Source organism: Phaseolus vulgaris, chromosome 11 (genome assembly GCF_000499845.2).
Source record: "Phaseolus vulgaris cultivar G19833 chromosome 11, P. vulgaris v2.0, whole genome shotgun sequence".
NCBI classification, from domain to species: domain Eukaryota; kingdom Viridiplantae; phylum Streptophyta; class Magnoliopsida; order Fabales; family Fabaceae; genus Phaseolus; species Phaseolus vulgaris.
This window is the reverse complement of record NC_023749.2, coordinates 43,471,768-43,543,856: the sequence shown is the minus strand read 5'-3', so window position 1 is coordinate 43,543,856 and position 72,089 is coordinate 43,471,768. Positions and strand designations below refer to the sequence as shown.

General features: G+C 39.1%; 2 protein-coding genes across 2 annotated transcripts; both read right to left on the bottom strand.

The window, feature by feature from the left end:
• Positions 1-37,448: 37,448 nt before the first annotated feature.
• LOC137808180 (probable E3 ubiquitin-protein ligase ZFP1) lies at positions 37,449-39,220 on the bottom strand. Its single transcript, XM_068609164.1, has 5 exons — positions 38,953-39,220; positions 38,363-38,715; positions 38,205-38,270; positions 37,967-38,125; positions 37,449-37,862 (listed from the first exon to the last, which is right to left on the bottom strand). The coding sequence occupies exons 1-5, from the start codon at positions 39,218-39,220 to the stop codon at positions 37,728-37,730; spliced, it is 981 nt and encodes a 326-aa protein (XP_068465265.1). The 3' UTR covers positions 37,449-37,727.
• A 4,254-nt stretch (positions 39,221-43,474) lies between these two features.
• LOC137808171 (probable E3 ubiquitin-protein ligase ZFP1) lies at positions 43,475-45,264 on the bottom strand. The gene is made up of 5 exons (XM_068609151.1): positions 44,967-45,264; positions 44,389-44,747; positions 44,231-44,296; positions 43,993-44,151; positions 43,475-43,888 (listed from the first exon to the last, which is right to left on the bottom strand). Exons 1-5 carry the CDS (start codon positions 45,262-45,264, stop codon positions 43,754-43,756), a joined length of 1,017 nt encoding a protein of 338 aa, XP_068465252.1. The 3' UTR covers positions 43,475-43,753.
• Between the last annotated feature and the right edge of the window lie 26,825 nt (positions 45,265-72,089).

Below are 72,089 nucleotides of genomic sequence, written 5' to 3'. Positions count from 1 at the left end.
TCAGCACCTGCTGGTTGGGAGCTCGACGCGCCCCCCGTCCTTCTGTCCAGCAAATAATCATTTAGGAACCCACTCTTAACCAGATCGTCGAGCTAGTATCCTAACGCTAAGCACGAGTCCACTGTATGGCCAAAGCCCTGGTGAAACTCACACCAGGCGTCTGGCTTTGGTCCCAGCACCTTGTCGCCCACCTTTTCTGGCGCCTTCAACCAAGCGGATATATTGGGAATGGCGATTAGATCCGCCAATCCCATGACAAACTTGTGCTTGGGCGGGCGATTGTATTCCCGGCGTGCTGGTTGCTGGCGTCCTTGGCCCCTGCCCTTGTTCTTCCTTGGGTCATAAGGATGGCGAGTCCTCTGATCCCTTCTGGCTGCCGCTGTCTCCAGCACCCTCTGCGGCTGGATCCTAGTCTGGGCGCGTGGCCTAGTGGGGGCCACGCTTCCCCTCTTCTCGGCGACTTCGCTCTCGTCGGCGATGTGGGCCACCGCAAGTCGCCTAACCTCAGCAAACGTGGCGGGGTGTGCCCTGATCAACGCCTCGCAGAATGGTCCCGGCAGCACGCCTTTCTTAAATGCATAGACCAGCATTTCTTCGTCTTTGGCCGGCGATCTGACCATCTGCGCCCCAAAGCGATTTAGGTAGTCTCTGAGGGACTCTCCCTGGTACTGCCTTATATCAAACAGGTCGTAAGACACCCTGGGTGGTGCCTTATTCACGATGTACTGCTCGACGAAAATCTTCGAGAACTGTTGGAAGCTGGTTATGTGACCATTAGGCAGGCTCACAAACCATTCCAGCGCCGTTCCCTGGAGCGTGCTCACAAACATCTTGCAATACACGGCGTCTGATCCCCCTGACAGCATCATCTGCGTATGGAACGTGGTCAGATGAGCCTCAGGATCCTCCACGCCGGTGAAAACAGCCTTAACAGGACCCACACTCGTAGGAATAGGAGTGTCAGTAATCGCCTGATCGAAAGGCATAGGAAAAACACGAGGTGGCGACGTCGGCGCGACCTCTTCAGCAACAGAACGCCCTTGCTGCTCCTGAAGAGCTTGACGCAGCTCCTCAGTCACCTTGCTAAGCTCATAATTCCTGGCCCGAGAGGCGGCCAGGTCCTCATGCATTCTCGCCTGTTCTATGCGTGAGGCTTCCACAGTTGCCTGCAACGAGCGCATAATCTCTACCATCTGCGCCATGGTCATGGCGGCGGCGCCTTCAGCAGCGACGGGCGCAACTGGACTTGAACGATTGCTTCTCATTTTTCTCATGAAACTCGGCGAATCACAAAATGCAGCGAACAACACCTACTTCAGCTACGATAGATTCAGCAATCAATCGGAACAAACTGCGCGAAACTCTGCAAGAAACTCAAGAACACCGCGAACCTCCAAAGAAACCTACAACTCCGCCAGAAACCACCGCTTCTCCCACGGATAACCAAACGAGCGAAGGAACTCAAACTCCACCGAACAAATCACGCGTAAACAGCAGAAAAACTCACTTCACCGAACAAAAATCCAAACGAACGGTGGAAAATGCGAAAACACCGAACAAATCTCAAGCGAACAGCGAACGATGGTTGCACCAGCACACAACCACGCAGAAAATCACGAAAACCTCCAAGAACTCACGCTGTGGATGGGAACAGGTTTTACACGGCCCCACGGTGGGCGCCTGATGATCCTGCCTGTTGACCAGAACGTTGGAACCTGCCTCGTCAAAGGATCGACGTGTGCACCGCTTCAAACCTCCGCCCTTCTTTAAGATCCACCTCAAGAACCTGCAAAAGAACAGAGGGGCGCCGCTGCGGCCGATCGCACTCCAGCGCCCAAGTCAGTGACCGAACCACCAAATACTAAGAGCAAGAACACTCAAGAAATCTCAAGGAACCGTGCAATGTTCTCTCTCACAGTAAGCTCTAGAACTCGCAAGCGTAAAGAGTATAATCTGAACGTGCGTACCTCAGAAAGTTCGTTGAGAACTCTTATATACCTGGTCACTTTCTCTCTCCTGGCAGTTACAGACCTGGACACGTGGCTCGCATCCAGTCGTACACGTGCCATCATCTGGAGCCTCCTTGACTTGGGCGCTGCTTCTGACTCTCCTCTTGGCTAAGTTATTTATGCATGGTACTACCCAGTGCATAGCTAACTTGGGAGCGCGATCTCTACTGGAATTGGCGAGTTAGGGTGCTCTCGTACACCTTCCCTATGGTCTCGCCGGCCGCCTTCATAATCTGCACCACCTTCATATCTGGCGATGTGCTTGCTCTGGCGATCTCCAATCACTTGGTCGCCTGGGTTTACATCTGGCGACTTCATCTTTAACCCGATCATCGCCAATCCTGGTACGCTGGAGATCGGAGCACGCCAACTTAATAACTGGCGACTCCACGAGCCCCCCGACTTCCTCCTCTTCTGCCAACCTGGCGCCTTGTCAACACGCCTACACTGTAGCTTGGTGCCACGTCATCACTTCCGACTACTAGGACGGTAGTTAAGTAATACGCTTGTTTTCAATAGTTAAGATACTTTTAATAAACTATTATTATACAGAACATTCACTTTCTTATAGTTTCCTAGGTTATAAAACCTTAGATTGTAAATGAAAGAAGTATTAAACATATCAAAACACAATTTTAACACATGAAATTGTTTTTCAAAGATATCATAAGTGTTTCAATCAATGAATAGGCCTTAGGTTGTAAAAGAAGTATTAAACATATCAAAATACAATTTGAACACATGAAATGGTTTTTCAAGGGTGTATCCTAGGTGTTTGAATCAATTGATAGACCTTAGAACATACGAAAACACAATTTTAACACATGAGATTGTTTTTCAACGATATTCATAAGTGTTTCAATCAATTAATAGACTAAGATTGTAAAAGAAATATTGAACATATCAAAACACAATTTGAACAAATGGAATTGGTTTTCAAAGATATCATAAGTGTTTTCAATCAATTAATAGCGAAAAGAAAAGAACAAGTTGCAAACATTTAGTTAAGTAATACGCTTGTTTTGAATAGTTAAGATACTTTTAATAAACTATTATTATACAGAACATTCACTTTCTTATAGTTTCCTAGGTTATAAAACCTTAGATTGTAAATGAAAGAAGTATTAAACATATCAAAACACAATTTTAACACATGGAATTGTTTTTCAAAGATATCATAAGTGTTACAATCAATGAATAGACCTTAGGTTGTAAAAGAAGTATTAAACATATCAAAATAGAATTTGAACACATGAAATGGTTTTTCAAGGGTGTATCCTAGGTTTTTGAATCAATTAATAAACCTTAGAACATACGAAAACACAATTTTAACACATGAGATTGTTTTTCAACGATATTCATAAGTGTTTCAATCAATTAATAGACTAAGATTGTAAAAGAAATATTGAACATATCAAAACACAATTTGAACACATGGAATTGGTTTTCAAAGATATCATAAGTGTTTTCAATCAATTAATAGCGAAAAGAAAAGAACAAGTTGCAAACATTTAGTTAAGTAATACGCTTGTTTTCAATAGTTAAGATACTTTTAATAAACTATTATTATACAGAACATTCACTTTCTTATAGTTTCCTAGGTTATAAAACCTTAGATTGTAAATGAAAGAAGTATTAAACATATCAAAACACAATTTTAACACATGGAATTGTTTTTCAAAGATATCATAAGTGTTTCAATCAATGAATAGGCCTTAGGTTGTAAAAGAAGTATTAAACATATCAAAATACAATTTGAACACATGAAATGGTTTTTCAATGGTGTATCCTAGGTGTTTGAATCAATTAATAGACCTGTACCGTCCCGTATCAGGGCGTTGACTAAGTCAAAGTCAACGACTGGAAAGTCAAAGTCAACTTAAGGTGTCGCCCAGGTGTAGAGACGCCAGGAGGAAGCGTCGCCAAGAGAGGACCAGGCGTCGCCAAGGCAAGTTGTCGCCTGGGTGAAGGCGTCACCTAGCCAGGGCGTGGCCAGATCAAACAAGTGTAAAGGTAAGGCAATCACAGTATGGTTCCCCGATACCCATGGGTAGGAAATACCATGGAGGGAGCGACGCAGTGGGAAGCCTCAGGACCCGATATCTCGGGAAAGGGATAAAGAGAAGGAAAAGGTGGCTTTAAGGCCATAGTGATAGTACCAGTGAAGGGCAGCCTGACTCGTGAAGTACCCCTGCCGCCCCAGAGACGCCTTTGGGACAGATACGACCCAAGAGGAAGGTCACGCCCAGGATAACCGGGTGCAGGGTGCGAGAGGAAGGCAGATACGCTCTCAGAGTAAGTGGCTAGATACTTGGGGGCATGAGTTGGCACCCAAAAAGCCACCCCTAGCGCAGTAGCACTCCCAGTTAGGAGGACCCACACGCAGAAACGTCCCCAGATGGGCAGAAACGCCCCCAGATGGGGTCATGGCGTCGTGAGGCCCTCCACGTGTATGACAGTAATGCCGGAATAGAAACACCCTCTAGTCAGGTGCCAGGTAATTAAAGATATTCAACACAGTTTCCCTTTTTGGCATTCAGGTACTATTATGGCTCCCAAGCGTTTCAACGTCTTAAATGCGCTACGTTTCATATGATCGTGTATGCATTTGTGAAAGGCGTATGCCCCGGGCCCTTTGGAGAATCTATTATCCGCAATCGCCCTAGGACTTTCGCTGAATTACGGCGTAGGGCGGTAGAGCATATTGCTTCGGAAGGGGAGGTATGTGTGAAGCGCACCAGCGCCGTGCCCTCACGCCCGAGGGGACCAACGCGAGTTCAACCCGTCAGAGTCAATGAGACAACAATGGGGAGAAAGAAGCCAGAGGCTAGACGCTCCTACGAGGCCAGAAAGCCCCAGCCGCGGGGCCCCGCCGGAGGCGAACGCCCCGCCAGAGAAAGAGCCAGAACGGCGAGGTACAACTTCGTAGTTGAGTTGAAGGATCTGATCGCCGTACCCAACATAGCCGAGAGGCTGAGGCGACCGGCGAAGACCGACAAGGTGTTAGGGCCCCGCAAAGACTCATGGTGCGAATTCCACGAGGCTTTCGGGCACCAAATTGATAATTGCCTGTCGTTGGGCTACCAGCTAGATGAGCTGGTGAGGACTGGGTTTTTGAAAGATTATGTCGTAGAGTCCACCACGACCGCCACCCTGCCGCCGCCGGAGGATGAGCCAGCCCACGAGATGCCTGTGCTTGGCGAGGTCCACACCATTGCTGGAGGTTTTTCTGGCGGAGGACCCACCGCCTCCCAGCGGAAGAAATACGCGAGGGGGGTGAATTCAATTGAAGAGAGGCTCTCGGGGGAATCCTGGGAGTCAGATATTGTGTTCACAAGAAGAGACCTCCGAGATGTGGTTCCCCGTGACAACAATCCCGTTGTCATCTCGGTCGTCACGGCTGGAAGGAAGGTCCACAGAGTGCTTGTTGATCAAGGAAGCTCGGCAGACGTCATGTTTCTGTCAACCTTTAATAAATTACGGTTGTCCCCCGATCTGCTGAGTCCCTATACGGGATGTTTGTATGGGTTTGGGGATAACCAGATAGAGGTCCGGGGGTACCTGGAGTTGAGGACTACGTTCACAGACGGAGAGGCCTCCCGAACAGAGAGCATTCGGTACCTCGTCGTGAACGCTAATTCTGCCTACAATATTTTGCTGGGCAGACCGGCGTTAAACCGTCTGAGTGCAATATCCTCCACTTGTCACATGAAGATGAAACTACCGGACCTCAGTGGCCGGGTGATAGTCATCAGATCAGACCAAAAGGAGGCGAGGAAATGCTACGAAAACAGCCTGAAGACAAAGAGAGGCGTTTTCATGGTGTACGAACGTCCGCCGAGCGCGGACGCAACGATGATTGAGGCGACGCCCGCTAGGCTGACGCTCGAAGAGGCCATAGCAGAAAGGGCGATGCCCGAAGCAGATGTGCCAATGGAGGATGCACCCGTGGAAGAGGCGACACCCGTAGAAGAAGCGGCCCCCGCCGATGATGATAATAGGGAGCAACCCGCAGCCAACGTCCTAGAAAGGGAGATTGGCGGCAAAGCTTTCAAGTTAGGAAGCTCGCTAAATCCAGAAGAACAGGAAGGAGTGGCGGAAGTGATTTCGCGCCACCTGGATGCCTTCGCATGGTCCGCCTCGGATATGCCGGGCATCGACCCCGATTTCCTGTGTCACCACCTCAGCATGGACGCCACGGTCCGCCCCGTGCGTCAGAGAAGGAGGAAGTTCAATGAGGAGCGGCAACAGGTGGTGAAAGACGAAACGCAGAAGCTGCTGAGCGCTGGCCACATTAGGGAGATTCAGTACCCTGAGTGGCTCGCCAACGTCGTCTTGGTGAAGAAGGCGAACGGAAAATGGAGAATGTGCGTTGACTTCACGGACTTGAACAAGGCGTGCCCAAAGGATTCCTATCCGCTGCCCAGCATCGACGCCCTAGTGGACAGCGCGTCTGGCAGCAAAGTGTTAAGCTTCCTGGACGCCTTCTCAGGGTATAACCAAATCAAGATGCACCCCAGGGACGAGAGCAAGACTGCGTTCATGACTGAAACATGCAGTTATTGCTATAAGGTGATGCCCTTCGGGCTCAAAAATGCGGGCGCCACGTACCAGAGGTTAATGGACAAGGTCCTGGCACCAATGCTCAGGAGGAACGTATACGCCTACGTAGACGACATGGTGGTGGCGTCGCAGAACAGGGTGCAGCACATGGCAGACTTGGAGGAATTGTTCAACACAATATCCAAATACCGCCTCAAGTTGAACCCCGAGAAGTGCGTTTTTGGGGTAGAGGCCGGTAAATTCTTGGGTTTTCTGCTCACCGAGAGGGGGATAGAGGCGAACCCCGACAAATGTGCGGCTATTATCGCCATGCGGAGTCCGACATCGGTAAAGGAGGTTCAACAATTGACAGGGCGGATGGCGGCGCTCTCGAGGTTTGTTTCCGCCGGAGGAGAAAAGGGGCACCCGTACTTCCAGTGCCTCAAGAGAAACAGTCGCTTTGCATGGACTGAGGAATGCGTAGCGGCTTTCATTAAGCTGAAGGATTACCTGGCGACGCCTCCAGTTCTCTGCAAACCGGTAACGGGCGTGCCCCTCCGGTTGTATTTTACTGTAACAGATAGGGCCATCAGTTCTGTGTTGGTCCAAGAGCAGGACCAGAGTCAGAAGCCCATATACTTTGTAAGCAAAGCCTTACAGGGAGCTGAGACAAGGTACCAAGCACTGGAGAAGGCGGCGCTGGCGGTAGTGTTCTCGGCTAGGAGGCTCCGTCATTACTTCCACAGTTTTACGGTGGTGGTAATGACCAACCTCCCCATACAGAAGGTGCTGCAGAAGCCCGATGTGGCAGGAAGAATGGTACGCTGGGCAGTGGAACTGTCAGAATTTGACATACAGTACGAGCCTAGAGGATCTATTAAAGGGCAGGTGTACGCGGATTTTGTAGCAGAACTTTCGCCCGGAGGTGAGCAAGAGGTAGAAGCGAGTTCACAGTGGCTGCTCTCGGTGGATGGCTCCTCAAACCAACAAGGGAGTGGTGCGGGAATAGTGCTGGAAGGACCCGACGGCATACTGATCGAGCAGGCCTTGCGTTTTGCCTTCAAGGCAAGTAACAACCAAGCAGAATATGAAGCCCTGATTGCAGGAATGCTCTTGGCCAAGGAGATGGGCGCACAGAACCTCCTAGTGAAGAGCGACTCCCAGTTGATTACGGGGCAGGTGCGGGTGAGTTCCAGGCGAAGGACCCCCAGATGGCGGCGTATCTAAAATACGTCCAGTTGTTGAAAGGGGCGTTCAACGCTCTTGAGTTAATACACGTCCCGAGGGAGCAAAATGCCAGAGCCGACCTGCTCGCAAAGCTGGCCAGCTCAAGCAAGGGGGGTAGACAGAGGACAGTGATCCAGGAGACCCTCAAAGCTCGCGTCGATTCGTGGAAGACAACAGGGTGGATGTCCTCCAGATTTATGCATCAAGGGAAAGGCCGAGGAGTCATTCCTCATTAACCCAAGATACGCAGAGGGCGCCCCGCATCAGTATATACGCGGTGCGTCTGAGGAGGAGCAGATGCAGGTTTGTGTCCTGTCCACGGGAGACACCTGGATGACGCCCTATAAACGATACCTGGCGGATGGGGCCCTTCCAGTGGACCCTGAAGAGGGTAAGAAAATCAAAAGGAACGCCGCAAGATATACCTTGGTGGATGGGGTGCTGTTCAGACACGGTTTCACTCACCCCATCCTAACGTGCGTCAGTGGCGATGAGTGCACCAGGATAATGGCGGAACTACATGAAGGCATCTGCGGAAGCCATGTAGGAGGAGGTCCTTAGCTTCGAAGGTAATACGCGCAGGTTTCTTCTGGCCAACGGTGAAAGAGGATTGGCACGGCACGCCCAGCGGTGTAAGCAATGCCAAAAGCACGCCGACTGGCACAAGGCGCCGCCAGAAGAGTTGCGGTCCATATACAGCCCGTGGCCTTTCCACACATGGGGATTGACATCCTGGGCCCTTTCCCACTGGCAATCAGGCAGATGAAATATCTGATCTCCCATCAATACTTCACTAAGTGGATAGAGGCAGAGCCCGTGGCACAAATCACTGCGCATAAGGTACAGCATTTTGTGTGGAAAACATCGTGTGTCGCTTTGGCGTACCCAGGCGCCTGATATCTGACAACGGGACCCAGTTCGCCAGTCAGCAGTTGAGAAATCTGTGCGCTGAAGTGGGAATCAAGCAAGTGTTCGCGTCGGTCGAACACCCCCAGACCAATGGACAAGTAGAGTCAGCAAACAGAGTTCTGCTGAGGGGGTTAAAAAGAAGGTTAGAGAAGGCCAAAGGGGCGTGGGCGGAAGAGGTACCAAGGATTGTATGGGCATACCACACCACGCCCCAATCCTCTACTATGGAAACGCCGTTCAGTTTGGTGTACGGGTCGGACGCGATGATTCCAGTAGAAATATACGAAAGCTCACCGCGTTTTCGAAACTTTGTGGTGGAGGAATCTATTGAGGAAAGACTGGGTAAACCTGGATCTGCTAGAAGAGGCCAGGGAAGAAGCTAGAATAAAAGCTGAAGCGATGAAGAGAAGAGTGGAGCGCAATATAGCTCTAAAGTAAAGCCACGGCAGTTTCAGATGGGCGACCTGGTGATGAGGAAAGCTCACCCTTACGAGTTGGAGAATAAGCTGTCTCCCAAGTGGACCGGGCCCTTCAGAGTTACTGAGGCTAAGGGCAACGGTTCGTACAACCTGGAGACTTTAGATGGAGGCCCTATCCCGCGCAGTTGGAATGCAGCCAACTTAAAATTTTATTTCAGTTGACCTATGTAAGCAGCATGTAACAATTTAGTTGAAGGGGACGCTCTTTTTCCCTTTCGGGGGTTTTTTAATGAGGTCACCCTAATAAATGGAAAAACCAGTTGAGAAAAAGAAGTGCCTTGGTTTTCAGCCTTTATTTTTCCTTGTTAGAAGTAATGTGATGCGCCGCCTAGGCCATGGTGTCGCCAAGGAAGAAGGCGTCGCCTAGGTCTTGGCGTCGCCCAGAAAGAAGGCGCCGCCCAAGGAAAGGCATGCATCGTTGGCAGAACGAGACGAAAGGAAGTCGCGCGGTATATGAAGCATATGCAAAGTAAAGTGGCGTTGTAAAGAATTATGATATTGAAAAGTTGTTATTACAAGCAATGTTCAGTACAAAATGCAAAAACACAAACAAGCCACTTCTCAGCGCTCATCAAGTCATCACTGGAGGAAGGCGATGCCTCTTTCCCAGCCTGCAGCGCTCGAGTAAGTCGTGTCCTCTTTTCTCGGCTTATTTTCGAACCTGCACAAAGGGAACAAATGTATTAGAGACACAGTTAAGAAAGACAGGCACAGTTAGAAAGTAACGAAGGTCGAAGTAGCCTAAGGCAGTAGTTCTTACTTATTATGTACTTCTCAAGAGTCCTAGCGTTGAACTCCAAGCTGATCACCGTAGCAGAGTCAAAACCTCCCGCCTCAGCAAGAATCCGGCAAGCTATTTGATCACTTGGAGCCAGATTCTTGAGGGGTTTGGCTTTGAGGGCCTTTTCCTCTCTCACCCAGTACAGTGGAAACCCATCCAGAGCGTCGGGAGCAAGATCAGTACAGCAGATCTTGAAGAACCGGCCTTTCCACCCCGTGAACGAGCTTTGGAAGGGCGTGAAGAGAACTCTTCCGGGTACATTGCTGAGAGTTACCCAGAGGTTGTGTCTCTGTCTCTTCACCTCAAAAAAGTGAAGAAAGAGGTCAACCGAGGGTGCACAACCCAGAACCCAAAGAGGACATCGAAGGCCTTGACAAAGGCCCAGCTGTTGGGGTATAACTGGGCTGGAGCCACGTTGATCTCCATCAGCAGTTCCTTCTCGAACCAGGAGAAGGGTAAGCGCACCCCGATGGTCTTGAACACCACCTGGTAAAAGTAAAAGAAAGGGACCCCGTTGTTGGCCCGTTCGTCTCCACACACTGGCTCCCCCAGAGTGCAAGGGAGCACAGCGATGTCGTCATCGTCCTCCTCGCGAAGGCCCGGTGGTCGTAAGAACACAACTCCCCTTTGTGTTCCCGTACGCCCTGGTGGAAAGCAAGCACGAACACTCATCAAGAAGTTCGCTCGAGGCCCAAGGGTACAAGTCTTTGGGACGAACCCTAGGGGAAGCATCGTGAGAAGACATTCTTCAGCACGATCAGGATGGCTAGAAGTGCAAGGGTTGAGCGAGGGAGCGAAGGTTAGAACAGCCCTTCGACAGAGAAGAAAGGGTGCAAGAAGAAAGAACGCAAGTAGGTTATGAAGAGTGAGAAAACGATGAAGATAGTTCCAGAGCTCGAAGAGTTAAATAAAGCGGTTAGAGCGCCAAACGACGTGAATGGATGCACCGCACGATTGATACACGTGGCAGAAGATGAAAGGATGACGCTGGCACCACTGGTTAAATCAGAAAATGTCCGTCAACAGAATATCCAAGGGTACGATCCGCCGCCGAAAATGAGTCAGGGGCATAGCAGGAGTCAGGACTTGATGAAGTGACCGAATGTCCCACAAACCATACAAGTAGCGCCACGTGGATCAAGTCGAATGACAGAGGGTCCCATCAGCTATACAGGGAGCGCCACGTGGATGGCACAGGCAAAGCCTTGGGCTCTTCGCTGTTATCAGGCGTTGACCAAGGCAAGAATTAAGGTCGATGACGAAGTAAAGGTAACGCCCGAGGCGTTGCCAGGAAGGACGTAAAGGGCGACGACAGACGAAAAGTTGCGAGTGTCGCCAACCCAAATACCGACTGGCGTTACCTCCCCGATACCCCCAGGTAGGAAAGACTGAGGAGGGAGAAGAAATCAGAGAAAGGCAAAGTTAGTTGCAGGCGTCGCCTCCCCGATACCCACAGGTAGGAAAGACTGTGGAGGGAGACGAGACCGTCAAACGCCAGCGAGTCACTGGCAGGGTGTTCCCCGATACCTATGGGCAGGAAAGACCATGGAGGGAATAAAAACCCACAACACTCAGCGTTTTAGACACCCAAGGACGATACGGGCTGCTTTAGCAGGCCTCTCCTTAGGCGTGGGCGCCGAGCGTTAAAAGATCAAAGAAAGAGCCTTTGGTATCAGAGACGTCCCGTGGACGATACGACGCCACTTAGTGAGCCTCTCCATGGGCGTAAGGGTTGGCGGGCGACCTTACCCAATCAAACCAAACCGCCCAACGAAGTGTGAGAAGCGGGCAGAACACAGATAAAATAATCGAAGCGTATGAAGGGAAAAGATGAGAACGAGATCGCATAGGCGGAATCGTATGTGAAAAAGAAGTAAAGACAACCATGCGGATGTCCCAAATCAATAACAAGAGTGCGGATAGTTCAAAGAATTACAAGTTTCGGCAGATAAAATTAAAAAGCGAAGGTAAAGAATGAAGAGTTAAGTTTGAAGAGGAAGGTGGCGGATGAGGGGCAGCAGTTCAGTCGTTCAAATCCATGGGCACGACCTTCCCGTCGACTATGTGGTGTGTGGGGTCGCAGTTCGAAAGGTTGACGCCAGGATTCTCGCAGCACGCCTGGGACAGGGCCTCTTGGAACCCCTCCTCGAAGGTGCCCGCCATCTCCTGGATAAGGGACTTTTTCTCCTTCTCCAGTTCCTCGATGGCGGCGTCTCCAGAGGCCACCTGCTTCTCCAGAGCCTCCTTCTTCACACGAAGCCGGCTAACCTCGACCTGCAGTTTGTCGTAGTCAACTCGGAGAAGGTCCATAGCTTTGGCCTGCGTGGCCATTTCCTCCTCCATCCGCTCCACCTTGGCAGCCTGTTCACAGCAACGGTCCTTCAGGTCTTTGTGAGTTTCTGCATCCGCTTTGACCACTTCCTGAAGACCCGCACCTGTACTTGGAGAGCAACTTCACGAGCGTAGAAGTCAGCCTGGAGTTCCAAGGCCTCTGCCAGTTTCCTCTCAGTGTCTGCCCTGGACTCTTGTGCTTGCTTCAGGGAGGAACAATAAGCCTCGTTCTGGCGACCCAGGATCCTCATCTCCTCTAGGGTAGTTGCCTTAGTCTCCAAGGCCTGGAGAGTTTGAGCTTGCATGACAGCGTTTCTGGCCTGGGAGCGCCATTCAAGAGCCACCGCCAAGAAGGCCCCCAAATAGAAAGGCATACCTTCCCTCCTGTCGGTACCTTCTGGCATAGTCCCGCCACTGAAACCCCTCATCAGATGCATGATTGGAGGGGGAATGGCAATGAAGTCGGGGGCGGCAGCATCGGGAGCCGGGGAAGCAGTGGTTTCTGGCGGCGGCAGAGGCGGCGCAGATTCAGCACCTTCGCCCCTTTCCTCTTGGAGAATCATAGGAGGGAGTGAGGTTGCGCTTGGGGGTTGTCCATAAAGGGGTTCCCTCCCTGTGGCGACGTCTCTACCAGAAGAGGAACCCGCGCGGATTTTCTCCTTCTGAAGGGCGCCACACCTCCGATTCCTCATCGTCTGACAGAATCTCCAAAACCCTTTTCCCTTTGTCAAGGGGGGTGGAGCCGGTGACGAGGCCGCAGCTAGGGGAACAGCGGCGATAGGCGAAGGAGAGTTGGGGGTTGGAAGCAAGTCGGAGCCAGGTGGAGACGTCGGAGATGGGCTAGAAGCAACTTCAGCAGTGACTGGAGGCGGCGGTGTCGGAGCCGGTGGGAGAATCGGATTGGCAACAGGGCTGGAGGAGACGCCTGCCTTGGTGGCACGAGCCTCCTTCAGTGCTTTCGCCAGCATTATTCTTTTGGAAGCGCCCATCACCGATCCTACATCAAGACATGCCAAACAACAAGGATTAGTACTAGAGCAGTTATGTGGATTCACAATACAGGAAGAGATGCGAAATGCAAGTAACATTGTACAGTGAAAAATGGTAATGCAGATAACCATAACAACTAATGCATCATAAATCGCCAAGAGCAGATACCGAAGTATGTAGAAAGCCCATGGGCATTGAATTCGTTCGCGATGAGCTTGGCGGTATCGAAGACTATCCCCAGTCCCGCCAAGGCTTTGCATATATCCCGGTCAGGCGGGGCAAGTTCGTCCAGAGCCAAGGGCTTCATAGTTATGGGTTTGTCTGTCCAGTACAGGGGAAAGCCCTCTAGAATGGTAGGATCGCGCTTGGTCGCGCGTAGCTTGAAAAATTTCCCCTTCCAGCCTTTGAACGAATTCTGGAAGAGCGTAAGGATGATGCGCCCGGCGATCCCAGAAAAGCTCATCCAGAGGCTTTTCCCTTGCTTCTTTACCTCGAAGAAGTGGAGAAAAACGTCCACAGAGGAGGGAACACCTAGATAGCCGCAGAGAATTTGGAACCCCCTCACGAAAGCCCAACTGTTGGGATGGAGTTGGGCGGGAGCAGTGTTTATCTCTGTCATTTTTCGAAGGGGGTGAGGGGTAGACGCAGGCCCACCCTTTTGAGCACCATCTGATAGAGGAAGAAGAAAGCGCATCCCCAGTATCCCGTGAGTCCGCGCAAACGGGCATCCCAGGTCGCACTCGGCTTACCAGGACTTGGGAGTCATGACTTTTGTGGAAAGCATTGAAGTTATAGAGAGCAGGGTCCCCCCTGTGGGCCTCCACGTCCTCAACGGAGTTCAGGAGGGAACATTCGTCCAGAAGTTCGTCGGGGGCCCAGTCATAATCGCCCTTATAATGAGACTTGGGGAGCGGGGGAGGCGCGGTGGTCTTGGTTTTTGCCATCAACGCCAATGCTGAAGATCAAAAGAGAAAGAAAGGGTTCAGAGAAAAGGGGTTTGGAGAGAAGGAAAGGGGAAAATGGAAGAACCCTAGGAGCGCCCTACCCGCAAGAGAACGAAGGGAAGCGAAAGGAACAACGAAGCATACAAACAATATCCAGAGAAATACGAGAATAACAACAGTCCCAGCAGTTTCCTATAATGCGACAACAGTGAAGAGTTGAGAGTGCTCGAAACCATACCTTTGCTGTTGAAGTGGAGGCGGTAGGAGAGCGCAGGAAGGGGAGAATCGCAATTGCAGAGAGAAGAGGTTTTGGAGGCGATAAACAGGGCAAAGTAGCAGAGTGAATGAATGTAACAGTAGGGTGAGCGCGGGGTTTGGAGTAACTTAAACGTTACATTTCGCGACTCAAGAAGCGCTAACTAAGGGCCGTAGGATCGGGCCACGCGTCAGAGGGTTGATTGCCCAGGGGAAGCGCAAGGGTCTCTAAAGGAGGGCCACGCGATGGGCCACGTGGCGCGCGATCAAGGGTAGCCCAAAAGGTGTAATCATCCCCATTTCAGGGAATGTCCAATCGCTCATTAAGAATACCCCTGTGGTTCAGAAAATGTCGCGTCAGTAAATTCGAAAATTTGCTGAGTCAGCAGAGAATGACACGTCATCAGGAAGGCACGCGGATGGTGGAGGCAAGGCTTTAGTCTTTGCGCTGAAGACAAGTCTTCGGCTTAAGACTGGGGGGCTTGTGTACCGTCCCGTATCAGGGCGTTGACTAAGTCAAAGTCAACGAATGGAAAGTCAAAGTCAACTTAAGGTGTCACCCAGGTGTAGAGACGCCAGGAGGAAGCGTCGCCAAGATAGGACCGGGCGTCGCCAAGGCAAGGCGTCGCCTGGGTGAAGGCGTCGCCTAGCCAGGGCGTGGCCAGATCAAACAGTGTAAAGGTAAGGCAATCACAGTATGGTTCCCCGATACCCATGGGTAGGAAATACCATGGAGGGAGCGACGCCGTGGGAAGCCTCAGGACCCGATATCTCGGGAAAGTGATAAAGAGAAGGAAAAGGTGGCTTCAAGGCCATAGTGATAGTACCAGTGAAGGGCAGCCTGACTCGTGAAGTACCCCTGCCGCCCCAGAGACGCCTTCGGGACAGATACGACCCAAGAGGAAGGTCACGCCCAGGATAACCGGGTGCAGGGTGCGAGAGGAAGGCAGATACGCTCTCAGAGTAAGTGGCTAGATACTTGGGGGCATGAGTTGACACCCAAAAAGCCACCCCTAGCGCAGTAGCACTCCCAGGCAGGAGGACCCACACGTAGAAACGTCCCCAGATGGGCAGAAACGCCCCCAGATGGGGTCATGGCGTCGTGAGGCCCTCCACGTGTATGACAGCAATGCCGGAATAGAAACACCCTCTAGTCAGGTGCCAGGTAATTAAAGATATTCAATACAGTTTCCCTTTCGAGCATTCAGGTACTATTAGGGCTCCCGAGCGTTTCAACGTCTTAAATGCGCTACGTTTCGTTATTAAGCGCTTTAATGAGTGCGTTACGTTTGAGATTAAAAGCGCTTTAAGGCGCTTTAAATGCTGGGGCAGTTTAAATAGCGCTGGGAATGTCGGAAAAAGGGTTGGAACCTTTGGCAAACTTACGAGAAACTCTTTGGTTGCTTGCCCGTGCTTTAAGGTTACGTACAAGTGACTGGAGAATATTTTTGCCTAAAGGAGACAATACACACACAGATACACAGTTCTTTCACCACCTTCAGAGTGCCACACGCGGTGCTTAGATACGTGGGTGGACAGTTTTTTGGTGTTTCTTGCTGGCTGACTTGAGCGTCGGAGTGCAAACGGCCGCTAGGGCGCCTCTTTGTCCTCTTTTTTGCAGGAATTCACAGGCAATCAGTGGGAAGGAGTCCTTAGCTGACGGTTGAGGTCGCGCACGAAGACGTCCCGGTTAACCGGACGGAACAGCTTCATCAGCGGTCGTCTTCAATTGCCGTTTGCGCTTCCTACAACGTTCGAAACCCTTAAACCCTTCGCGCTATTCACTGTTCCATCATCTTTCTTCATCCTCAAGCATTCCAAATGCTTTCTCTGCGAACTCCGAAACTCCTCGTCTCTCTCAATCTTCAACTTTCTTCATCGCTCATCCGATCATAAAAAGGTAACCCTTTTACCCCTCCTATTGGTATTTGTTGCATTTTAATCGGTTTGCATCATCCATTAACTGTCTGAAGTATACGTTGTGGGCTGTATCTCTTTTTTTTGTAACCTAAGGTTTCGTCCCTGATAACGTCCATCCTAGCGAACCCTTGTTCATTCGTTCCATCTTCTTCGTCCTCAATCGAGCCATTCTTTGCTATCCTCATTTCATCCCTTTTCTTTCCTTTGCAGTTCCTGCGATGGCTCACACGAAGTCCACCACTAATCCTCCTTCTTCATCGCGAAACCTTCCACCCAAAACTCGTAGGGTTGCCCCTGGGGCAAATCCTCCATCGACACGCAACCCATCACGAGCCTCTGGTGCTCCCTCTACTCAGGCTGAGAGGCCTACCTCTTCTCACGCCAACCCTAACCAGGCAACTCCACCACTCGCCGGAGGAGCCTCCCTTCCTCCGCAAGACTATAAGGAGCTCTATCCTTGGGCCACCCCAACTCTGCTGAAAGAGACCTCCTCAATAAACACTGAGTTGGGCGTGCACCGACTTAGGAAAGGAGATCAACCCGACCTTTCATTCCACAAGGAGCATGACAGCAAAGTGACCGTGCTGCCTTGCCTCCCAGGAGAACCGATCTGCGCGGAAGATAAGGGGAACAACGGCGAGTTGTTCTGCTTCATCTACGTTACATTGTTCAAGAAAGTGAAGCTTAGGCTTCCTTTTACTCGCTTCGAGAGAGAATTATTGACTGAGCTCAACATCGCCCCTGCCCAGCTTCATCCCAACAGCTGGGCGTTCGTAAGGGCGTTCCAAATCCTCTGTGCGCACTTGTTGCTGCCAGCCTCAGTCGACGTCTTCCTCTTCCTTTTTGAGGCAAAGAATCCCGGAGATCGCCCCTGGGTCAGCTTGAACGGGATTGCTGGGAGATCAATCTTCTCAATCTTCCAGCAATCTTATAAAGACTGGAAAGGGAAGTTCGTGAAGGTGTGCCAGAATGAGCAAGACCCCTCACTGCTTGACGACTTCCCCTTGTATTGGGTAAACAAGGGGAACAAGGACTCCAAGGACAGCTTCAGGAGACCAAGAAGTCCTGACAATATGGGGGCGTTAGACAAAGATCTTTGTCTCTTCTGGAAGAGTGTGGCTGCCGTCAACATCACCTTCCCCACTGCCTCAATTATTCCCTTCGAGTTCTTCGAGAGCCAACTCGAAATACACATAGGTTAGCTCCTACCCCAGCACCAAGTCTCTCACTTCGAGTTAACACTAACTTAGCGTCTTCACCACTCTATTTTGGCATTCCATTATTCTGTGTTGACCTTGATCTTTCATCCATGTACTACTTGTGTCATCTTTGTATGAATGCACTTGCATGTTTTGCTTCTGCCTTGGTTGCTCATCTGTTCTTTACCTTGTGCAGATAACATGTTGGGAAAAGGGAAACTGGCAGAATTGAGGGCGATCGCCCGATCCCACAAGTTCGCGGTGGGCTCCCAAGTTGTGCCCAACCCAGTGGTGGTGATCGCCGCTACTCAAGGCAAAACTCCTCCCCGAGGTCCAACTTCTTCTGGGGTACTACCCGCCCCAGAAAGGAAAAAACTGGTTTTGAGGAGACCCAAGAGGAAGGCTCCTCAAGTGGTGCAAGAGGAAGAAGAGGATGATGAAGAGACTGAGGATGGCCTCATTACTAAGAGAAAAAGGGCGGCCACCTCTTCACCACCTGCACTCCAAACACCAACACTGCCCTCACCTCCAGCTCCACTTCAACCAGTCCAAGCAACGCCCTTGGCCGCCGCGCCCCCAGTGGTCGAAAGCAGCGGCCCTAACTACGCAGAGGACCCTCCAAGCGCCTCAACACCGTTCGTATCTGTTGGAGAGGGTCCTCCTTCCACCACATCTATTGCTGGGGCCGCGCTAGGAGAAGATGAGGGCGCTCAGGTCTCGCCAATACTGATAACAGAATCTCCGACCTCACCACCACGCCTAGAAACCCCCCTTGCCCTACAAACTCAAGAGGGTGGTGGTGAAAGTCAGCACCAAACCCCTCCAACACCTCCAGCAGCAACCTCAGGCCTCCCAACCTCCTTTGAAGAGACCTTGAGGCCCTTCACAGCCGAACTGAAAACTACGGCGGAAGATCTTCCCTTGCTTGTATCAAGAGCTGTGAAGGACTCACTCAAGAAGCTTCAAGAGGAGAACTCCGCGCTCAAGGAGTCAAATCTGATGATAAGGGCTGAGGCTGAAAAGCTCACCTGCAACCTGCTGATGGCTGAGCTGGAACACTCAAGGCTGGAGGATGCAATGGATGCAGAGCTAAGAAGCACGCGCAAGGAAGCCTCTGATCTACGCCAGAAACTGCACCACCAACTCCAAGAGAAGATTGACTTGGAGAGCAAGCTGGTCCCATACAGGCTCAAGGTGGCAGATTTGGAGGCTGCAAAAAAGGCGGAAGCGTCCGGGGTGGAGAATCTCGAGAAGAGATCGGTAGATCGGGAGATTCTCCTTGGGAAGGTCGAGAAGGAAAGGGACAATGCTCTCCCTGAGCTCGCCGAAGCTCGCGAGGAGGCCAAAAAGATTGCTGCAGAGCTGGCCCATGCTCGGGACGAAGGCAAAAAAGCTGCTGAAGAACTCGCTCGAGCTCGTGAGGAAACGGAAGAACTGAAGAAGCAAACACACGAGCTCGAGCAGAGCGCTGCCCAAGTCCTCGCCGCCGGGTTTAACGCCGCTCTGGAGCAAGTCGTATGCCAATACCCTGAGCTCGACCTTTCCATGGTGTCGATCTGCAACGAGGTGGTGGATGGGAAGATTGTACCTTCTGAAGACTAGCTACCTTCCTCCATCACCTCTTCTTTGTAAAAACTTAATCTGCAATTATACTGTTTATGTAATTGTTTATATATGCATGCGAACTTGAATTGCCACTCCTTATATAATTTTCACTTCCTGTGTATCGTCTTTCCATTTACTTTACACGCCTTTGCCTCTATTTGTTGTGTGGTTAACCAACATAACTGGTGAAACTTACTCAAACAAATTAACTCAGCAATACTCGGGCTTAACCACTCACACACTGCTTTGAACTTGAGCAAACTATTAATCTTATAACAATTTATCGAACTGTTAACTCAAAGTAAAACTTGAGCAACTATTAACTCTTAAGCGATGACACTTAATATAACTTGTGGACTTAAGGCGACAAACCTTAGCATAGAATCACTCACTAGGCAGCAGGTCTTAACTCAAAATGGTATTAAAATACAGTTTACCTGATCTGCCAAGCGAAGCGCCCCCTTATTCCTGTCATCGCCTGGAACTTATCTGATCTCCGTACCTGAACTCGTTCAAGACGAGGAGGATTTTATCTATCTTCACACTGCCTGCAAGCGTTGAAGTTTTATCTGGTTTTACTGGGTCAATATTGATGTTTCACTTAAAGGGGAAAAGGCGTTTTCCTTCCCTTCCCACTATTTAAGGTCACGAACACCCCTGACCTTTCAGTTCATCTTGCCTGAACTCACTCTGAGGTGAGAAGGACTTTTTCTGGTGCCTCAGCTTGCCCAGGGTGTACATCTCCTCCCCCCTGGACGCGCTGAGGACTTTTAATCTTGCCTCTATCTGCTTGTGCAGAGAGGCCTTTCGATCTGTTCTTGCCTGCACTCGCTCAAAGGCGAGGAGGACTTTTCTCTTCTTGCCTGCACTCGCTCAAAGGCGAGGAGGACTTTTCTCTTCTCGCCTGCACTTGCTCAAAGGCGAGGAGGACTTTTTCTCTTCTCGCCTGCACTCGCTCAAAGGCGAGGAGGAATTCTTCTGTTCTCGCCTGCACTCGCTCAAAGGCGAGGAGGGCTTCTTCTGTTATCACCTGTACTCGCTAAAAGGTGAGGAGGACTTTTCTCTTCTCGCCTGCACTCGCTCAAAGGCGAGGAGGACTTCTTCTGTTCTCGCCTGCACTCGCTCAAAGGCGAGGAGGGCTTCTTCTGTTCTCGCGTGTACTCGCTCAAAGGTGAGGAGGACTTTTCTCTTCTCGCCTGCACTCGCTCAAAGGCGAGGAGGACTTCTTCTGCTGCCTCAAGACGCATGAGAGCGTTGAGGTCTTTAATCATTACCGGTGCCTCCGATCGCCGAAAGACGATGAGGTCTTTTAAAACTTTCAACTGACGCCGCCAATCACCGAAAAACGATGGGGACTTTAAAAACTTTTAACTGATACCGCCAATCACCGAAAAACGATGGGGACTTTAAAAACTTTTAACTGAAAGCATGCAATATAGCTTTGTCGTTGCCTTAGATCACGTACGAGTGACAAAGTCTTTTTTCTCTAAAAACTTTCAAAACAACAAGCATGCAATCTCAGAAACTTAAGCTTGAAAACTCTTCTTTATTGGGTGGCCTCATTAAAAACCCTCCTTAGGGAAAAAAGAGTGCCCCCTTGAAATTGTTTTAACAGAAAGCATGTAAATTTCTTCATGTTCGTTTTTACTTACAAAGCTTTAACTGTAATATAATTTGAGATGTGTGGCGTTCCAGGTGCGAGGAATGGCCCCTCCTTCTAACGTCTATAAGCGGTAGGCGCCGTTCCCGAGCACCTCGGTTATTCTGAACGGTCCCGTCCACTTAGGCGATAACTTGTTCTCCATCTCGTACTGATGGGCCTTCCTCATCACCAGGTCGCCCCCTCTAAACTGCCTTGGCATTACCTTAGAGTTATACCTTCGCTCAATCCTCCTTTTTACTGCTTCGGCCTTTACTCTTGCCTCCTCCCTGACCTCATCCAGTAAATCCAGATTCAATCTTCTTTCTTCGTTCGAGTCTTCCGCCACAAAGTTCTAGAATCTCGGCGAGCTTTCCTGAATTTCAACTGGAATCATCGCATCACATCCAAATTTCAACTGGAATCTCGGGTTCTTGACTGTTCAGTGGTATGGTACGCCCAAATTATGCGAGGTACCTCTTCAGCCCACGATCCCTTAGCTTTCTCTAGCCTTCTCTTTAAACCTCTCAGCAACACCCGATTGGCAGACTCCACTTGGTCATTTGTCTGTGGGTGCTTGATGGATGCAAACACCTGCTGTATTCCCACCTCTTCGCACAGCTTCTTCAATAGGTGACTTGCAAACTGAGTCCCATTGTCCGACACCAGGCGTTTAGGCACACCAAACCGGCACACGATGTTCTTCCATACAAAGCTTTCGATCTTATGTGCGGTGATCTGGGCTACCGGCTCCGCTTCGATCCACTTGGTGAAGTATTCAATCGCCACCACCAAATACTTCATCTGCCTGACCGCCAATGGGAAAGGTCCCAGAATGTCGATTCCCCAAGTATGAAACGGCCAGGGGCTATAAATTGACTTAAGCTCTTCTGGGGGTGCCTTGTGCCAATCGGCGTGCTACTGACATTGCTTGCAACATTGAGCATACTTCTTGCAATCCTCCCTCATCGTTGGCCAGTAATAACCTGCACGGAGAGCTCTTGCAGCTAGAGCTCGACCCTCGATGTGACTCCCACATATACCTTCATGGAGCTCGGCCATAATTCTTGTACATTTTTCTCCGTGCACACATTCTAAGAGTGGGTGCGTAAACCCAAACCTGTACAGCTCGCCGTCGATCAAGGTGAACTTGCTAGAGTTCTTCCTTATCTTCCTGGCCTCCGTCAGATCCAGCGGGAGAACGCCATCTGCCAGGCAGCGCTGGTATTGCGTTATCCATGTGTCTGGCTTATGCGTAGCGCAGACCTGCGCTACGTTCACCCTCTCCCCTCGACATGCTCTTATTCTCGACGATCTCACGGTCTCCTGGGTCAAGGACCTGTGACTCCTCGTCGCTTTCTCCGTCGATTTACTTATCTAAAGAACCTGGTGGTCTGCCACAAACGCCCTGGGCGTCTTCAGAGTTTCTTGAATAACTGTCCTCTGCCTACCCCCCTTGCCTGAACTGGCGAGCTTGGCTAGCAAGTTAGCTCGGGCATTTTGCTCTCTGGGTACATGCACCACCTCAAACGAGACAAAGGAACCCTTCAACTCCTGCACATACTCCAAGTAAGGCGCCATTTGTGGATCCTTGGCCTGGAACTCGCCTGTTACTTGTCCCGTGACCAACAATGAGTCACTCTTGGCCATCAACACCCTAGCTCCCATATCCTTAGCCAACAAGATACCTGCGATCAACGCCTCATATTCTGCCTGATTGTAGCTAGCTTTAAAGGCAAATCTCAGGGACTGTTCTATCAGCATGCCATTGGGCCCTTATAGAATGACTCTAGCACCGCTACCCTGCTGGTTAGACGATCCGTCCACCGAAAGTACCCAACGAAAATCGTCCCCCTCAACTCGTGCTGCTTCCGACGAGAGCTCGACCACAAAATCAACGAAAATCTGCCCCTTGATCGATCCTCGGGGTTCGTATTGGATGTCGAACTCCGACAGCTCCACTGCCCACTTCACCATTCTCCCAGCTACATCAGGCTTCTTTAAGACTTTCTGGATAGGCAAGTCGGTCATCACCAGCACCGTAAAGCTGTGAAAATAGTGGCGCAACCTCTTCGCCGAGAATACGACTGCCAGTGCAACTTTCTCCAAGGCCTGATACCTTACTTCTGGGCCTTGCAACACCTTGCTAACGAAGTAGATAGGTTTCTGAGCCTGATCTTGATCTTGGGCGAGCACCGCACTCACCGCCCTCTCAGTTACAACAAAATACAACCTGAGAGGGGTTCCTACCAAAGGTTTGCACAAAACCGGTGGGCTCGCCAGGTACTCTTTAAGCTTCACGAAAGCTTCTTCGCATTCCTTCGACCAGACAAACTTATTGTTTCGCCTCAAGCATTGGAAATACGGATGGCCTTTCTCTCCACTAGCTGACACGAAACGAGATAGGGCGGCCATCCGACCTGTAAGCTGCTGCACCTCCTTCACGGTAGCCGGGCTCCTCATCGCCAAGATGGCAGCACACTTATCAGGATTTGCTTCAATTCCCCTTTCAGTTAAGAGGAAACCCAAGAACTTCCCTGCCTCTACGCCAAAAATGCACTTCTCGGGGTTTAGCTTTAATTTGTACTTGGCGATTGTGGTAAACAACTCCTCCAGATCTGAGATGTGCTTGCTTTTTTCTAGCGAAGTCACGACCATATCATCTACGTACGCTTGCACATTCCTTCCCAGCATCGGTGCAAGTACCTTGTCCATCAACCTTTGGTATGTGGCCCCCGCATTCTTCAGCCCGAAGGGCATCACCTTGTAGCAGTAGCACGATCTCTCAGTCATGAAGGTTGTCTTCTCTTCATCCATAGGATGCATCTTTATCTGGTTGTACCCTGAGAAGGCGTCCATAAAACTCAGCAACTTGCACCCTGCTGCGCTGTCGACCAGGGCATCTATACTTGGCAAAGGGTATGGATCCTTTGGACAAACCTTGTTTAGGTCCGTGAAGTCGACGCACATGCGCCACTTCCCGTTACTCTTCTTCACCAGCACGACATTAGCTAACCACTCGGGGTACTGGACCTCCCTGATATGGCCTGCGGCGAGGAGTTTCTGTGTTTCTTCCCTAATTGCCTGTCTCCTCTCCTCATTGAACTTTCTTCTTCTCTATCGCATTGGTCTGACCTGTGTGTCCATTGCTAGGTGGTGACACAAGAAATCGGGATCGATTCCCGGCATGTCTGAAGTAGACCATGCAAAAGCATCCAGATGCCTTTCTATCACCTTGGCGATCTGGTCTTGTAGCTCACCTTCCAAAGATCTTCCCAACTTGAAGACCTTGCCCCCGATCTCCCTCTCGAGCCACTCCTCGACGGGTTTGGGCCTGGTTTCACTGGCGATCACCGCCCTGGCGATCACCGCCCTGGCGATTCCCGATTCCCTAGCCTCCTCTAGGCGGTTTCTCGCTTCTTCTTCCCGACCGGCGTTCTTTCCCTCAACCTCAGCGTCTACCATGATAACATCGCCGTCGGCGGTCACTTCCATCGCCTCATCAACAACTCGCCCCTCTGTTGGCCTGGGCTCCACACCGGGAGGCGGCGTCGTGGTGATGTAGCTCACTGACCTCTTATTCTTGAGGCTATTTTCGTAGCACTTCTTTGCCTCCTTTTGGTCAGATCTTATGGTGATCACCACCCCTTCCATCGATGGCAACTTAACCTTCATGTGCCTGGTTGAGGGCACAACTCCTATTCTGTTGAGGGTCGGCCTTCCCAACAGAATGTTATACGCCGAGGGGGCATTCATGACGAGGTACTTGATCTTCTCCGTCCTCGAGGCCCCCTCGTCTTTGAACGTGGTTCTCAACTCAATGTACCCCCTGACCTCCACCTGGTCGCCAGCGAACCCATACAAGCATCCTCCGTAGGGCCTCAATTGGTCAAGGGGTAATTGCAGCTTGGTGAAAGTCGGCCAGAACATGACATCTGCTGAGCTTCCTTGGTCCACCAGTACTCGGTGGACCTTCCTTCCCGCTGTGATTAGCGAGACAACTATGGGATCGTTGTCATGAGGCACAACGTCCCTGAGATCCTCCTTTGTGAACGTAATGTTCACATCTGGCGAGTGATCTTCGAACACATCTACTGCCATCACAGACCTTGCATATTTCTTCCGTTGTGATGCAGTGCATCCACCGCCTGAGAAACCTCCAGCGATGGTGTGGATCTCGCCGTGAGTGGGCACCTCATGCTGCTGCCCCTCACCGCTCGCCGGCTGGGAGCTCGATGCCTGCCCCGTTCTCTTGTCCAGCAGGTAGTCATTCAAGAAGCCGCTCTTGACCAAATCGTCAAGCTGGTAACCCAGGGCCAAGCACGAATCAAGGGAGTGACCAAAACTTTGGTGGAATTCACACCATGCATTCGGTTTTGGTCCTAACACCTTATCTGAAACTTTCTCAGGCGCCTTAAGCCTGGCAGCTATGTTGGGAATGGCGATCAGGTCCGCCAACCCCATGACGAACTTGTACCTGGGTGGGCGATTGAACTCCCCAGGGCGCCCTGGGCCCCTTCCCTTGTTTTTCTTTGGATCGTAAGGATATCGAGTCCTTTGATCCTTTTTAGCCGCCGCCGTCTCCAGCACCCTCTGTGGCTGGATTCTAGTCTGGGCCCGTGGCCTAGCAGGAGTTACACTCCCTCTTTTTTCGGCGACCTCACTCTCGTCGGCGATGTGGGCCACAACAAGTCGCCGAACTTCAGCAAACGTGGCGGGGTGGCCCCTAATCAGCACCTCGCAGAAAGGTCCAGGCAGTACGCCCTTTTGGAAGGCGTATACCAACATCTCCTCGTCTTAGGCAGGCGAGCGGACCATCTGTGCTCCAAAACGATTCAGATAGTCCCTGAGGGACTCTCCCTGATACTGCCTCACGTCGAACAAGTCGTAAGACACCCTAGGTGGCGCCTTGTTCACAATGTACTGGTCGACGAAAAGCTTTGAGAACTGCTGGAAATTGGTTATGTGACCCGTGGGCAAGCTAACGAACCATTCCAGCGCTGTTCCCTGGAGTGTGCTCATAAACATCTTGCAATAAACTGCATCTGAGCCTCCTGACAGCATCATCTGCGTGTGGAACGCAGTGAGATGTGCTTTAGGATCCTCCACGCCGGTGAAAGAAGCTTTAACGGCCTACCACGCTCGCAGGGATCGCCGTGTCCGTGATCGCCTGAGCAAACGGCATCGGAAAAACGCGCGGTGGCGATGACGACGCAACTTCTTCAGCGGTTGTGCGTCCTCTCTGCTCGTGAAAAGCTTGACGCAATTCCTCAGTGACCTTGCTGAGCTCCTCATTTCTGGCCTGAGAGGCGACCAGGTCTTCGTGCATCTTCGCTTGCTCTACGCGCGATGCCTCCACATTTTCTTGCAACGCGCGCATGATCTCCATCATTTGCGCCATGGTCATGGCGCCTTCTGCAGTAGTTGGCACAACGGGACTTGAACGTGTACTTCTCATCTTTCTCATGAAATATCAACAGATCAAACTTCAGCGAACAAAACCTTCACAGAAACTCGCAATCTCAACACGAACCTCCCACTTCTCCACTAAAGCTCCCAATTCACCGATCGAAGACTCAAACGAACGGCAAAAACCTCGAATTTACCGATTGAAACTCGCACAAACGGTGAGAAACTTCGATTCACCTTACGGAAACTCAAACAAACGGTGAAAAACTTTGATTCACCGAACGAAAACTCAAACAAACGGTGAAAAATGCCAAAAATGGTTGCACCAACACACAACCACACAAGAACCGCAGAAACTTCAAGAAACTCACGCTGTGGATGGGAAACACGTTTTACACGGCCCCACGGTGGGCGCCTGATGATCCTGCCTGTTGACCTGAGTGCAAGAGTCTTGCCACGTCAAAGGTTTCTCCTTTTGGATCAGCTTCACACCACGTTAGCCTCTGTCCTTCACGCCTCAATTCCTCGCAAGAACCTGAAAAAAACATAGTGGCGCCGCTGCGGCCGATCGCGCTCCGACGCTCAAGTCAGTGACGAAATCACCAAAAACTAAGAGAGGAAATCTCTCAACTCAAGGAACCGTGCGCAGTGAATCTCAGTGTACTTAGCAAATATCCTGAAAGCGTACTGAAGTGTTCTAAAAGCGTACCTCAAAAGTTTGTTAAGAGTTCCTTATATACCTGAGCACTTTCTCTCTTCTGACGGTTACACCTCTGGACACGTGGCTCGCATCCAGCTGTACACGTGTCGCCATCTGGAGCCCCCTCCACTTGAGCGTCACTTCTACTCTTCAAGCTATTCGACTAAGTTACCCATACAAGGAGTAACTTGGTGCACAGCTTTCCTTGGAGCGCGATCCTTTAAGTGGCGAGTATGGGGTGTCACCATGCACACCTTCTCTGTGGTCTCGCCTGCCGCTATCACGATCTGCTTCACTTGCACATCATGCATGTTCTAGGAAATTGTTCCCTTGCCTCGACCTCTGGCTAGGGAATGATCATCTGATAACCTCGTCCTCCGTGCTTGTACCTCTTGAAAGCCTTAAGCAAGCCTTCCTGATCTTTCGGCGATGTGCCCCTTTTGGCGGTCTCTAACCACCTGATCTCCTAGTACTCTTGTATGGCGACTATGGCGCAACTCTGGTGACCGCCGGTTACACACGCTAGAGATCGGAGAACGCCAAGCCAACGATTGGCGACTACACAGACTTCCCGACGTACTTCCCTTCTGCCAACCAGGTGGCCCGTTCAACACGCCTATATTATCGCTTGCTGCCACGTCATCACTCCCGACTACCTGATCGGTACAGTTGCCAATAATACCCAGCTCAAACGACCTTTAGGGAGAGTGCTCCTCCTCCCACATTGATACAAACTGACAGATAACTAAGGACACAACAACCACTTCTCAAAAGGGTCAGCCATCTCAAGATACAAGGCCAGGCCTGATGAGAATCAAATAAAGGAGGCTTTTATTAATGGAGGAAGAGGACATCCACGCTCACATTTGAAGTTCTTCCTTCTAGTCTTCTCAAAATTAAAAAGAAGACATAAAATAAAGATGAGGCCCAAGCCCAAAGCCCAAGCCCAAGCCCAAGCCCAAGAAGGCCAAAGCCCAAAGAGCCCAAGTCCATCCCATGAGGGGCAAGGCCAAGATTTGAAATAATCTTGTATAGTTTTAGGAGGTGTGGTTATTAAATAAAGGAGTGTGAAAATGTAAAATAAAGTCAAATTGTCCATGTGACTTAGGAGAGTGGTGTAGGTGTAGTTTTTAGGAGGTGTCATAGTAGAAAAAGGTCACACCTCCCATGTGACTTGTTTTTGGTGGGAATTTCAAATGAGTTTTATTTGAAATTTCCCACCTATTTTTCAGCGCCTCTAGGCTATAAATAAAGGTGCTTAGCTTGTACAATTCAGATTTGAATTGAGACTAAAGAAACTGTACTCAAATTTTGAGAGAGCATTGGAGAGCTTTGTGCCTTCTTCACTAGTCTTATCTTGATGGTTCCATGGTTACCTCAAGTGGCGGCTTGCACACTCATCTAGGAGTCTCCATCCTTCTAGTGGCGTGATCATCCAACCATACATCCATCTTCATGAGCTTTCTCTTCTCCTTCCTTCCTTCTTTTCCAATTGTTCATGTTTAGCTTGTTGTTCTTGAAATTCTGTTCGGCAGTTTTCAATTCTTATGTGTTTTGGTTCGGCTCCTTGGCTTCTTTGCTGTTCATTGTTGTTCTTCTTCATTTCTAGCCTTTATGTTCGGTTCATTTCAGTTCTAAGCTAATTCTTTTCGGTGCAATTGCTTCTTCTTTCATTTTAATCGGTTCAATTTGACAATAATTGGAACTTCCATATGAGTTTGGATTTGGTGCTAGTTTTGGTGAGTTCTTGACTTAGAACATTGATCCAATTCTAAGAAAAAGTGCCTAACTATTGTCCAACTCAAGTTGATTCCTAAGAATGTCAAGAATCATTCTCTTCTTTGCTATTGGAATCATATCATGTGGTATCAAGAGTTTAGGTGTGTTCTTGTTTAATTGTTGAGTTGTGTAGCACTTTATTTCAAGAGCTCTTTATTTTCTTGCAATTTACTTTTATGTTTTTAGGCTTATTTGAGTTTTGTTGCTGTTTTCTTTATTTTGCCTATCATATGTTTGAGTATTTTCCTTTTTGAATCCTTACAAGTTTTGTCTTAGTCTTGTTTTTCCATAATTGTCATCACTTCTTGTAGTACTTTTATTGAATTTTTTGTTTCTTGCTTTGGTGTCATATAATTTTTCTGAGTTTGATATTTGATCCTTTGTGCATTTTTTTTGATTTAGAATTGAGTTCATACTTGTATTCTAGACCTATACAAGTTCATATACATCATTTTCCATTATGTCTTTGCTAGTTCATAATTCTGTTTTTCATTCCTGTTAGGATTCCTCTGTTTTTCTGAAAACGTGCTTACTGTTTTTCCTTATTGCAATTGATTTACTCACTGGAAATTCTGTATTTGTGTTCTTCAAAGTGTTAGAAAAGAGTAGAAAAAAGAAGTACTCAAAAATTCAAAGTACACAAAAAATGATAAATAAAATACAAAAAGTGTACATTACTGCCGAAAAAAATACGGTAATCTGGCAGCGATTTTGAAATTTTTTTCTCAATTAATTGGCTTACTGTTTTTGCATAATTCCAGTGCCATTTTTGAGCTAAGATCTTGAAGTTTGTGTGGTTAAGATTTCATAATCCAGTTCGCTCTATATCATTCTAGTTAAATCAATGAACATCAAGCACAGTTTGCATAAAAAAAATATTTTCCAGTAGCTAATTTTTTGTTTTCTTCATCTACTCTAGTGCTTTTCTTTAAGTATTCTTTTGTGTGCCTACTTTCTCATTGAGTTCCTTATTTTTCTTGCTTGTCTTTTGTTCATTAATCTTTGAGTTTGTCAAACATCTAGTATTCCTTTTGTTTAGCCTTTCATTGCTTATACTTTTTCTTGTTTGTCTTTATTGCTTCATTGGTTTTGTTGTGGTTGGCTTTGAGATTGGTGTGCCTTGCTTTGACATATTTCATTTGAGGATTCCAAGACCTCAAGATCAGATTGGTGCAGGAACATTATTTCTTTGAGAGTGACCTCTTTTTCTGGCCAAATTCACTTCGGCCATTTGGTTGCCAAACTCATTGCTTTTTTTTGCTAACTTTGTTTCTTAACTTATTTGCTGTTTTTGTGTGTTTGCTGTTTTCATTTGCAAATGGCTGGCTATTCAAGTGGTGCATCTTACAAGCAGCACTCTCCTTCCAAAGCTTCGGTCCTTGGTGAATTGCATGAAGCTCAACGCTCCATTAGGCGTTTGGAAGAGAAATTGCAAAAGATGGAGGTGCAACAAGCTAGGCCATCTCACTCTATCAATGATGGGCATCATTCACATAGACCTTCATCAAGAGGTTCTTCAAATGCCTTAGGCTGTGAAGAGGAACATAGAAGAAGGAAGCATCAACATCATTCTCATGAAGAGAGCTATAACCGTGACCAAAGATATCACCAAGTGTTCAACATTTCTTGTGGACAAGTCTCTAGTTTTAATGGTGATAGTGATCCTAATGTGTATTTAGAATGGGAGACTAAGGTTGACCATTATTTTCATGTGTATAAGGTCCAAGATGACCAAAAACTTAGTTTAGTTTCTTTATCCTTTTTGGGCTATGCCAAAGAATGGTGGCATAAAATTGTAATGGACATTATATATCGTAAGAAACCTCCCGTGGTTTCTTGGAATGATTTGAAAGAGTGTATGCGCGTGAGGTTTGTTCCCCCTTCTAGGAAGGAACACTTGTTGAAGTTCCAAAGGCTTCCTCAAGGACATAGGATGGTAGATGAATACTTTAAAGATTTTGAAACAACTTTGACTAAAATGAATATGCATGCTAATTAAGAGTCAAAGATTAAATGGTTTGTACGTGGTTTGAGAAGAGATATTAGAGACTTTGTAGAATTAAAAGAATATTCTTCTTTAAAGAGAGTGTTTCACAAAGCCATCAAGGTGGAATCATATCTTTTGAAAAAAACTTTCAATAATCCTCGAGAAAGAGTCCGCAAAAGAAGAAGTTATAAACCCGAATATCACAACTTCTTCCTTTTGGTCTTCTTAAAAAATAGAATATGTTTCTAAATAATTTGGGCTCACTTTAGGGGTCCAAATAGCAAAGATAGGCTAGAATAAGGTGTCTTTAGTATAATAGGGGGTGTAGGTAGCATTTTAGCTTGTTCCTAGCCCTTTTGGAAGGCCTTTTGACCTAGTTTCTAGAAGGACAAGCCTAGGATGTGCTAACTTTTCATTCACTTTATCTCTAAATACTCTAATTCAAGAATATACCTTTAACACTCCAAAGAAACAAAATGGTAATTCATAAGTAAAACTTGTTCTCAATATGTTATACACAGTAATTATTAATCTTAAAGAAGGTTTATTCTTAACCTTATCATATAACCATTTCATATATTTATTCTCCTATGTACTAAGAAAACCAACTGAATCTATAGTTTCTAAAAATTTAGCTAAAATGTCACTAGTATTTATGATCATAACTTTGAATGTACACGTTAAAAAATAAGACTCACTTTAATCACTTCATTAGTTAAACATTCTAAATATCCCCCATTTTCTATATGTACATTTTAAATTAACTCCGTGAATTAGTAAAAAAAAAAATCAAACATATCTTAAACTACCACTTGTAATTTTGTATACTTAATATTCTTAGTCATATATCTCTAGCTAGGTGAAACTGTAAATGACTCTTATATCATATGATAAAAAAATAACAGAGAGGAACAAAGGAGAAAAAGGAAGACAAAGAATATGAGAAAGAATATTTCTTCTGTTTTTTTTTATTGAGATCAAATCAGAGGGTCAGAATATATACAAATACCCGAACTAAAGAGAAAGAATGTAAAATAAAGACCACATAAAGGCTAGAATCAGAAAAGAAAAATAAAGGTAAAAACATTTGAACAAAGAGGAACAACTAAGAATTAGAAAATACAAAATACACATTGGCTTAATACACTATTTGGTGGCTTGCTTAAGGCCATATAAAGCCCTTTTTAATTAGAAACTTCTCTTGGTTGAATAAAAGTCAATCCAGCAAGAGCAACCATGTATACATTTTCCTTCAACTCTCCATGTAAAAAGGCATTGCTTATGTCTAATTGTGTCAAGTCCCAATTATTGTTAAAAGTTAGAGAAATAAGCAATCTTATGGTGGTCATCCTTGCTACTAGAGAGAAAGTATCAAGGTAGTTAATGCCTTTTGTTTGTGTGTAGCCATTTGCCACTAGCCTTGTTTTATACCTTTCAACTATCCCATTAACCTTATATTTTATTTTGAATACCCATTTGCAACTTATGGCAGCTTTGTTCTTAGGCAGAAGAACAATCTCCTATGTTTGATTTGACTCCAAAGCAAATATCTGACATTGTATAGATTTTCTCCAACAGTCATGTTTCACAACTTTAGAATAAGTGTTTGGCTCAACATGTGAAGAAAGAGGCATAACAAAAGATGTGTAAGAAGGTGATAAATTGTTATAAGAAAAAACAAAATTCAAAGGATATTTAACTCTTAAAGATGTATTGGAAACATTAATATTACAATGATAATCCTTTAGATACTTAGATGGTCTGTTTATTATAGTATTCATTCAGACTAACTAATCTAATTCACAATTTTGTTTTGTGTCATGATCTTTATTAAGGTTTTGGTCTATACGAGAACAAACTTATTTTGAAACCTCAATGTCTGTGTCACATTTATTATTACGTTTATTTTCAGCATTATCACATGGTGCAAGAATGGTTTGTGATGACTGAATGAAAACAAGTTAATATTCAATAAAAAAAACTTTGACCATGAACGTTAGGACTGTTAGTTTCATTGCTAGTATCTTGAACCATATGCTATGGAAAAACATGTTCATAGAAGACTACATTCCTAAATACAAAAAATTCTCCACATGTCCGTTTGTCCTCCTTTTAAAACCAATAAGAACACATTTTAACGCCCTTTGATCAAAGTTTCTTCTATTTGTTGAGAAAGTACTAGTATAGCATAAAGATCCAAACCCCTTTAATCCATTAAAATATGTTGTAGTTTTGTAAAGCATTTAACGAAGAGAATTTTTTTAAACACAGATGTGGGGAGTATGTTTATAATATGTGCATCATGTATTAAAAAATATGGCTTATAAAGTTTGGGTGAATGAGATTGTCTCATGAGAGCTTTTGCTACATTTAATAAATGATCATGTTTCCTTTCAACTATACTATTTTTGTTATGGATTATTGACACATGATGTTACAATTCACTCAATGGTGTTTTCCCCTCAATCTGACACACTAGGATTATGCCTCAAGCCCCCTAATTAACCTAATTTTCTAGGGTTAGGTGAATTTCTGTGTTGCGCTTATGGGCTTAATGAGAATAATATAAAAATAACCCAATTAATTTGACGCATTCTCGCTGCCGAGTTGGACTTTTTTTCTCTCTTTTATGCGTTTTGGGTCTTCGAGCTTTCTCCTTTTAGCATATATCATTCTTCTTTTGTTCAAATCTCCATTTATCCCTAGAAACCTACAATTAACATCAAATTTAGGAATAAAATGTTCTTATTCAATTAAAGATCACAAAAATTGTACAAAGGTATAAATTCATATATTAGGGATTATTTTGTATGTAAATAAGAAATTAATACTCATAAGTGAAAATATTTTAATATGAAATATTATGGAAATTAGGCACTTATCAGTCACTTCTTCTAATTTTTATTGCTGCCTGAAATTGTGTTTCAACAAAAATACTATGATTTTCCAAAGACTTGACAACATCATATTTTTTGTTTTAAAAGAAAAATCCATGTCTACCTCGAATACTCGTCAACTATGGTCAGGAAAAATTTATGACGATGAATTAATGGTATTGAGTATGGTCCCCATAGATCTACATGAATGAAATCAAAACAATTTTTAGATTTAGATGTACTAATAGGAAAGGATTTTTTTTCCTTCCAAAATTACAAATATCACAAATAAAAAATTTATAATATTTAACAAAAGAAAATTTATTCTTGATAACACCAATACCCTAATCGAAAATGCCAAAGGGTTTCTAGATCACTTGAACTGACATTAACAATAATGATGGTGTGTGTAGATTTGGTGGGTTGGATTTGAAGTTTATGATAGAATGGGAGTATATATAGCCTATCTTGCATCTTAGCTAAACCAATAATCTTTAAGGAGTTATTGTCCTAAATGTTACCGCTGTTATAGTAAAAGGTAAGAACACAAGATAAATTATCAATCAATTTTGCTACTGAAAGAAGATTAAAAGTGAAGCAAGGAATATACAGAACATTGTCTATTGATTTGAGAAAAACACTTCCATAATAATTGGCAATGACTTGATTTCCATTTGGTAGTTTGACACAAATAGGATTACTTTGAAGATATGAAGTGAAATGATATAAGGATGAATAAATGTGGTCGGTAGCACCACTATCAAGAATCTAATATTTGAAGGAAGAAAGAAATTTATTACCAATGTGTGTTGTCATGTTGGAAGAAATTACGGTGTTGAGATACTAGTTATCACAAGTATCTCATATTTTCTGTAGTTAGTTTAATTTGATTTTTCAAACCCTATATAAAGGGGTTTTCCTATTCATTGTAACATAACTTGAAATAATAGAAATAAAGCATACATTTTTTTTTCACCTGCACTGTTGTTGTTCCTACTTATTCCCTTCCAATTACTTAAAAATTCTCCTTATGAAGATTTGTATTTAATATCTCCTACTTATCTCAATTTAAAAACCTTTGGATCTCTCTGGTTTTGCTTCCAACCTTGAAAATAATTGTACCAAACTTGAACCTAGATCTAGAAAATAAGTGAATATGATAAAACTATTTTAAAAAACCCTATATCTTTTATCATGAGTTTTATCATATAAACATTTGACTAAATAGCATTTAAATTACACTCCGGCTATATCATCGAACAGTAAACCACAATCTTTTGAACAAGAATGTAGACACTCAGAGTGGATTGATGTTATGAATAAGGAGATCACAGTTGTACAAAAAAAATCACACGTGGTAACTAGAAAAACACTCATTGGATGAAAATGCGTTTAGAAGATCAAACACACAGCGGATGCAACTATTGAGGGACATAACCCTAGGCTTGTGCAAAAGGTTATATTCAACTTGGATGGATTGACTATTTAGATACTTTTTCTCCTATTGCTAAACTTACTAATGTTAGACGTATTTTTAACCATTGTTGTAATTAAAAATTGACATTTACATCAATTAGATGTTAACAATGCCTTCTTACATGGACACCTTAATGAAGAAGTATATATGATATAACCTCTAGGGATAATAATTGAAAGACAAAACTAAGTTTGTACACTTACAAGGTGCCTATATGGTTTAAAAATAGCCAGCAAATAGTGGTTCGGTAAGCTATCCTCTTTCCTTACTAATTTGGTTTTTATCAATCAAAGTTTGATTATTCTGTTTTTACTAGAAGAACAGAAAATTCTCTCACTGTTTTACTTGTTTATGTAGATGATATTATTTTTGTAAGAGATTCGTTACTAGAAATTGGGAGAATAAATTATTTTCCTAAATGAATATTTTAAGATAAAAGTTCTTGGTGAACAAAAATACTTCTTGGGTCTCGAGGAATCCAGATTTAAGAAAAAATAAATTTATGTGAAAGGAGCCCTTGACATATTGGAAGAAACTGGAAAACTGGAAAGTAAACCTTGTTTTATTCCTCTTATGTCTAACACCAAGCTTTTTTTTTTTAAAGTGTAGATAAACATCAAAATCCCAATCCCTATACAAAACTCATTGGCAAACTCCTATATCTCACCAACACTAGACCCGACATAACCTTTGATGTTCAACTTCTCAGCCAATTTGTTCAAGAACCCACTACTAATAAGGTTTGCAACATGTTCTACGCTACATCAAAGCCCAAATTGTACAAATAAAGGTTAGACACTTGTACAAATAAAAACTACTAAGAATTAGAAAAGACAAAATTGATATTAGTTTAGAACCCCTATATCCATATCCTTTGATAATATCTTAAATAATTTTAAGCAAGTTATACTGATATAGTTATTGTTTTAACATCCAAAACCTTATCATTAATATTAACATTTATTGTTGTTATCATTATTTGTGCGGTGGAAAAGACAAATAAATAGAAATAGACGTTATGTGGAACGCGTATTCAAATGTCTTAGACGACAAACCAACACAATCATCATCTTCCTTTGCCAAGATGACAATGGAAGAGCAGTAAAAGCCCAAGCTCAATCACTCACATTTGATAACATGCTTAGTCAAATATTGAATGGTATTCATGACTTACAACAAGGATTTTAGAATCTCTCAATTATTATACACAATGGATTCCAATGAGTTGATAATCAATTCGCTACTTTGAGGAACGATATGAAAAGTTTCAAGAGAGTAAAGCAATTCATTTTTATACTTTATTGTTTGTACTCAACACACATATGTATATATTTAACTATGCCTTATTTATTTATTGTTTCATATATTTCATTTCATTCGACATCCTTATTAAGAATTGTGATTTTTTTTCTATGTCCAAAATTTGGTTTTAAAGTAATTCTATTTATTTGACTTTCCCTTATTTATTTTTTTATAAATGTTACTATCAATTAGTAAATAATATTTTTTAAAAAAATTATTTATTTTCATTTTCTCCGCTAGTATTTTTTTTAACAAAAAAAGTGTGTATATTTAAAAAATAAAATTGACCTAAAGACAATTATACGAAAAAATAATATATCAAACCTTCATTAATTCAACCAAATCAATATTAATTGTTTAACTCAAATTCACTATCTATCCATTAAATTAAACCACCTAACTTTTCATTCACTTTATCTCTAAATACTCTAAATCAAGAATCTACTTTTAACACTCCAAATAAACAAAGTGGTAATTCATAAGTAAAACTTGTTCTCAACCTTATTAATCTTAAAGAAGGTTTATTCTTAACCTTATCATATAACCATTTCATATATTTATTCTCCTATATAGTAAGAAAACCAACAAAATTTATAGTTTCAAAAAATTTAGCTAAAATGTCACTAGTATTTATGATCATAACTCTGAATGTACACGTTAAAAATAAGACTCACTTTAGTCACTTCAATAGTTAAACATTCTAAATATCCTCCCTTTCCTAAATATACATTTTAAATTAACTCCGTGAATTAGTAAAAAATAAATCAAACATATCTTAAACTACCACTTGTTATTTTGTATACTTAATATTCTTAATCATATATCTCACTTTCAATAAATATTTATTTTATATAATATAAAATTACTAGTTAATAATAAACATGTGGAAAAAGTTCCCAAAAGATTTTAAAGGAAAAAAAGAGAGAGTGAAAGTCCAACCCAAATTCATCCAATAAGTATAACCTACAAAATTTGACTCAATTTGAGAGCAAAATATTTTGCAATATAAAAAATGGTGTGCGATTAAAATTTTAACTAATTTCATGATTTTACATTTTCTCTTGATACTAGAATAAAGTATACTTAATGAGTTTGGATGTGAACGAGTTTGTTTATAATTTTATTTATCACGTTAAGGTAAGATGAACCATTGCAGACAACATATGAAAAGGCAACATATGAAAAGGCAAAAGTATTGTGAATAACAAAAAAAAAGAAAGTTTTATATACTTTGAAATAGGACATTCAATCATACATATATTAACGAAAAAAATAGAATGCTAACATATAGACATCTATACAACTTGATAAATTTTGTAGTGTCAACAAATAAATGAATTGGAAAATGTTAACTACATGAACTAGTTCTATCCAAGAGTCAATGCTTCTGATTTGCATAAGGGACAAACATTTTTCTCGTGTAACCATGTCCTTATACAATCTGCGTGATATCCATGTCCACATTGAAGAATTCTGATTTCCTGCTTGTTCTTATATTCATCCTGTGAAATCATGCACAAGTATTCCAATTAATAGGAGAAAGAGAAATGTTAAGACAAGGTTTCTAAACTTGGATGAAAATAAGATATGTTTCTAAACTTGATACCTGACATATTATGCAAAGATCATTTTCTTGTTCCTCAGCAGCTACCTCTCCCGAGTTATTAGGAAGTAGATAAGTTTTTGTCTTCATTTGCCTTGCAATAATTTCATCCAACAAACCTGTGCCTACGTTGCCAATCCGTTCACCTAATTCAAGAAGCTCCTGTTGTCCAATTTTGAAGAGTTAGCAAATTAAATTTTTCATAAGACCTCATAGCCAATCCACATTCATAAGAAAATACCTCATATGACATGTCATCAATGTCCAAGTGCATATCACTATCATCGTCACCCAACCAAGGAACATCCTGCAAAAAAAAATCCCAATTAAACTAGGGTTTTAATTAGATGAAATCCAAAGGAATGTGAAGTACCAAAAGTAGAGAGAATGACATATTACATCATCTTGAAGAAAGGCTTGAGGAGGAAGATTCCTCCAGTGTGGAGGAGTTGTCACGTGCACTGAAGAAGTGCTTAAAGGATTTGTTGGAAGTGCAAGTGCACGATGAAAGTCGATAGAGTGTCCTCTCATCTGTTGCGCAGTCTGTGCTTGATATTGCAGATGGAAAAATGTGCTTGAAGGATTTGTTGGAAGTGTAAGTGGAGGATGAAAGTCGATGGAGTTTCCTCTCATCTCTTGCGTAGGTTGTGCTTGATACTGTGGATGGAGAAATCTGTAGTCGCTTCTACTTCTTGCTATATAATGATAGCTTTGGGGATCATTTGTTGCAATCTCTAATGAAGGAGTTGGAGCTGGAGAACAAGGCCAACAATCATTTGAAAGGAACCAGATGGAACCAATCACAAAATCTTAAAAATTGTACTTTAAGTATAGCAACCAGTTTATAAGGTGAGTTTTACACCCACTTATATACTATGAAATGTCCTTACCTCTAACCAATGTGTGATCTCCAACATAGAAATAACAAAATAATAAAAAAAATAAAATGAGACATTTTACCTTGAATCAAATGGTTAAAGAGCGGTAACAAGGGATGCCAATTGCATTGTACCTTGCATTAGGGGGAGCAACTAAAAAACTATGAGCCAAACTAGATGAAATAGGAAAACCCGTATGAATAGGTTGATGTTGAACTCCATTGAATGCTCTCCTTTCATACACCATCCCATTGTCATAAGCATCTAGTAAGTAATGAAAATCTATATTTTCTCTCACAGCCACTCTGCACATATTAGGCCAAAAATTGTTTCTTTCATTCATTCCATCCATATCCCTGAGTCCGATGGCAGTTATCATATTGTCAATTGCTATGAGAAGCCAAAAGATACTAGTATCAATGTTTTGAGATTTGAAGAACAAAGAGAGAGAGTTAAGAAAAAAAAAGAGATCTTTATAACTTCCAGTTCTATTGGAATATGCTTTATTTATATAGATAAATCTCTAAATCTTCAAGCCTAAACCTTAAGAAAATCTTTATTATTAAAGATAAAATAAATTTTCAAAATTTAATTCTACACATATCTTTTATTTGATTATTATTATTTATTTAATTATGTTCTGTCTTTTCTTTTATTTGAATAGATGTGTTAATATAACAAATAAAAAAATTATTTTTCTTATTAGAATCAGATTGTAATAAACCATGAAAATACAGTAAAATATAACATATGAAAAAGTGTTTTGTGTCCCGATTTTTATTATATTTTTATAGATACTCAGATGGTCTGTTTATTATAGTATTCATTCGGACTAACTAATCTAATTCACAATTTTGTTCTGTGTCATGATCTTTATTAAGGTTTTGGTCTATACGAGAACAAACTTATTCTGATACCTCAATGTCTGATTCACATTTATTATTAGGTTTATTTTCAGCATTATCACAGGGTGCAAGAATGGTTTGTGATGACTGACTCAAAACAAGTTAATATTCAATAAAAAAAACTTTGACAATGAATGTTAGGACTGTTAGTTTCGTTGCTAGTATCTTGAACCATTTGCTATGGAAAAACATGTTCATTGAAGACTACATTCCTAAATACAAAAATTTCTCTACATTGAATATTCAACATCACATGTCCGTTTGTCCTCCTTTTAAAACCAATAAGAAAACATTTTAACACCCTTTGATCAAAGTTTCTTCTATTTGTTGAGAAAGTACTAGTATAGCATAAAGATCCAAACCCCTTTAATCCATTAAAATATGTTGTAGTTTTGTAAAGCATTTGACGAAGAGAATTTTTTTTAACACAGGTGTGGGGAATACGTTCATAATATGCGCATCAAGTATTACAAAATATGGCCAATAAATTTTGGGTGAATGAGATTATCTCGTGAGAGCTTTTGCTACATTTAATAAATGACCTTGTTTCCTTTCAACTATACTATTTTGTTATGGATTATTGACACATGATGTTTAATGCATTATGCCTTTGTTGAAAAAGAAATTAGTCATGAAAAATTTAGTCTCATTGTCACTAATGACTTTTTACAGCAACAACACCACGTTGTCAGAAGTAATAAATGTCTCTAAGGACAAATATCGATCCCACAAGTAACAATTGACTATTCAAATACAATTTTTGCTAAATATAAAACATAACAATAAAAAGTTGGTTTGAAGATTGTTATAATGGCAAGAATGAACAAGAAAACAAATCAAAGAGTAATTACTTCAATTGTAAAAATAGGGATTAGGTTTCATCTTTCTCACTCAAGTATTTTGATTGGCATCTTAATATTAAGTTCTTTGGTTGAAATTGATGCCCGTAGAAAATTCATTTATATCGATTTCTTAAATATAAAATTCTTAAGAATGTTTCCTCAATATCAATTTCTCCCATATTTATAAAAACAAGTTAGAATCACACTCAGACATTAATAGAAATTAACATTTCAAGTCTATTTCTAACACTCAAATATGTTAAGTATTGTTGTTTATGTCAGAACCCTAAAAATACCTTTATGTCAAATTTAAGATTCTCAAACATGTCACGACTATTTAAAAGCAAAACAACAATACCAATAATCAATCAAGAACTGAATATTGTAATATGTAAATATGAACTCAATACATAAGAGTTCGAACAGATTACTCCCAATCTCAAAGTTTAGAATTGGCCACACATACTTCTAGCACCTTTAATTCTCCTAATTGATTACAATTCAGTCAATGCTGTTTTCCCCTCAATCTAACACACTAGGATTATGCCTCTAGCCCCCTATTTAACCTAATTTTTTAGAGTTAGATGAATTTATGTGTCACGCTTATGGGCTTAATGAGAATAAAATAAATATAACCCAATTAATTTGACACATTCTCGCTGTCTAGTTCGACTTTTTTTTCTCTCTTTTATGCGTTTTGGGTCTTCCAGCTTTCTCCTTTTAACATATATCATTCTTCTTTAGTTCAACTCTCCATTCTTCCCTAGAAACCTACAACTAACCAAATTTGGGAATAAAATGTGCTTATTCAATTAAAGATCACAAAAATTGTACAAAGGTATAAATTCATAAATTAGGGATTATTTTATATATAAATCTGTAATTAATACTCATAAGTGCCTATATTTTAATATGAAATATTATGGAAATTGGACACTTATCAGTCACTTCTTATTTTTTCAATATAAATAATAAACAATTCACCCCCCCCCCTCTCCTTTATTGGAAGAAATTGGAACGTTGGACGTTTGAAAGTAAACCTTGTTTTATTCCTCTTATGTCTAACACCAAGCTTTTTTTGAAAGTGTAGATAAACTTCAAAATCTCAATCCCTATATAAGACTCATTTGCAAACTCCTATATCTCACCAACACTAGACCCGACATAACCTTTGATGTTCAACTTCTCAGCCAATTTGTTCAAGAACCCACAACTCATCATCAACAAGGTTTGCAACATGTTCTACGCTACATCAAAGCCTAAATTGTACAAATAAAGGTTAGACACTTGTAGAAATAAAAACTACTAAGAATTAGAAAAGAAAAAAATTAATATTAGTTTACGTTTACAACCCCTGTATCCATATCCTTTGATAATATCTTAAATAATTTTAAAGAAGTTATACTGATATAGTTATTGTTTTAACATCCAAAACCTTATCATTAATATTAACATTTATTGTTGTTATCATTATTTGTGCAGTGAAAAAGACGAATAAATAGAAATAGACGTTATGTGGAACGCGTATTCAAATGTCTTAGACGACAAAACAACACAATCATCATCTTCCTTTGCCAAGATGACAATGGAAGAGCAGAAAAAGCCCAAGCTCAATCACTCACATTTGATAACATGTTTAGTCAAATATTGAATGGTATTCATGACTTACAACAAGGATTTTAGAATCTCTCAATTATTATACACAGAGGATTCCAATGAGTTGATAATCAATTCGCTACTTTGAGCAAAGATATGAAAAGTTTCAAGAGAGTAAAGCAATTCATTTTTACACTTTTTTGTTTGAACTCAACACACATATGTATATATTTAACTATGACTTATTTATTTATTTATTGTTTCATCTATTTCATTTCATTCGACATCCTTATTAAGAATTGTGATTTTTTTTCTATGCCCAAAATTTGGTTTTAATGTAATTCTATTTATTTGACTTTCGCTTATTTCTTTTTTATAAATATTACTATCAATTAGTAAATATTTTTTAAAAAAATATTTTTTTTTTCATTTTTTCCGCTAATATTTTTTTTAACAAAAAATATGCGTATATTTAAAAAAAAAGTTGACCTAAAGAATGAAAAAATAATTTATCAAACTTTCATTAATTCAACCAAATCAATAATAGTTGTGTAACTCAAATTCACTATCTATCCATTAAATTAAACCACCTAACTTTTCATTCACTTTATCTCTAAATACTTTAAATCAAGAATCTACTTTTTAGACTCCAAATAAACAAAGTGGTAATTTATAAGTAAAACTTGTTCTCAATATGTTTATAGTAATTATTAATCTTAAAAGAAAGTTTTTTCTTAACCTTATCATGTAACCATTTCATATATTTATTCTCCTATATACTAAGAAAACCAACAGAATCTATAGTTTATAAAAGTTTAGCTAAAATGTTACTAGTGTTTATGATCATAACTCTGAATATACACGTTAAAAAATAAGACTCACTTTAATCACTTCATTAGTTAAACATTTTAAATATCCTCCCTTTTCTATATGTACATTTTAAATTAACTCTGTGAATTAGTAAAAAACAAATCAAACATATCTTAAACTAGCACTTGTTATTTTGTATACTTAATATTCTTAATCACATATCTCACTTTCAATAAATATTTATTTTATATAATATAAAATTACTAGTTAATAATAAACATGTGGAAAAAGTTCCCAAAAGATTTTAAAGGAAAAAAAGAGAGAGTGAAAGTCCAACCCAAATTCATCCAATAAGTATAACCTACAAAATTTGACTCAATTTAAAATATTTTGCAATATAAAAAATGGTGTGCGATTAAAATTTTAACTAATTTCATGATTTTACATTTTCTCTTGATGCTAGAATAAAGTATACTTAATGAGTTTGGATGTGAACGAGTTTGTTTATAATTTTATTTATCACGTTAAGGTAAGATGAACCATTGCAGACAACATATGAAAAGGCAACATATGAAAAGGCAAAAGTATTGTGAATAACAAAAAAAAAGAAAGTTTTATATACTTTGAAATAGGACATTCAATCATACATATATTAACGAAAAAAATAGAATGCTAACATATAGACATCTATACAACTTGATAAATTTTGTAGTGTCAACAAATAAATGAATTGGAAAATGTTAACTACATGAACTAGTTCTATCCAAGAGTCAATGCTTCTGATTTGCATAAGGGACAAACATTTTTCTCGTGTAACCATGTCCTTATACAATCTGCGTGATATCCATGTCCACATTGAAGAATTCCGATTTCCTGCTTGTTCTTATATTCATCCTGTGAAATCATGCACAAGTATTCCAATTAATAGGAGAAAGAGAAATGTTAAGACAAGGTTTCTAAACTTGGATGAAAATAAGATATGTTTCTAAACTTGATACCTGACATATTATGCAAAGATCATTTTCTTGTTCCTCAGCAGCTACCTCTCCCGAGTTATTAGGAAGTAGATAAGTTTTTGTCTTCATTTGCCTTGCAATAATTTCATCCAACAAACCTGTGCCTACGTTGCCAATCCGTTCACCTAATTCAAGAAGCTCCTGTTGTCCAATTTTGAAGAGTTAGCAAATTAAATTTTTCATAAGACCTCATAGCCAATCCACATTCATAAGAAAATACCTCATATGACATGTCATCAATGTCCAAGTGCATATCACTATCATCGTCACCCAACCAAGGAACATCCTGCAAAAAAAAATCCCAATTAAACTAGGGTTTTAATTAGATGAAATCCAAAGGAATGTGAAGTACCAAAAGTAGAGAGAATGACATATTACATCATCTTGAAGAAAGGCTTGAGGAGGAAGATTCCTCCAGTGTGGAGGAGTTGTCACGTGCACTGAAGAAGTGCTTAAAGGATTTGTTGGAAGTGCAAGTGCACGATGAAAGTCGATAGAGTGTCCTCTCATCTGTTGCGCAGTCTGTGCTTGATATTGCAGATGGAAAAATGTGCTTGAAGGATTTGTTGGAAGTGTAAGTGGAGGATGAAAGTCGATGGAGTTTCCTCTCATCTCTTGCGTAGGTTGTGCTTGATACTGTGGATGGAGAAATCTGTAGTCGCTTCTGCTTCTGCTTCTTACTATATCATGATTGCTTTGGGGATCATTTGTTGCAATCTCTAATGAAGGAGTTGGAGCTGGAGACAAGGCCAACAGTCATTTGAAAGGAACTAGATGGAACCAATCACAAAATCTTAAAAAGTGTACTTTAAGTATAGCTCAATCTTTTAAAACCAATTTATAAGGTGAGTTTTACACGCACGTATATATTATGAAATGTCCTTAACTCTAACCAATGTGTGATCTCCAACATAGAAATAATAAAATAATTAAAAAGAGAAAATGAGACATTTTACCTTGAATCAAATGGTTAGAGAGCGGTAACAAAGGGATACCAATTGCATTGTGCCTTGCATTAGGCAGAGCAACTGAAAACCTATGAGCCAAACTATAGGAATTAGGAAAACCCGTATGAATAGGTTGATGTTGAACTCCATTGAATGCTCTCCTTCCATACACCATCCCATTGTCATAAGAATCTAGTAAGTAATGAGAATCTATATTTTCTCTCACTGCCACTCTGCACATATTAGGCCAAAAAATGTTTCCTTCACTCATTTGATCCATATCCCTGAGTCTGATGGCAGTTATCATGTTGTCAATGAGGTGCCAAAAGATACTAGTATCAATGTTTTGAGAACTGAAGAACAAAGAGAGAGCGAGAGTTAAGAAAAAAAAATCCTTATAACTTCTAGTTCTATTGGAATATGCTTTATTTATACAAATAAATCTCTAAATCTTCAAACCTAAACCTTAAGAAAATCTTTATTATCAAAGATAAAATAAATTTTCAAAATTTAATTCTACACATAACTTTTATTTGATTATTATTATTTATTTAATTATGTTCGATCTTTTCTTTTATTTGAACAGATGTGTTCATATAAAAAAAAAAAAAATTATTTTTCTTATTTGAATGAGATTGTAATAAATCATGAAAATACAAGTAAATTATAACATATGAAAAGTGTTTTGTGTCCCAATTTTTATTTTATTTTTACATATATTACTAGAAGATAAAACATAAAATAATAATGATTATAATAAAATAAAATAATTATAACTATAATACAATATAGTAATTCTGATTATAAATATAATAAATTAGTGATAATTATAATACAATGTAATATAATAATAATTATTATAATTAAAATAATTATAATTATAATATAATAATTATAAGATAATAATAATAATTACAAAATAAGAAAATAACAATAATTATAATAGAAGAAAATAATAAAAATTATAACATATTTATAATAAAATAAAATTATAATAATTATAGTAAAATAAAAGTATAAATAATTATAATTAAATAAAATAAATATAATATAACTATAATATAAAAAAATAATAGTATAAGAAAATAAAATAATAATACTATAATAAAATAAAATAATAATACTATAATAAAATAAAATAACATAATTATAATTATAATAAAATAATTTTTTTGAAAAAAATCAACCAATCATACATATATATATATATATATATATAACATATATATATATATATATGTCACATACATAAATAAATATATACATACATAGATATATACATATAACACATATATACACACATCCATATATATATATATATACATATATATATATATACATATATATACTTATACTTACCAGATTATCAAGTTAAGTAGTATGAAAGTTTTGGTGAGTTCTTTACAAATTCAAAAAAAAAAGTAGTATGAATGTTTTGGTGACTACTAAGAACGTAGAGAAAGAGAGGAAAGGAAAAAAAAACTTTATGTGATAGGTCTATTGAAATATCTACTATTTATAGTGAAAACTCTAAATCCTAAAATTTAAATTCTAAATGAATCTTTATTGTTACAGAAAAAACCACTTTAAAAATTTAATTCTAGATATTGTTTTTATTTACATATTGTTATTATTTATTTAATAATTTGAATTAGATTCTAACAAACCCTAAATATACATGTGAAACTAAACATATAAAATAAAATATTTGATGTTCCATCTTTTATATAAAGTGTATAGATATTGTTCATATAGATAACAAGATCATACATAAAGTATATATACACATTCATACATAAAGAGATACAAAATATATATATATATATATATATATATATATTTTTTTTTTTAATTTTTTTTTATGTATATGCCACATACCTAAATAAATATATATATACATATAAATATATACATATACATATATATATATATACATATATATACATATATATACATATATATATATATATATACATATATATATATAGATATACTTACCACGCTATGAAGTTAAGTAGTATGAAAGTTTTGGCGAGTTCTTTACAAATTCAAAGAAAGTAGTATGAATGCTTTGGTGACTAATAAGAACATAGAGAAAGAAAGGAAAGGAAAAAAAAACTTTGTGTGATAAGTCTTATGAAAGATCTACTATTTATATTTGAAAACTAAAATTCCTAAAATTTAAATTCTAAATGAAATCTTTATTGTTACATATACAACTACTTTTCAAAATTTAATTCTAGATATTTTTTATTTTCATATTATTATTATTTATTTAATAATTTGAATTAGATTCTAACAAATCATAAATATACGATCTAAAACTAAACATACAAAATAAAATATTTGATGTTCCATTTTTTTTATTTAAAGTGTATAAATATTATTCATATAGATAACAAGAAGATATTTTTCTTGTTACATTCAAGTCTTGAAAATACAAATAAAATATAACAGATAAGATAAAATATTTTTTGTTCCACTTCTTTATTTTATTTCTAAGAGTAGAAGATACAACATAAAGTAGTAATAAAATAAAGTAATAATAACTATAATATAATATAATAAAATAATTATAATTGTAATATAAGAAATTAATAATAATTATAATTTATGAAATTATTTATTAGTATAATATAATAAATTAATATTCAATATAAGAAAATAAAGTAATAATAGTTATAATAAATAAAATAATAATAACTATAATATAATAAAGAAAATATAATTATAATATAATAAAGTAATAATAATTAGAATATAAGGAAATAATAATAATTGTAATATAATAACGTAATAATAATTGTAATAAAATAGTAATATTAATTAGCATATAAGAAAATTAGAATAATTGTAATAAAATAAAGTAATAATAAATATAATAAAATAACTTAAATGATAATAAAATAAAATAACTCTAATAAAAATAAATTAATAGTAAGTATATAAAAGAAAGTAATGATAAGTATAATAAAATAATTATAATAAAATAAAGTAGAAATAATTATAATAAAATAAATGAAAATAATTATAATATAATAAATTAATAATAATTATAAGAAAATAAAGTAATAATATTTAAAATAAAAGAAAGCAATAATAATTATAATAAAATCAAGTTGTAATTAAGTAATAATAATATAAAACAAATTCTAAATAAAACCATTCAGTCCAAAAATAATTATTATTTATAAGAATATTACCCGAAACTCAAGGGAAATGTTTACCGTAAAAGATAAAATCAATTCTAAAAAATTAATTTTAAATATTCCTTTTATTTGATTATTATGAGGTAATTAATAATCTCAATTAGATTCTAACAAAGAAATACATGTAAAACACAGCATATAAAATAAAATATGTTATGTTCATTCTTTTAATTCATTTTTATAGATATTGTTCATATAAAAAAAACATATTTTTCTTATTTAAAGCAAACAATATAAATATATATAAAATATAACAGATAAGATAAAATTGTTTGTTTTTATTTTTGCTTTTTTTTTATAAATATTAGTCCGAGTTGAAGAAGGAGCATAAAGATATAATAATTATAGGAAAATAAAGTAATAATAATTATATTCAATATAATATAATAAAATAATAACTATTATAATATAATAAAGTAGTAAAACTAAATTGTTGAGACTGCACTTCTGACTTTAAAACTTCATCATTCTGTTAATTATTTTTAAAATCTTGTTTGAAAGTAGATATTATCTCCTGAAAATAAGAATTACACATCATATCTCCTTGTCAGAACCTTTCCTTTAATGTTCCATATATCAAAGGCATTGTCGATACAGATGCTTTGTGCCATGGATGGAGAAACAATCAACATATTGGCTTTCTGTCATGCTGGAAACCATAAGCTGGTATAAGTGAGAAGAGAACTTTTGTGGTTTCATCAATGAAACCTATCTTGTTCTTTGAAATGAGGCTCATTTGAAATAAATAAGACCAATGATGATAGTTTGGTCCCTAGAGAATAATAGCGACAATGAGAAATGAAGGATTATCATATGAACTAACATGGTGAAGTGAACAAAAATCTTGTGAGGGATCAACAACTTCACCCATGGGTAAATGTAGCAACCAAAGCTCTTATTAGAACTCTGATACTATATTAAGAAGTGAACTTTAATTCCAACTCAATCTTATAAAACCGACTTATAAGATGAGTTTTGCACCCACTAATAAACTATGAAATGTCCTTATCTCTAGTCGGAGTGGGATCTCCAACACACACCCTTCACGCCTAGACCCTCATACTCGTGCGTGGGATTATATGTTTATGGGGTGGTCCGGTAAAAACCCGATAACGGATGGCGTGATAAGGCCAACAAACTCTAGCTAGGTGAAACTCTAAATGACTCTTATACCATATGATAAAAAAATAACAGAGAGGAATAAAGGAGAAAAAGGAAGACAAAGAATATGAGAAAGAATATTTCTTCTATTTTTTCATTGAGATCAAATCAGAGGGTCAGAATATATACAAATACCCGAACTAAAGAGAGAGAATGTAAAATAAACACCACATAAAGGCTAGAATCAGAAAAGAAAAATAAAGGTAAAACATTTGAACAAAGAGGTACAACTAAGAATTAGAAAATACAAAATACACATTGGCTTAATTATAAATTTTTGTATCCATATCATTTGATACACTATCTGTTGGCTTGCTCAAGGCTGTATAAAGCCCTTTTTAATTAGAAACTTGTCTTGGTTGAATAGAAGTCAATCCAGCAAGAGCAACCATGTATATATTTTCCTTCAACTCTCCATGTAAAAAGGTATTGCTTATGTCTAATTGTGTCAAGTCCCAATTATTGTAAAAAGTTAGAGAAATAATCAATCTTATGGTGGTCATCTTGGTACTAGAGAGAAAGTATCAAGGTAGTCCATGCCTTCTGTTTGTGTGTAGCCATTTGCCACTAGCCTTGCTTTATACCTTTCAACTATCCCATTAGCCTTATATTTTATTTTGAATACTCATTTTCAAGTTATGGCAGCTTTGTTCTTAGGCAGAAGAACAATCTCCCATGTTTGATTTGACTCCAAAGCAAATATCTGACATTGTATAGATTTTCTCCAACAGTCATGTTTCACAACTTTAGAATAAGTGTTTGGCTCAACATGTGAAGAAAGAGGCATAACAAAAGATGTGTAAGAAGGTGATAAATTGTTATAAGAAAAAACAAAATTCAAAGGATATTTAACTCTTAAAGATGTATTGGAAACATTAATATTACAATGATAATCCTTTAGATACTCAGATGGTCTGTTTATTACAGTATTCATTCAGACTAACTCATCTAATTCACAATTTTGTTCTGTGTCATGATCTTTATTAAGGTTTTGGTCTATACGAGAACAAAATTATTCTGGAACCTCAATGTCTAATTCACATTTATTATTACGTTTATTTTCAGCATTATCACAAGGTGCAAGAATGGTTTGTGATGACTGACTCAAAACAAGTTAATATTCAATAAAAAATCTTTGACCATGAATGTTAGGAATCTTAGTTTGGTGTCTTGTATCTTGAACCATTTGCTATGGAAAAACATGTGTTGAAGATGGTTGCTGCTCCTTCAAGATTGTGTTTGATGAAGACTTATATGTAGTGTTTGATGAAGACTTTTATGTACTTTTCATGTGTATTTTTGCTTTGCTTTAAGTATGTCTTAGGTAGTGCTTAGAGGTTGTCTAAGAGTGGGCTTTTTGCTGAGTAACTCACCTCATAATCACTGGCCATATGATAAGAACAAGCATAAGTTGTCTTAAACTGTTTTTCACATGTTTTACACAAAAACACGTTTACTGCATAAAAATAAATCTGTTCTTTTCTAAATAAACAAATTCATTTTTTTTCACTGATGCCTTGGCTAAGTCCTGTAAAAATTAGATTTTGTGCATCAGGTATTTTGACTAAATCTTCTTCTTTTCAAAACGACTGAGTTTTAAAAAGTTAAACTTTCTCTGTTTTCGTTTTGAAAAATAAATCTGTTCATCTATAAATGAACAGATTCTTTTTGTCTCTGGTGCCATGTCAAGCTTAAACGATTTTCAGTTTTATCTCAGCACTAGAATGGTTGACTAAGTCTCCTCACTTAACAAATTCTCTAACTGCTTTTGAAAATAAATCTGTTCATTTTATTTTTAATCTGTTCATTTTATAACAGCTTTAACTGTTTTTCAAAAATCTGTTATAAGTTGGCTTTCTATAAAATGCAGACTTGTTTCTGAAATTCAAATCAATTCATACATTTGCAAAAACAAGTTTTGACAGCAGAGAGTTAAGTGTTTACAAAGAATTAGCATTTGTTCTTCAAAGATTTCGAAAATCACAAAGTGCTTGTTCTTGGTTTGGTTCCAAAAGCTTGGTGTGAGGTGCTGCTACTGTTCTAGCAATCTTGCCTACTGGTTTAAGGCAGATCAGTGTATCCTCAATCAGGTGTAGTCGTTTCACATCTCTTTCTTGTAATAGTTTGGTTGAACACTCTTCTTGATAGGTGTTCTTGAAGAGTGGGTGTGTGTATGCTGAAATAGGTTTTTTCAGCAAGAGTACCTAAGTTCTTGTAGGTTTCAAGAACAGTGGGAATTGTACTTGGTTGTACTGTGTGTTAGTGATTTCCACCTGTTGTTGGTGAAGACTGGATGTAGCTCAGTTGAGTGAACCAGTATAATTGCTTGTGTTCATTCTCTCTCACTCTCTGCAATTTCGTTTATGCGTAATTGATAAAACAACAAAGAAATAAATCTGTTCAATTGAAAATAAATCTGTTCTTTCTGGGCACTGTGCATACTGTTCTTGATTTCTGAAAAAGTTGTTTTAATCTGATAAGAACATATAAAATCTGCTAAAAGCCATTGGAACAGATTGACTGTGATAGGCTGCTCAAGAAACTGCAATGCTATTAATTGAACCTTAAACAAATTGCTTAGAGTTGAAGCTTGCTGTTATGTGATTCATTGTTCTTAATTTCTGGAAAATTGCTTGACATCAAGAAGAACACTCATAGTCTGTTAAAAGCCACTGGAACAGCTTGTTTGCAAAGGTCACTCAATTAATTAGCATGCTATCTGTTGAACCTTAATCACTTGCTTGAAATTAAAGCTTGCTGTTTTGTGTTTCACTGTTTTTCAAATCTCATATCTGTGTGTGTGCATCTGGAAATTCTCACTAAATAATCTTGTGATTAACCTTGCTGAATTAAAAGCTTTTCAAACAAAAACAGTGCTGAAATAAATCTGTTCATTTTCACATAAATCGATTTATTTTCTGTAAAATTGTGTTAAACACTGTTTCTGCGAGAAAGTTTTAAAAGGTCAATTCACGCCCCCTCTTGAACTTTGACACTATTAAACCCAACAATTGGTATCAAGAGCTAGGACTTGTATTTTAATCAAGTTTGTTTGTAATAATGTCTGAGTTTAATGTGCTTTTTGCTGAGGGTTCTGCTGTTAATAGACCACATATGTTCAATGGAATGAATTATGCATTTTGGAAAGTTAGAATGAGAATTTTCATGGAATCCATTGATGCATTAATTTGGGAAGCTGTGGTCAATGGACCTTATGTGCCAATGCAGGTTGTCAAGGATGAACAAGTGGTAAAGCCAAGATCAGAATGGAATGAGACCGAAAGGAGGAAGGCTCAACATGATCTTGTGGCCAAGAACATCATAACCTCTGCATTGACAATGGATGAGTTCTTCAGGACATCTCAATGTAAGTCAGCTAAGGAGATGTGGGAAGTCTTAGAAATGACTCATGAGGGGACTGAAGATGTGAAAAGGTCAAGGAAACATGCGCTTATCCAAGAATATGAGCTGTTCAGAATGCAACCCGAGGAGAGCATTGCTGATGTGCAGAAAAGATTCACCCATATTGTGAATCACCTCACTGGCTTGGGAAAAGAATTTGACAGAGAGGAGCTCAACATAAAGATATTGAAGTGCCTCGACAGAAGCTGGCAACCAAAGGTGACAGCTATCTCTGAAAGCCGTGATCTGTCAAAGTTGGGAACTGCTGCACTGTTTGGAAAGCTGATGGAGCATGAGCTAGAGCTTAAAAGACTTAAAGAGCAGGAAACAACAGAGAGAAAACCCAAAGGTCTTGCACTGAAAGCTACTGCACTGGATGAGATCAAGGAGGAAAAAGAAGATGTTGAAGATGATGACACAATCAGCCTTCTTACAAAAAGATTTAGCAAATTCCTGAGGAAGAAAAGCAAAAATAGGAACCAGCAGAAAAGAAGGTATCCTAAACCCAATGATTTAAATTCCTCTAAATATACTTGCTTTGGATGTGGCAAAATAGGGCATATCAAAACAGATTGTCCAGACAATCAAACAAGGGACAAATCTGCCAGCAAGAAATTTGAAAGGAACAAAGGAAGAAGAGCCTACATCTCATGGGAGGAAACTGAAGTATCCTCAACCAGCAGCTCTTCAACAGAAGATGAGGAGAATAATTTGTGCTTCATGATGAAGGATGAGGAGTCAAGCTCTGAATCAGTAAGTAATTTTTCTGCTGATTCTGATAACTATGATGATTTGCTTGCTGCCTTCAAGGAAACACATGATGAAGCCAATAGGCTAGCTGTAATATGTAATAAGCTGCAAAAGGTAAATAATGTCCTTGCACCTAAAGTAAAAACACTTGAGGAAGAATTGCATAAGGCCAAAACAGATTTGGTAAGCCTTGAACTGACTTGCTTGCATGCCTCTATTAAAAACTGTGAAAACTGCAAAAGATTGGAAAAACAAGTGGAATATTTGCTGAAAACCCTTTCCAATTTCACCAAGGGATGAGAAAACCTTGAGTCTCTCCTGGATCACAGAATGCTGTTTTCAATAAGAATGGACTTGGTTATACCCCTGGAAATACAACCAATGTCAAAAAGCTTTCAAGTTTTTTTGTTCCAGCAAAATCAGTTTTTTCAGCTTTTAACAGTGGCAAAAAGGCATCTCATGTAACCTGTTTTTACTGCATGAAATCTGGTCATACATCTAGGTCTTGCATTGCTAGAAAGCATCTTGTTCCTAAGAACTTAGCAAAATGGCTACCAAAGAGAAGGTTTTAATCTGTGCTGGACCCTATACTGAAAAGGGTACCATTTGTATATTTTTTTATTCTGTTTTGCAGATTGGCAGCAAGAAAAACCAGTGGTACTTGGACAGTGGCTGTTCCAAGCATATGACTGGAGATCTTACAAAGTTCACCAGCTTAAAGCTCAAAGCAGAAGGACATGTAACCTATGGTGATAACAACCAAGGGAGGATTTTGGGCAGAGGAACTGTTGGAACAGGGAACTCAACAACCATTGAGAACGTGCTGTATGTAGAAGGACTCAAGCATAGTCTTCTCAGCATAAGTCAGCTTTGTGACAAAGGATACAAAGTGAATTTTGAGTCAAATGGCTGCACAATCTCAAGTAATTCATCTAGTAAGGTACTGTTTACTGGTAAGAGAGTGAATGACATTTATCTGTTGAATATCATGGAAACTAACTCTTCAAATAAGTGTTTGCTGTCCAGAAGTGATGAGTCTTGGTTGTGGCACAGGAGGTTAGCTCACATACACACAAATCACTTGAATAAACTGAAATCTAAAGATTTAGTTTCTGGTTTACCTAACATTAAATTTCAGGACAACAGGCTTTGTGATGCTTGTGTGAAAGGTAAACAAATCAAATCCTCTTTCAAGTTAAAGGATATTGTCTCTACAAAAAATCCATTGGATGTGTTACATATGGACTTATTTGGTCCATCTAGAGTTGCTAGCTTGGCTGGAAATTTGTATGCTTTAGTTGTTGTGGATGATTACTCTAGATTTACATGGACTTTATTTCTTGCACATAAACATGATGCTTACACTGCCTTTAAGAGATTAGCAAAAATTCTGCAAAATGAAAATGGTTGCTGCATAAAATCTATTCGAAGTGATCATGGGGGAGAGTTTCAAAATGCTAAGTTTGAGAGGTTCTGTGAGAAGCATGGGATAGCTCATACCTTTTCAGCCCCTAGGACACCTCAACAAAATGGTGTAGTTGAAAGGAAAAATAGATCACTAGAGGAACTAGCTAGAACTATGTTAAATGAATCTAAGCTTCCTAAGTATTTTTGGGCTGATGCTGTTTATACTGCTGGTTATGTCTTAAATAGGACCTTAATAAGACCAATTCTTAAGAAAACCCCATATGAATTGTATAAGGGCAGAAAACCTAGTGTGAGTCACCTTAGAGTATTTGGGTGTAAATGTTTTGTATTGAATAATGGCAAAGAAAATCTTGGTAAGTTTGATGCTAAATTTGATGAAGGTGTGCACATTGGTTATGCTTTGAATGGTCATGCATATAGAGTCTTCAATAAAAGGTTGCTCATAGTAGAAGAATCAATGCATGTTGTTTTTTATGAAACTGATCATAGTGTATCTAAAACTGCTGCTGATGAACCTGACAGTAATGAATTTAAATCTGTTTTAAATCAAAATGAATCGATTCATTTTGATACTGCTGATACACATGCTATACAAGAATCTACTGCAGCTGCAGGTTTGCCAAAAGAGTGGAAAACCCCAAGAGACTTAACCCTTGATAATGTCATTGGGAACATTGAGAAAGGAGTGTCAACTAGAAAATCCTTGAACAATTTCTGTGAAGCAATGGCCTTTGTATCTCAAGCTGAACCCAAGAATTTGAATGAAGCTCTCAAGGACAGCAACTGGATTTTAGCTATGCAAGAGGAACTAAATCAGTTTGCTCTTAATGAGGTCTGGACTCTTGTTCCTAGAATACCTGAGATGAATGTAATTGGAACAAAATGGGTATTTAGAAACAAGATGGATGAGCATGGAGTGATCACCAGAAACAAGGCTAGGCTTGTAGCTAAAGGGTACAATCAAGAAGAAGGAATAGACTATGATGAGACATATGCACTAGTGGCTCGGTTAGAAGCTGTTAGACTGCTGCTTGCCTTTTCCTGCATCAAAGGGTTCAAGCTATTTCAAATGGACGTGAAGAGTGCCTTTCTGAATGGCTATATAAATGAAGAGGTATTTGTCTCACAACCACCAGGTTTTGAAGACCTTCAACATCCAGAATATGTGTTCAAACTCCAAAAGGCTCTCTATGGACTCAAGCAAGCTCCTAGGCAATGGTATGAGAGGCTAAGTGATTTTCTCACCTCACAAGGCTATGACAGAGGCACATCAGATAAGACCTTGTTCATTAAGAAGAAAGGAGATGACTCAATTCTAGTCCAAGTATATGTGGATGACATCATTTTTGGATCAAACAATGGAGAATTGTGTGAAGCTTTTGTGAAAGTCATGAAGAGTGAGTTTGAAATGTCAATGATGGGTGAGTTGAACTATTTTCTAGGCTTGCAGGTCAAACAACTCAAGGATGGCATTTTCCTAAGTCAAACTAAGTATTGCAAGGATTTGCTGAAGAAATTTGAAATGGACAAGTGTAAACCAATCAGCACACCCTTCTCAACAAGCTGTCATTTGGATCATGATGAAGCTGGAATTTCTGTTGATGAAACCAAATACAGAGGACTCATAGGATCACTGCTGTATCTCACTGCCAGCAGGCCAGATATAATGTTTGCAGTGTGCATGTGTGCAAGATTTTGCAGGTTGCAAAATTGATAGGAAGAGCACAAGTGGAACCTGTCATTTGCTTGGATCAAGCTTGATCTCATGGCAATGCAAAAAGCAGGCTTGTGTAGCTCTTTCCACTGCTGAAGCAGAATACATTGCAGCAGGGAGTTGCTGTGCTCAAACTATATGGCTAAGACAACAATTGAATGATTTTGGTATCTTACTTAACCATATACCTCTGCTGTGTGATAATACAAGTGCAATCAACTTAACCAAAAATCCTGTCATGCATTCAAGAACCAAACACATTGAAATAAGGCATCATTTTCTAAGGGAACACATATCTAATGGAACATGTGATATTAAGTTCATTGGTACTGATTTACAACTTGCTGATTTGTTCACAAAACCATTAGCCAAAGATAGGTTTAATTTTCTACTTAATGAATTGGGTATTATAAATGTCAATTGTACCTAGCAGTGAAAAATTAAATCTGTTTATTTGCAATTGAATGTGTTTATTTTCTGCACTGATATGCATTGATGACTAGGAAAGAGAAATTTTGATCTTTGACTGCTTGACTGACTTAGTGGGCATTAACCTCTGTACCTTTGACGGTTTTGGTCATGGTTATGTAACCGATTTGATGGTTTGGGTGCTCAATAAGAGTTTGAGTGTATGCATCGTGACCCTAAATATTTGGTGCATATTTTCAAAGATTCTCTGCACAAATTCAGAGCATAAAATCTTCATGCATATCCACTCATAACTGCCATATCAATCCATTTATTCTGCTATAAATCTGTGTGAATACTTGCTACCCACATTGGCCATTCTCTTTCTATTCTCACCATTTGAAATCAAGAAAAGAATTCAGGTTCAAACATGACTTCGTCTTCAAGACAAAAATAGAAAAGCAAGGGAAAGCAAACCACTTCTCAAGGAGTACTAGAGGTTGGTTCGCTGGAAATGAAGAGGGCATCAATGCCTACATTCATGAGACAAGCAGGAAGCAGATCAACATACCCAAGGTGTTGGATTTCAACTGGCTGAAATCTGAAAAACTGGTAGAAACAAAGGCTGTGTTGAAGCACCAGAAACTGAAAAAGATGCTGGAATTAACGGGTAATGTTTATCCTGACTTGGTTAAGGTGTTTTATACTAACCTCACATTGGATGGGAAGAATGTTGTCTCTTATGTGAAAGGAATTAAGATGAAGATCACAAGTGAGGTGTGGAATTCTGTGGCTGGAATAAAATATGCTAGACTGAAAGTAGGGAAGGGAAATACCAGTGGAATTTCAGAATTCAACAAGCTGCAATATTATAAGAGTTGCATGAGGAATCCTACAGAGAGTATAAACAGGTTCCATGCAGGGCATTTGAACCTCACTCCACGTCTAGTTGCATACATCATAGCATGGCAACTGATTCCAAGAGGGACAAACCATGCTGTCTTACATGAAGAGGATCTCATTCTCCTATATTGCATCATGAACCAGATTAAGGTAAACTGGGTGTTCATTGTCAATGAACACATGCTCAAGTCAAAAAGGTTGGCTGATTACAGATTTCCCTATGCTATTCTTGTTTCCAAATTAATTGATTACTTTGGTGTTGATGTTACAAATGAGAGAAATGACCCTATCAAAGCTGTAAGTGAGATTGATACTTCAACTCTCACCAAAATGGGTTTTCACAAAATTGAAAACAAGTGGGTGGTTCTCAAGGAGAAGGACTCTCAAGCAGAACAAGAGGATGAGGATGAAGTTGTTCCTATGGATGATGACTCACCTGCTGCCCAATCTGAACATGAGGAAGTTGCTGCAAATGCTATAGTTGCCTATCAAGGTCCAGAATACCGTGGAGAACCAATGTATATGTTTGAGAGGCAAGTGCTGTATCGTCTTGATGTAATGTCTGCAGAACAAAGGGCACACTTTGAGACTACTCATGCAAGGTTCCAACACCTTGATAATCAGATTGAAGGGGTTCAGGCACAACTTGCAGAGCTTTACTACAAGGATCAGTAGTTTTCTGCTTTTAATGCTTTCTTTATCAGCTTTCAAGTCTCTGTAATGCTGAACAATTTGGTTTTCTGTTTCTGAACTATTATGATTATGGTTTCTGCTTTATATCCCTTTATTCCCTGTGCTTATATGCTGTTTGATGAATCCAAAGGGGGAGAAAAATAGCTCACCATGCTAGGTGAAGCTAGCTTAAACAGGGAGTTAATATTCTGCACCTTAAAAACCATGTCTTATGCTATGCAATACTGCTGTTTTTTCTGGTTTAAAATCTGGTGCAGTGCAGGTGCTTAAAGCAACAAAGCTATGAGGTTAGCTATGGGGATTTGTCTCCATCAAACAGGGGGAGATTGTTGAAGATGGTTGCTGCTCCTTCAAGATTGTGTTTGATGAAGACTTATATGTAGTGTTTGATGAAGACTTTTATGTACTTTTCATGTGTATTTTTGCTTTGCTTTAAGTATGTCTTAGGTAGTGCTTAGAGGTTGTCTAAGAGTGGGCTTTTTGCTGAGTAACTCACCTCATAATCACTGGCCATATGATAAGAACAAGCATAAGTTGTCTTAAACTGTTTTTCACATGTTTTACACAAAAACACGTTTACTGCATAAAAATAAATCTGTTCTTTTCTAAATAAACAGATTCATTTTTTTTCACTGATGCCTTGGCTAAGTCTTGTAAAAATTAGATTTTGTGCATCAGGTATTTTGACTAAGTCTTCTTCTTTTCAAAACGACTGAGTTTTAAAAAGTTAAACTTTCTCTGTTTTCGTTTTGAAAAATAAATCTGTTCATCTGTAAATGAACAGATTCTTTTTGTCTCTGGTGCCATGTCAAGCTTAAACGATTTTCAGTTTTATCTCAGCACCAGAATGGTTGACTAAGTCTCCTCACTTAACAAATTCTCTAACTGCTTTTGAAAATAAATCTGTTCATTTTATTTTCAATCTGTTCATTTTATAACAGCTTTAACTGTTTTTCAAAAATCTGTTATAAGTTGGCTTTCTATAAAATGCAGACTTGTTTCTGAAATTCAAATCAATTCATACATTTGCAAAAACAAGTTTTGACAGCAGAGAGTTAAGTGTTTACAAAGAATTAGCATTTGTTCTTCAAAGATTTCGAAAATCACAAAGTGCTTGTTCTTGGTTTGGTTCCAAAAGCTTGGTGTGAGGTGCTGCTACTGTTCTAGCAATCTTGCCTACTGGTTTAAGGCAGATCAGTGTATCCTCAATCAGGTGTAGTCGTTTCACATCTCTTTCTTGTAATAGTTTGGTTGAACACTCTTCTTGATAGGTGTTCTTGAAGAGTGAGTGTGTGTGTATGCTGAAATAGGTTTTTTCAGCAAGAGTACCTAAGTTCTTGTAGGTTTCAAGAACAGTGGGAATTGTACTTGGTTGTACTGTGTGTTAGTGATTTCCACCTGTTGTTGGTGAAGACTGGATGTAGCTCAGTTGAGTGAACCAGTATAATTGCTTGTGTTCATTCTCTCTCACTCTCTGCAATTTCGTTTCTGCGTAATTGATAAAACAGCAAAGAAATAAATCTGTTCAATTGAAAATAAATCTGTTCTTTCTGGGCACTGTGCATACTGTTCTTGATTTCTGAAAAAGTTGTTTTAATCTGATAAGAACATATAAAATCTGCTAAAAGCCATTGGAACAGATTGACTGTGATAGGCTGCTCAAGAAACTGTCAATGCTATGAACTGAACCTTAAACAAATTGCTTAGAGTTGAAGCTTGTTGTTCTGTGATTCATTGTTCTTAATTTCTGGAAAATTGCTTGACATCAAGAAGAACACTCATAGTCTGTTAAAAGCCACTGGAACAGCTTGTTTGCAAAGGTCACTCAATTAATTAGCATGCTATCTGTTGAACCTTAATCACTTGCTTGAAATTAAAGCTTGCTGTTTTGTGTTTCACTATTTTTCAAATCTGATATCTGTGTGTGTGCATCTGGAAATTCTCACTAAATAATCTTGTGATTAACCTTGCTGAATTAAAAGCTTTTCAAACAAAAACAGTGCTGAAATAAATCTGTTCATTTTCACATAAATCGATTTATTTTCTGTAAAACTGTGTTAAACACTGTTTCTGCGAGAAAGTTTTAAAAGGTCAATTCACCCCCCCTCTTGAACTTTGGCACTATTAAACCCAACAACATGTTCATGGAAGATTACATTCCTAAATAAAAAAATTTCTCTACATTGAATATTCAACATCACATGTCCGTTTGTCCTAATTTTAAAACCAATAAGAACAAATTTTAACACCCTTTGATCAAAGTTTCTTCTATTTGTTGAGAAAGTACTAGTATAGCATAAAGATCCAAACCCCTTTAATCCATTAAAATATGTTGTAGTTTTGTAAAGCATTTCACGAAGAGAATTTTTTTTAAGACAGGTGTGGGGAGTATGTTCACAATATGCGCATCATGTATTACAAAATATGGCCAATAAATTTTGGGTGAATGAGATTATCTCGTGAGAGCTTTTGCTACATTTAATAAATGACCTTGTTTCCTTTCAACTATACTATTTTGTTATGGATTATTGACACATGATGTTTAATGCATTATGCCTTTGTTGAAAAAGAAATTAGTCATGAAAAATTTAGTCTCATTGTCACTAATGACTTTTTACGGCAACAACACCACGTTGTCAGAAGTAATAAATGTCTCTAAGGACGAATATCGATCCCACAAGGAACAATTGACTATTCAAATACAATTTTTGCTAAATATAAAACATAATAATAAAAAGTTGGTTTGAAGATTGTTATAATGGCAAGAATTAACAGGAAAACAAATCAAAGAGTAATTGCTTCAATTGTAAAAATAGGGATTAGGTTCATCTTTCTCACTCAAGTATTTTGATTGGCATCTTAATATTAAGTTCTTTGGTTGAAATTGATGCCCGTAGAAAATTCATTTATATCGATTTCTTACATATAAAATTCTTAAGAATGTTTCCTAAATATCAAGTTCTCTCATATTTATAAAAACAAGTTAGAATCACACTCAGACATTAATAAAAATTAACATTTCAAGTCTATTCTAGCACTCAAATATGTTAATTATTGTTGTTTAGGTCAGAACCCTAAAAATACCTTTATGTCAAATTTAAGATTCTCAAACATGTCACGACTATTTAAAAGCAAAACAACAATACCAATAATCAATCAAGAACTGAATATTGTAATATGTAAATATGGACTCAATACATAAGAGTTCGAACAAATTACTCACAATCTCAAAGTTTAGAATTAGCCACACATACTTCTAGCACCTTTCATTCTCCCAATTGATTACAATTCACTCAATGGTGTTTTCCCCTCAATCTAACACACTAGGATTATGCCTCTAGCCCCCTATTTAACCTAATTTTTTAGGGTTAGATGAATTTCTGTGTCACGCTTATGGGCTTAATGAGAATAACTAATGGAAGAGGCCCCAGCACCAACCCTTTGAGAGGCCACCAAAATGCTACCTTGAGGCAACCACTAGAGTCATAGTCAAAGAGGGGTCAAGAGGACACATTTTACATGTCATAGACTCTAGTGTGTCATAGTTTTTCTTATTTTTCTAGTCAAAGTAGCATAGTTTAAATATTTTTGTAAATGTGTTGAAACATGCAAAGTGGTACCTAAAATGCTAACCTAAGTTTAATTAGAGTTTACTACTCCTAATTAAGCTTAGGTCCAACCCACAATTAGCCTAAGTGGAGCATAAGGTTCTAGAAATCCTAACACATGGAAGAATTCTAGAACCTACCTCACATGTGTTGAATTTTGGAAGCCACCATCCCATGTGCTCCCATGTGCCATGTGCTCACACTTGCATGTAATTTGGCTAGCATTTCATTTGTATTTGGCTCTTCAAATTCCAGCCCTCCAATCCTATATAAGGAGGTTATTGGCTCTCATTTTGGAAAGATTGAATAGAGTATTGTTATGCTTCCAAATTTGTGCCATACACTACTCTTTGCCTAGCATCTAGGTTTTAATCTTCACTTCATCACCTTCATCTAGGTTTTTGGTTTGAATGCTTGATCTGAAATCTGCTGTGTTTTGATCCTTTGGTGCTTTTTTATTTTTAGTTTGAGTTCATATTTGTGTGTTAGATCCACACAAATTCCTTTACACTAATTCCATTGTGTTTTTGTTTGTATATCATTATGTTTTTGTTTCTAGATTTTCAGAATCCTCTGTTTTACACCATTCTGTTTTGGCTGATTTTGCTTATGAAAATTAAATACCACATAAGAAAATTCTGAGCCTCTGGATTTCACTAGATTGAGGTGTTAGCAAAAGAACAAAAAAAGAATCAGTTGAAAAAAAGAAATAGAAAAAAAAATAAATATTACAAAAAAAGTGTGCAATCCTGACACTACATCTGGCAGTTCTGAGCACTGATTTTAAAAAAATTATTAAAATTAAATGGTGCATGCGTTTGGAGTGAAACCAACGCCAAAAATTTGTTAAGATCTTGATTTGTTTGAATATCAATTTTTAGAAGCAAATATTAAAAAGCCAGCTCAGCATAAATCTGTGAAAGTCACGCATTCTGGACCACAACATTTTGTTTCAGTGGTGCTGTTTTTGCTTTTTAAATCAAATCTAGTGCTATTCCATAGGTGATGTGATTCCAATAGCCACATAGAACAAGATTCTTGACACTTTGAGGAATCACCTTGAGCTGGAAAATATAGAGGCACTTTCTTAGAAGTTGGATCATGGTTCTAAGTCAAGAACTCACCAATAACAAGTACCAAATCCCAAACTCATTTGGTTGAACCAAATATTGTCAAATTGAATCAACAAAGGAATTATAAAAAGAGGAGACCGAACAGAAATTAGGCAAGAACACATAAGAACCGAACATAAAAGGAATTGAAAACAAAAACAGAACACATGTGCTGGAAAATGGAATAGCCGAACCAAAACATGCTCAAGAACACAAGACAACAAGAGTAATTGAAAGAGAAGAAAGGAAGGAGAAGAGAATGCTCATGAAGATGGAAGATAGGTTGGATGATCACGCCACTAGAAGTATGGATGCTTCTAGATGAGTGTGGAAGCCGCCACTTGAGGAAACCATGGTCCTTCAAGATAAGACTAGAGTAGAAGCTCAAAAGCTCTCCAAATGCTCACTCCAATTTTGAGTATAGTTTCTTTAGATGAATTCAAATCTGAAATTTACAAGGAAGGCACCTCTATTTATAGCCTAAGGTGCTGAAAATTGAAAGCTAAAACAAATCAAAATTCCCTCCAAAACAAGCTAGAACCGGCGCTAAAATGCAAAGCAAGGAAGGTGTGATCCTTTCCTTCACTTTGGCACCCCGTATTCTACTCCTACACCTATCTACTAATACACCCCCCTAAAGCTCCTAACTAAAACCTAAAAGATGCTATAACAAAAGAGGTTTCTAAGGTTTCCCTCTAAGCACCTTCAACTAAAGACACTACAAAAAGAGAAAATAAATGTCCTCTAGCTCCCAAGGCTTTGAACATGCTTCTTGTAATCCTTTGAGGTGGACTTTGACCTCCATGGGCGTCCTCCATTTGTGCCATCCTTTATTTGAGTGCCTTTTTATTTGCTTGTCTAATTTCATTTGAACTCTTTCTAAGTTGTGTCACATTTAATTCCATTTGTGTGGTACTATTTTTTTCAAATTAATTTGTTTCTTGCTTTATTTCTTTGACCTCTAAGCTTGGTGGTGGATTAAATATCAATTGGTACTTGTTGAGTGGGAATTGACTTGAGGGGAGTCTAGCTTTGCTTAGTAGGTGTTGGATTGAAGAATTTAATTACCTAATTCCAAGAGGATCAAAGGAAAGGGGCAGCAACAAACACATACTAAATACACCACACACCTTGGAAGGCCCAACAAAGAAGAAACAACAAAGGGAGTGCAATTAGAAAAAAAAAACAACAAAGGGAGTGCCATTTAATTTCTTTGCAATTTAACTCTTGTTAATTACTTGATAATCACACAATTAGACGATGAGTGTGTCTTCAAGGGCTCCAAGTGTCCAAGAAGCCTCACCTAGGGCCGACTAGCTTAAACTTTCAAGCTTAGCATTTGTTAATTGCTTTAATTACGCCAATTGTTTTTGTTTAACTTCGCTTAATTGCTTTTGTTTAGTTTTGTTTTATGCTTTGATAATTTTTCCTGGGTTGTTAGATAGTTTGCATTGTTTTTGTTGCATAAAATTTGATTTCTACATCCTCATTGTGTTTTAAGTGATTTACCTAAAGAAAGATTTGTGTGAAGATCTTGAGGGATAGTTTTTGGCTAAGGCAAAGACTTGGTATTTAAGTAGTCCATTGTGACTCACCTCTCTTACCTGGAAAACTACCTTCCTTAACGTTCCTCATCTTTCTTCAAGTAAAACATTTCTATACACAAAGTTTTAGTCATGTCTTCTCACTCCTTGAAATCTCTTAAAAGTGATGTGAAATCCTTGAAATCTCTTTTAAAACAACTTTCCAAGGATATTCAATCAATTTCATCTAAACAATTGGAGAATGAGACCAAAACTAATGAATTGACTAAAGCAAAGGTTGAGAAGTCTCACATTTTAAAAAAATTATCTTCTCATGCATCTATCTCTAAAGATCATGATTCTTTTGGGGAGGGAAGCCTTAGAATAAATTATTATTATCAAGCACCCCCTAGAAGACATAGAAGAGATAGAAGACAACAAGAAAGCCTAAGAGAGGTTAGGGTAGACCTACCCCATTTCCATGGAAAAGAAAATGTAGAAGCTTGCTTAGATTGGGAAATTAGGGTAGAAAAATTGTTTGCTTCCCATAAAGTAAAGAAGGAAAGAAAGATACAAAAGAAAAGAGAGGAAGACGAAAGGGAAGCTAAAGAAAAAGAAAAAGAAAAGCCAAGTGAGGGGTGGTGTGAATCTAGAAAGAATGAGGAATATCTTATAACACCCCTTACAAGCATATTAAAAATAGAAAATCAAGATAAAACCCTTGAGAAACAAAAGGCGTGGGAAAAGAGTGTTCATTCCCACAAGGTCCTTCAACAAGAAAGAGAATTTGAAAATACCTTTGAAAACCTGCTTTTCGTTGAAAAACCTAGCCTTACCTTTTGTGAAGGAACACTTGCAAGCATAGTCACAAAAGAAGAATCCTTGAAAGAGGCTTGCATAGATAAAGATGAAGTAGATTATTTCTCATATGTGCTAATATCACCAAGTGAAGGTCAAGTTATCTATAGGCATCTACAAAGACAAATTTTTATGTGAGCTAGTGCCTAAAGAAACTTGTCATGTCTTATTGAGACAACCATTGCAAAATGTACAAATTCTCATAAACAATGGTTGTAACAACAAGACTACCTTTACACATAAGAGAAAAATTCTTCATGAAGGAGAACTTATGGGCCAAATTAGAGTTGATAAAACTCTAGAGCTTTTAAAAGGAAAACTTTTGTCACCCATGAGAAAGGAGGTTCAAAGACATTACCCTAGATACATTTCTTGTTTTAAAACTACACCTAAGGCAATGTCTCATGAACTCTATACTCCTTCACCTTTTGCAAATGATCATTGGGAAGACACAAGCCTAAATTTCATATTAGAGCTTCCTAGGACAACAAAAGGTTTTGATTCCATTTTCATGGATATGGATAAACTCTTCTCTAGAGAAGTGATACATCTTCATGGTTTATCCTCAAGCATAGTGTTGGATAGAGTTCCAAATTTCGCAAACCAAGATTTGAGGATTCTCTTGGGAAAACTTGCAACTAAGTTGTACACTTTAAATTCTTATCATCATCAAAAGAATGGTCAAAATACAATTGAAAACCTAGCTCTTTCTACTATGCCTAGAATAATCATAAAGGACAAACACAACTCTAGAGATGAGCATACATACCATAAAGTAGTTCACAAGACTACTAATATTTCTACATTTGAAATTGTATGTGGACTTAATTCTCTTTCTCCTTTTAAGTTGTTACCATTTCCTAAAGGATTTGTTCCTAAGGAAAAAGTAACAAAGATTGAAAATTTTAAAATGAGGATTAGAGAACACATACAACGATCAAAAGAGAAATATTGTAAAAAGTTGTCAAAAGCAAAAGAAAAACAAAAATGGAAACTTCATAAAATTGATTTATATATAACTACTTCAACTAAATCGTTTTCTTTATTTGATAATTCTCCTAGATGGAAGTTTGATCCGGGAGGACAAGCATAGTTGAAGAAGCAAGAGGCTGCTATCCGACATCAACACTATAGATCTGAGGATAGATTTTCTCAAGAAGGAGGAGATGATGGACACCATCTAGCCATATAAATCCATCTCCCTAGCCATGAAGAAGAAGAAACAATGGATTTGAGGACAACTCATTTTCAAGAGGGAGGGGATGATGGAAGAGGCCCCAGCAGCAACCCTTTGAGAGGCCACAAAAATGCTACCTTGAGGCAACCACTAGAGTCATAGTCAAAGAGGGGTCAAGAGGACACATTTTACATGTCATAGACTCTAGTGTGTCATAGATTTCTTATTTTTCTAGTCAAAGTAGCATAGTTTAAATATTTTTGTAAATGTGTTGAAACATGCAAAGTGGTACCTAAAATGCTAACCTAAGTTTAATTAGAGTTTCCTACTCCTAATTAAACTTAGGTCCAGCCCACAATTAGCCTAAGTGGAGCATCAGGTTCTAGAACTACTAGCACATGGAAGAATTCTAGAACCTACCTCACATGTGTTGAATTTTGGAAGCCACCATCCCATGTGCCATGTGCTCCATGTGCCATAAAAATAACCCAATTAATTTGACACATTCTCGCTGTCGAGTTGGACTTTTTTTTCTCTCTTTTATGCGTTTTGGGTCTTCCTGCTTTCTCCTTTTAGAATATATCATTCTTCTTTAGTTCAACTCTCCATTCTTCCCTAGAAACCTACAACTAACCAAATTTGGGAATAAAATGTGCTTATTCAATTAAAGATCACAAAAATTGTACAAAGGTATAAATTCATAAATTAGGGATTATTTTATATTTAAATCTGCAATTAATACTCATAAGTGCCTATATTTTAATATGAAATATTATGGAAATTAGACACTTATCAATTACTTCTTATTTTTATTGCTTCCTGAAATTGTGTATGAACAAAAATACCAAGATTTTCCAAAGTCTTGACTATTAGAATCAAGGGCTCCTTTCACATAAATTTATTTTTTCTGAAGTCTGGAATCCTCTAGACCGAAAAAGTATTTTAGTTCACCAAGAACTTTTATCTTAAAATATTCATTTAGGAAATTTTTTTATTCTCCCAATTTCTAGTAACGAATCTCTTGCAAGAATAATATCATCTACATAAACAAGTAAAACAATGAGAGAATTTTCAGTTCTTCTTGTAAAAACAGAAAAATCAGACTTTGAATGATAAAAACCAAATTAGTAAGGAAAAAGGATAGCTTAGCAAACCACTGTTTGCTGGCTTGTTTTAAATCATATAGGGACTTTGTAAGTCTACAAACTTAGTTTTGTCTTTCAGTTATTATCCCTAGAGGTTATATCATATATACTTCTTCATTAAGGTCTCCATATAGGAAGACATTGTTACATCTAAGTGATGTAAATGTCAATTTTTAATTAGAAAAATGGTTTAAAAACGTCTAACATTAGTAAGTTTAGCAATAGGAGATAAAGTATCTAAATAGTCAATCCATTCAAGTTGAATATAACCCTTTGCACAAGCCCAGGGTTATGTCCTCAATAGTTCCATCCCCTATGTGTTTGATCTTGTAAACCCATTTTCATCCAATGAGTGTTTATCTAGACGGTATATCAGTAAGATACCAGGTGTGATTTTTTTTGTAGAGTTGTGATCTCCTTATTCATAACATCAATCCACTTTGAGTGTCTACATTCTTGTTCAAAAGATTGTGGTTTACTATTTGATGATATATCCCGAGTGTAATTTAAATGCTATTCAGTCAAATGTTTATATGATAAAACTCATGATCAAAGATATAGGGTTTTTTTTAAATATTTTTACCATATTCACTTATTATGAAATTCTTAACCTAGTAACGATAATCCTTTTGGAATAAAAGTATTCTCCTTTACCTAGTGGATCTCTTAAGATCAGTACTTGCGGTTTTGTCATGACTTTCTTCTTGAATCTCACTGTCTTGATTGTGTGCCTCTTCTTCATTATTCCTAATGTCTTCTCTGTTGTTTTCCTGATTCTTATTGACAAAATTATTTATTCTTTTATCAGTGTCAACAAATATGATATTGTCATTGTCTAAATATTCTAGTTAAAAATCATAATTGTTTTCAATATTATGGCCATGGTTATTATCAGAAATATCATCAGAATTTTTATAAGGGAAGATATTTTCATAAAAAATAACATTTCGATTTATAAAAATTTCCCTATTTTTAGTAAACAGAAAAATATACGCTCTTATTCCCAATTTATATCTAACAAAAACACACTTTATAGATCTAGGTTCAAGTTTGTTACGATTATTTTCAAGGCTGGAAGAAAACCAGAGAGATCCAAAGGTTTTTAAATTGAGATAAGTAGGAGATATTAAATACAAAAGTTCATAAGGATAATTTTTAAGTAATTGGAAGGGAATAAGTAGGAGCAACACTAGTGCAGGTAAAAAAAAAATTGTATGCTTTATTTCTATTATTTCAAGTTATGTTACATTGAAAAGGAAAACCCCTTTATATAGGGTTTGAAAAATAAAATTAAACTAACTACAGAAAATATGAGATACTTGTGATAACTAGTATCTCAACACTGTAATTTCTTCCAACATGACAATACACATTGGTAATAAATTTCTTTTTTCCTTCAAATATTAGATTCTTGATAGTGGTGCTACCGTCCATATTTATTCATCCTTAAATCATTTCACTTCATATTATCAAAGTAATCCTATTTGTGTCAAACTACCAAATGGAAATCAAGTCATTGTCAATTATTATGGAAGTGTTTTTCTCAAATCAAAATCATGTCATAGACAATGTTTTGTATATTCCTTGCTTCACTTTTAATCTTCTTTCAGTAGCAAAATTGATTGATAATTTATCTTGTGTTCTTACCTTTGACTCTAACAGTTGTCATATTAAGGACAATAACTCCTTAAAGATTACTGGTTTAGCTAAGATGCAAGATAGGCTATATATACTTCCATTCTATCATCAACTTCTAATTCAACCCACCAAATCTACACACACTATCATTATTGTTAATGTCAGTTCAAGTGATCTAGAAACCCTTTGGAATTTTCGATTAGGGTATTGGTGTTATCAAGAATAAATTTTCTTTTGTTAAATATTATAAATTTGTTATTTGTGATATTTGTAATTTTGGAAGGAAAAAAAATCATTTCCTGTTAGTACATCTAAATCTAAAAAATGTTTTGATTTCATTCATGTAGATCTATGGGGACCATACTTTATACCATTAATTCATCGTCATAAATATTTCCTGACCATGGTTAACAAGTATTCGAGGTAGACATGGATTTTTCTTTTAAAACAAAAAAATATGATGTTGTCAATGTTGATCAAGAGTGATAAAAGGCTTTGAAGAATTCAAATCCAGGTGTTTGATGCAAGGCTGGAGTTGCTGCTGTGTTTAGGATAGGATCTGGGTAGTTTATTTGTATAATCCACTCTTTGTTGAATATAAAGCTAAAGTGTTTTCCAATCTTTTAAGATTAAAGTGTTTTCATTCTGTGTGTGCCCTTGTCTCATTTTGCTGTCATGCATTCCATTCCACCTACATCGAAGAGGATCAAAACGAGGGTTGTAAGGTCAGGAAGAAGGCTTGAAGACTGGTTTTCAGGAGACAAGTACATAAGTGATCAACAATCCAAAAGTTGTCTCCTTTGATTGGTTGAAAAACCAAAAGCTAGACAATGTGAGAAGGCTTCTCAAGGATCAGCTGCTGAAGAGATTCTTGGAGATGAAGGGAAACATTTATCCAGATTTAATTCGGGTGTTCTACACAAATTTAAAGTTTGAAGGAAACAATCTTGTTTCACATGTTAAAGGTGTAATAGACATGGAGATTGCCCATGATGTATGGGTTGCTGTAACTGGGTTGAAGTATGCTGGTCTTAGAATCAATAAAGGAAACATTGGTGTTGTGGAAGATTTCAACAAGATTCAATACTACAAAAGTGCTTGAAGAATCCACAAGCTCAAGTAAGAACGTGTTCAGTTGGAGGATTGAAGTTAGATGAAAGGGTGTTGGCTCTCATTGTCACTTGGATTCTAACTCCAAGGGGGAGCAACCATTCTGTTTTAACAGAAGAAGATCTTGTCTATATCTACTGCATCATGAAGAAAGTCAAGATGAATTGGATTCATATCATCAAGGAGCATATGCAAAAGTCCATGAGGTTAAGTGACTACCATTATCCCTATGCTGTTTTAATTTCTAAATTTCTACTCTATTTTGAAGTGAATCTTGAAGATGAAACCTCTAAGTTGGTAAAATCAACACAAGAAGTGAACAATGGTTCACTAAGAAAAATAGGTTTCACCAAGATAAATGGAAGATGGGTAAGCAAAGATGGTGATCATGGTGGTTCCTCAAGTGCTGCAGCTGCTGATTTTGATGAAGAAGATCAAGTTGCTGATATGGATATTCAAAATGAAGAACAACCTGCAACTAACTTTGATGCTGGAACAAGTGTTGGACATCAAGGGGATGAGATTCCCTCAATGTCTTCTTTTGAAAGATACATGGTGGATAAACTTGATATCTCCATGATCTTTGTTTTACAAATTTCCAGAACATTGACAACAGATTCCAGAGCATGGACACTCGCTTTCAGACCTTGGATGAACAAATTGAAGTTGTTCAGAACCAGATCCTTGAGCTGCAATATGGCAAGGATGACTGAAGAAAAACAACCGGTTGAATGTTTGAAACAACCGATTGTTTTTACTCCGTAGAAGTTTCATTGCTCTTTCCTTTTATACTCTATTTTATCTGGAACACTGTTTTATCTCTTCCTATAGTCAATTTGTGAAGACAAATAGGGGGAGAATTTTGTGTTGTGTTGTCTAAAACTCTGCAAACTCTATCTGTTTGAGTGATTTTTTATTTCTGCTACTGTTAATGCTTTATGGTGTGCCATTTTGGCTGGCTTTTTTTGCTGTAATGATTATGCAGAAAACAAGCTATATGTGCTATTCTAACCTACTGTTATAGATGTTGTGTATTGCTGAAACTTTGTTTTGCAAGAACTGCTTTAGATTCAAACAAGTCCAACACAAGCACCCAGGGATTTGTCTTCATCAAATAGGGGGAGATTGTTGACCAAGAGTGATCAAAGGCTTTGAAGAATTGAAATCCAAGTGTTTGATGTAAGGCTGGAGTGGCTGTTGCGTTTAGGATAGGATCTGGGTAGTTTATTTGTGTAATCCACTCTTTGTTGAATCTAAAGCTAAAGTGTTTTCAAATCTTTTAAGATTAAAGTG

Bases quoted from the DNA above. Each gene is read 5' to 3' on its own strand.
- LOC137808180 (XM_068609164.1), bottom strand. From the start codon at position 39,220: ATGATAACTGCCATCGGACTCAGGGATATGGATGGAATGAATGAAAGA. The intron at 38,716-38,952 runs GTTACCGCTCTT...CTTGTTCTCCAG, and splicing joins CAATGCAATTGGCATCCCTT to CTCCAACTCCTTCATTAGAG. The intron at 37,863-37,966 runs GTATCAAGTTTA...ATGATTTCACAG, and splicing joins ATCTTTGCATAATATGTCAG to GATGAATATAAGAACAAGCA.
- LOC137808171 (XM_068609151.1), bottom strand. From the start codon at position 45,264: ATGATAACTGCCATCAGACTCAGGGATATGGATCAAATGAGTGAAGGA. The intron at 44,748-44,966 runs GTAAAATGTCTC...CCTTGTCTCCAG, and splicing joins CTCTAACCATTTGATTCAAG to CTCCAACTCCTTCATTAGAG. The intron at 44,297-44,388 runs GTAATATGTCAT...TTTTTTTTGCAG, and splicing joins AAGCCTTTCTTCAAGATGAT to GATGTTCCTTGGTTGGGTGA.